General features: G+C 38.1%; 3 protein-coding genes across 9 annotated transcripts; all 3 read left to right on the plus strand.

The window, feature by feature from the left end:
* Positions 1 to 32,162: 32,162 nt before the first annotated feature.
* Positions 32,163 to 43,249, plus strand: LOC107777197 (serine/threonine-protein kinase SAPK3-like). Of its 3 annotated transcripts, NM_001325231.1 has the most exon segments (9): positions 32,163 to 32,330; positions 32,713 to 32,787; positions 40,638 to 40,739; positions 40,838 to 40,891; positions 41,213 to 41,305; positions 41,391 to 41,483; positions 42,132 to 42,236; positions 42,547 to 42,645; positions 42,759 to 43,249. In NM_001325231.1, coding segments are annotated over 9 exon segments (1,020 nt in total). In that variant the 5' UTR covers positions 32,163 to 32,207; the 3' UTR covers positions 43,035 to 43,249.
* Positions 43,250 to 44,257: 1,008 nt separating this feature from the next.
* On the plus strand, positions 44,258 to 54,280 carry LOC107777179 (BRAP2 RING ZnF UBP domain-containing protein 2). Of its 5 annotated transcripts, none has more exons than XM_016597171.2 (13): positions 44,271 to 44,390; positions 44,572 to 44,655; positions 46,724 to 46,839; positions 46,936 to 47,044; positions 47,153 to 47,267; positions 48,903 to 49,000; positions 51,720 to 51,826; positions 51,982 to 52,231; positions 52,385 to 52,438; positions 52,603 to 52,752; positions 52,894 to 52,958; positions 53,750 to 53,804; positions 53,889 to 54,280. In XM_016597171.2, the coding sequence occupies exons 2-13, from the start codon at positions 44,626 to 44,628 to the stop codon at positions 53,934 to 53,936; spliced, it is 1,197 nt and encodes a 398-aa protein (XP_016452657.1). In that variant the 5' UTR covers positions 44,271 to 44,390; positions 44,572 to 44,625; the 3' UTR covers positions 53,937 to 54,280. The 5 variants fall into 5 exon arrangements, with proteins under 5 accessions (XP_016452668.1, XP_016452657.1, XP_075102412.1 ...); XM_075246311.1 differs by having other exon boundaries at positions 44,287 to 44,390; positions 44,572 to 44,699; positions 46,704 to 46,839; XM_075246310.1 differs by lacking the exon at positions 44,572 to 44,655 and adding an exon at positions 45,044 to 45,170 and having other exon boundaries at positions 44,328 to 44,390.
* An 11,077-nt stretch (positions 54,281 to 65,357) lies between these two features.
* LOC107777170 (uncharacterized) lies at positions 65,358 to 69,266 on the plus strand. The gene is made up of 5 exons (XM_016597162.2): positions 65,358 to 65,883; positions 66,514 to 66,612; positions 67,023 to 67,067; positions 67,699 to 67,836; positions 68,720 to 69,266. The coding sequence occupies exons 1-5, from the start codon at positions 65,494 to 65,496 to the stop codon at positions 69,071 to 69,073; spliced, it is 1,026 nt and encodes a 341-aa protein (XP_016452648.1). The 5' UTR covers positions 65,358 to 65,493; the 3' UTR covers positions 69,074 to 69,266.
* Positions 69,267 to 72,089: the final 2,823 nt, after the last annotated feature.

A 72,089-nucleotide genomic window follows, 5' to 3' on the forward strand; every position in this document is an offset into this window, starting at 1 on the left:
GAGGATCGGGTTGCACGCCGCAACAGACTTGTTTAAAAGTCCATATTGGAGGATCGGGTTGCATGCCGCAACAAACTTATAGAGAAGTCAATATTGGGGGATCGGATTGCACGCCGCAACAGACTTATTTAAAAGTTTATATATATACTTGATTGAAATAAATATATGACATACTTGATTAAAAGGAAAATATTGGGAGAGCGGGTTGCACGCTGCAACAGAATTGAATATGAATATATTGTGAGAGCGGGTTGCACGCTGCAACAGAATTTATGGAAATGATAATTGGTTATAACTGATGAGTTGGCTTCAACCATTATAAATGAGTTACCTGATTTATTTCTATTATTGATGTTGTTACTAATATTGCGTACAGGTTAATGTAAGTGAACCGCCTTAGCCTCGTCACTACTTCGTCGAGGTTAGGCTCAACACTTACCAGTACATGGGGTCGGTTGTACTGATACTACACTCTGCACTTCTTGTGCAGATTTCGGAGTTGGTCCCAGCGGCGTACCATAGACTTGCTCGGATTTCAGCTACTCAGAGGAGACTTGAGGTATAACTGCACGGCGTTCGCAGTTCTGAAGTCCCCGTCTACTGTACCTTAGCTGTGTGTTTATTTCCAGACAGCTTTATTTTATTCAGACCTTTATTTTTATTATTCTAGAAGCTCGTGCACTTGTGACACCAATTCTGGGATGGTATTTAGACGCCGTTATTTTTATGGATTATTCACTATATTTCAGACCTTACTTCCACATTTGTTTCTTTATTATTAATAAATTTAAAAATTATTTAAAAATGGCTAATATTATTTTAACGTTGGCTTGCCTAGCAACTGAAATGTTAGGCGCCATCACGGTCCGAAGGTGGGAATTTCGGGTCGTGACACAAATCGACGGTAATAGCCCGCCAAACCCAAGAAACTAAGGATCTCTGTAGTTGATGTGGGTCTAGGCCAGTTCTGAACTGCCTCAATCTTCTTAGGATCCACCTGAATACCCTCTGCTTATATAATGTGACCCAAGAAAGCAACTGAACTTAACCAAAACTCGTACTATGAGAACTTAGCATATAACTGGTTGTCTTTCGGTGTCTAAAGAACGATCCGAAGGTGCTGCTCATGCTCCTCTCGACTGTGGGAGTAGATCAAGATATCATCAATAAACACAACCAAAAAGGTATCCAAGTAGTGTTTGAACACCTGGTTCATCAAATCCCTGAATGTTGCAGGGGCATTTTTCAGCCCAAATGATATCACTAGAAACTCATAATGCCCATACCGATTCCGAAAAGTTCTCTTAGGAACATCGGATGCTCTAATCCTAAACTGATTGTAGCCAGATCTCAAATCAATCTTTGAAAACACCTTGGCACCCTGAAGCTGATCAAATAAATCATCAATCCTCGGCAATGGATACTTGTTTCTTGATGGTGACCTTGTTCAACTGCCGATAATCTATACACATCCTCATCGATCCATCTTTCTTCTTCACAAACAACACAGGTGCACCCCAGGGTGAGACACTAGGTCTAATGAAGCCCTTATCAAGCAAATCTTGCAACTGCTCCTTTAATTCTTTCAACTCTGGCGGGGCCATGCGATACGGCGAAATAGAAATAAGCTGAGTGCCCGGAGCCAAATCAATGCAGAAATCAATATCCCTGTCGGGTGGCATCCCCGGCAGACCTGCAGGAAACACCTCTGGAAACTCACGAACAACCGGTACCGAATCCATGGAAGGAACCTCCGCACTAGAATCGCAGACATAAGCCAAATAAGCTATACACCCCTTCTCGACAATATATCGAGACAACCCCTACAAGGCTAAGGTCACCGTCTTGGCGTGACAATCTAATATAGCTTGATAAGGTGATAGCCAATCCATACCCAGTATGACATCAAAATCAACCATATCGAGAAGTAGAAGATCTACACGAGTCTCAAGACTCCCAATGGTGACCACACACGAACGATAAACACGATCTACAACAATAGCATCTCCCACTGGTGTGGACACATACATAAGAGCACTGAAAGAATCACGGGGCACAACCAAATAGGAAGCAAAATAGGATGACACATAGGAGTAAGTAGATCCCGGATCAAATAGAACTAAAGCATCTCTACTACAAACTGAAACAGTACATGTGATAACAACGTTAGATGACTCAGTCTCAGGCCTGGCTGGGAAAGCATAACACCGGGGTTGGGCCCCTAGCCACCCTGAACTACATCCTTGGGACGGCCTCTAACTGACTGGTCTCCACCTCTAACGGCCTGACCTCCACCTCTAACAGTCTGGCCTCTACCTCTGGCTGCCTAACCCCTGCCTCTGGCTGGCTGAGCAGGTGGCGCAGCAACTGGTGCCGGAACCATGGCACGAGAACTCTGATACTGTGAGCTGCCCGTTGCTCGAGGGCAAAATCTAGCAATGTGCCTCGGATTACCACAAGTATAACATAACCTCGGCTACTGTGACTGCTTGTAGGCTAGCTGGTCGGAATAATGTACCTGAGGGCCATGACTACTTGAGGCACCGTGGGATGCCTAGAGCGCTGAATGAAATGGCCAGGGAGGATGGCCTCTACCAAAAGTACTCCTGCATCTAGATGAGGCACCGCAGAACTCACCGGAATGACGATGCCGCCTGAAAAGAAATCTCACTCCTAGTCTCCTTAGCCATCTGCAATCTGATAGGCTGAGCAAGTCCATCAATAAACCTCCTCACCCTCTCTCTATCTCTCTCTCTCTCTCTCTCTCGGTGGGAAGCAGAAGAATAACATGACGGGCCAAATCCACAAAATGGGTCTCATACTGAGTAACAGTCATACTGCCCTGCTGGAGATGCTCAAACTGACGGCGACACTCCTCTCTCAATGTGATAGGCAGAAACTTCTCTATGAAGAGCTGACAGAACTGGTCCTAAGTAAGAGCAGGCGACCCAGCTGGTCTGGTCAACAAGTAACTCTCCACCACTTCTTGGCGGAACCAGTCATCTGAAATGCAGCAAAATCGACCCCATTGGCCTCTACTATACCCATGTTTCGTAGAACCTCGTAACAGCTGTCAAGATATTCGTGGGGGTCCTCTGAAGGAGCATCACTGAAGTAAATAGGAAAGAGCTTGGTAAACCTGTCCAATCTCCATAAAGCCTCAGAAGACATAGTTGGCCCATCTCCGATATGTGCCGCAATAACCGACTGAACTAATCTGACTGGCTGAGTTGATGGAGCCTAATACTGGGGAGCTATTTGCTCCGGAGCGGGAGTGGTGGGAGTCTGGGCTCCTCCTCCAGCCTGAGAGACTGCTGGTGCTATGGAAAATGTGCCAGTCTGGGCCACACTCTCCATAAGGCCCACCAAACGGACCAAAGCGTCCTGAAGTACTAGGGTAGCAATGAACCCCTCCGGAACTGAGCTGGTCTGGCAGGAACAGTCTGGGCTGGAACCTCCTCGTCAAGCTCTATCTGAGGCTCCACTGCCGGGGTTGCTGCTCGGGCTCTAGGCTGAGACCTGCCCCTGCCTCGGCCTCTGGCACGCGTAGAAGCTACCACTAGAGGCTATGGCTGCTGCTCAACTGCGGAAGCGGTACGTGTTCTCGCCATCTACGAGATAATAAGAGTAGATGAGTTCAATCAGCATTGAGAAAGCAAAATCGCACGACAGAGAAGAATAGAAGTGAAACTTGTTCCTAAACTTCATAGCCTCTGGAAGATAAGCACTGACGTCTCCGTACCGATCCTCTAGGCTCTACTAAGCTTGCTCGTGAATCGTGAGACCTAGGCAACCTAGGGCTCTGATACCAACTGTCACGACCCAAAATTTCCCACCGACGGGACCGTGATGGCGCATAACATTTCACTTGCTAGGCAAGCCAACGTTAGAGAATCATTAAACCAATTCCTTATTCCCATTCAGTAATTAACAATAATTAACTAAGATGAAATATAATAAGTGCATAATATCATAAAATTGTATTAATTACTACCACCCGGATCTCGAGTCACAATTCACGAGCATTCTAGAATTTACTACAAGTAATAGTCTGAAAGAAATACAACTGTCTGAATGAAAGAAACAGTAGAACAGAAAAGATAGACGGGGACTTCAAGGTCTGTGAACGTCGAGAGATCTACCTTGAGTCTCCGGACAGCGTACCAATAGCAATATCTCGATAAACCCGAGCCGGTATCAAAATCTGCACAGAAAGTGCAGAGTGCAGTATCAGTACAACCGACCCCATATACTGGTAAGTGTCGAGCCTAACCTGGACGAAGTAGTGACGAGGCTAAGGCAAGGCACCTACAAATCAACATGTACAATTTAACAGTTTATATACAAATAACAGAAATGAAGAACTAAATAGGAAATGTCGGGAGGGGAACATACTGAGGGGAATACAAGATAAAGAACTACAACAGAATGATCACCGGAGCAGTCAATATACCATGAATCAACAGTAATAGTTAATACAGTAAGGAAAAATACACGGCATCACCCTTCGTGATTTTACTCTCAATCTCACCATAAAATTAATAGAAATGGCACGGCATCACCCTTCGTGCATTAACTCTCATATCATGGCACGGAATCACCCTTCGTGTATTAACACTCACAATATGGCACGGCATCACCCTTCGTGCATTAACACTCACAATATGGCACTACATCACCCTTCGTGCATTAACACTCATAATATGGCACGGCATCACCCTTCGTGCATTAACACTCACAATATGGTACGACACCACCCTTCGTGCATTAACACTCTCCCTTACCGTAATACAATGCATAAATAACAACAGGGAGATAGAATAACAAGTACAAACCTTACTTCAACATTTGGTTCCATAATATCAATCTCAACTTTGAAATAAAAACTTAACTATCACCAGAAAATCTGTAAACATGATAAGAACGATAAATTGAATAACATTAGTATAACATGTAACAATTAGGCATAGGAATGAGACAATATAAGAAAAATAGAGAAACATGGAAAACAGGTAAATTGGCGGCGCATAAGTAGTCACCACCTCACATATACGCCACTCACATGAATTTCACTTAGCAAGTAATCTAAGGTTCCTAATTCCCTCAAGTCAGGGTTAGACACAACACTTACTTCGCTCCGAATGCCACTTAATTCTCAATCACAGCTTTTCATTTGGAATTCACCTCCAAAACCACTCGTATCTATTCAAAAATAAATCAATAATATCAAATATTTCTAAAGGAATCTATTATATTGCATAAATTAAATTTCCCAAATTTTCCTCCAAAAAGTCAAAAAATCGACCCCGGGCCCTCTTGGTCAAAATCCGAGGTTCAGACCAAAATTCATTTACCCATTCATCCCCGAGCCCGAATATATAATTGGTTTTGGAATCCGACCTCAAATTGAGGTCTAAATCCCCAAATTCCTGAAATCCCTAGTTTCTAGCCTAACCCCTAATTCTACCATGAAAACTCTAGATTTTAGGTTGAAAATTCAAGAAATGTAATGAGTAATTGAAAGAAAATGGTTTAGAATCACTTACCAACACTTTGGAGAAGAAATGACTCTTGAAATATCGCCTCACACCGTTTGGTTTTTGAGAAAAATGAATTTTTGGCTAAATCCCGTGTTTGGATTCTGTTAAGTGCTGGGCGACAGTGTTCATCGCGTTCGTGAGAGCACTGTCGCATTCGCGAAGAGTATAGGCTACCAAGCCTTCGCGTTCGCGAGACAGTGTTCGAGTTAGCGATGAAAAAAATGCTAACTCCCCCTCCCCAGTGCATAACACTACGTGTTTGCGATGGGCTTGTCACGTGCGCGAAGGGTAACGCCCCCATCGCTTCGCGTTCGCGACCAATCCTTCGCGTTCGCGAAGAAGAAATCCCTGCCTCATCAGTTTACTCTTCGCATTCGCGAGAGGACCTTTGCAAACGCGAAGAAGGACATGCCAGAACCCAGACTCCCCAGATTTTCCAAAGTCCAAAACATCCCGTGGCCTATCTGAAACTCACCCGAGCCGGCTTCAAATCAAACATGCACAAAAGTCTAAAAACATCATACGGACCTGCTCGCATGATAAAATCGCTAAAATAACACCTAGAACTCTAAATTTAGCACCAAATCAAACGAAATTCTCAAGAACACTTTAAAGTTACTATTTTCTCAACCGAAGGTCCGAATCACGTCAAATCAACTTTGTTTCTCACCAAATTTCACAGACAAGTCTTAATATCATAATGAACCTGTACTAGGCTCCGATACCAAAATACGGAGCCGATACTAACAATGACAAACATCAATCAATTCTTAAAAACAAATAATTTCCAGACTTTTAATTTTCATCAAAAATTCATAACTTGAGCTAGGGACCTCCGAATTCGATTCTGGGCATACGCCCAGATCCCATAATTCAATACGGACCCACCGGGACCGTCAAAATACGGATTTGGGCCCGTTTACCAAAATTATTGACTGAAGTCAACTAAACTCAACTTTTAAGGCATAAATTCTTATTTTCATCAATTTTCAACATAAAAGCTTTTCGGAAACCAGCCCGGACTGTGCACGCACATCGAGGAGGTAAAATGAGATTTTAAGGCTTAAGAGTACAGATTCAAGTTCTAAAATATAAGATGATCCTTTTGGGTCATCACAGCTATAGTCATAATATCTAGTCTAATTACACATGTCTACTTGTCCTATCTCTTACTTGCTAATTAATCCACTTATTTAGTTGAAATTCTTGTTTCCTTATTCCATATTCACTATTTAACTATTGAATTCTTACTTGAAATTGTTATTCCTTGGAATATCTTATTGTAGAAATTGGTATTGAGTTACAAAGGTCGTGATTCCTATTGAGGTAAAGTGTTAAGTTGTTAAATATCATTCTAATGAGTTATTCTTCTGGTTATTATTATTGAGAATTTGTATACATTGTGGTTAAGCCGTGGGCTCCTTATTGTGAAATTTTGTTAACGTTTGGTTTCTCTAGCAAATTGTGATATTGGGCACTTGACCTGCGATTTGTATTACGTTGTGATATTGATACGCATGCGGTTGTATAAGGTCTAGGTATTGAAACACATGCGGTGATATAAGGTGGGCTTGATACGCGTGGCTAGTAAGGTAATTACTAGAAACTATGCAGTGTGATAAGGTGGGCTAAAACGCGGGACGTTATTTCGGGAAAAATTGATTTTCAAAACTAAATGTAAAGGCTCCCGCGGTGATATAAGGAAAGATTGTGACTTATTTTATGATTTGAGACTACGAGGCGGTACCTCGGTTGTGACTCTAGTTGACATTTCCCCATTCTTTGTACTTGTCGTTGATCATTGCTTCCTTAGCATACTATTAATTGTCTTTCTCCGTGTTACACGATTTGCTTAGTTTTGTGTAACTAATCTAGTTATACTATTCGTTGTTCAATTTCATTATTTTCTTTATTACACTGCCTATATTTGTTCAGTCTTTTATTATTTTCAGTAGGGCCCTGACCTACCCTCGTCACTACTCTACCGAGGTTAGGCTTGACACTTACTGGTTACCGTTATGGTGTAATCATGCTACTCTTCTGCATATCTTTTTGTGCAGATCCAGACACTTCTTACCAGCCTACACATTAGTTGGGATTCTGTTGCGGAGACTTCAAGGTATACCTGCCGGCGTCCGCAGGCCTCAGAGTTCCCCTCTCTATGGATCTCTTATTTCATTATCCTTTATATAGACATGATGTATAGGATTATCCAATATTCATACTTAGAGCTTGTGACTTGTACTACGCCGGGTCTCGGGATTTGTATTATGCTGAGTTATAACGTTATTTTATTAAGTTGTTGAGTTTGAGACTTATATATCTATTGTACTTTCAATTATTTCGCATGTTGTTAGGCTAACCTAGTCTTAGAGACTAGGTATCATCACGACGTCCTATAGAGGGAAATTGGGGCCGTGACAGAGTATCTATGCATTTTGACTTGTTTTATATCGGGGCTTAGAGGTGGATCATTTGCACTAAGTACTTTCTTCGTGGTCTTTGAAATCACATGCCTTGAAAATATGTGTGGCTTTCTTTTGACACCAAGGCTCATCTTTTGACTCTTGTGATTAATTCTCGTGTGCTTAAATTTTATGATGATTGTGCTAGTTGCTTTAACTTGAGGATCGGGTCCGAGTCGTCCTGAGTGAGTCATGTGCATTGTGTGAGGTGAGATTTTGGTGTACTTTGTGCCATCCTTGCTAGTCGAGAACTTGCCCCGTGTGTGAGTCGAAGAAAAATGATAAGTCTTCTAAGTTTAGGAAATGATATAGGCTTTCTTTGATTGACCATTTAGCCTATTTGCCTACTAGTGCTATTATTATCCGTAGTCAACCTTTTTGAGCATGTAGACCTTTTCTTTGGAAACCACAATACAAGCTGAATTCCCTTTGTTCTTAATCATATCTTGTTGAAGCCTTACCTCTGAAAGCACTTAAGTGGCTAGAAGAGTAAATAAAGAGCTTGGGTAGATTTTGAGAGGAACCATAGAAAGACCGACAAGGTGCACGCGTGTTTAAAAAAACAAAAAAAAAGGAACTAGCCGAAAGTACCAAATTAAGGAGAGTGAAAAGAAAATGAATAACACCTCACAGATCTTTGTCTGGGCTTATATGTTGATGCGCTTAATGAAAAGGGATTAAATTTGTATGGTTTCATGGCAAAACATTGAATTGGTCATGACAAGAAGGTGCATGGAAGTGAAGTGTAGTGTTGTATTAAAGTGATTAGGAGGGTTAGTCACTATTTTATCAAATATATCCTACTCGTCCCTTAGCCTACATTACATCCTATAAAGTCCTACTTTATCCTAGACTTTGCAAGCTTAGATTAGTCAAGTCTTATATTATGGGCAAGACTATGGTACGAGCTTTGGGGGAACATGAGTTTCTTTGCGAGAGTGAGTAAATTCTTTCATTATGTGAGTCCTTAAATTATACTTGAATTCATATTTGAGTGTGCGGACTGATTAATCTCTTTGTTTTATTGGTGAGGGCACATGCTTTACAATGGATTGGTAAGGAACTCGTATCTTTAGTTTGCACAAGAAGCGAGTCATAAAGAGGAATATACTGGAGTCATCTTTTGAGGATAGTTAGAAAGAGTCACACAAATATTTTAAAATAGTCTTGGCATCATTTTAAACCTTGAGAAAAAGTATAAATAGCGCTTATGCTAGGTTCTAAGCATTGATATAAACCATTGTCATTGGTAGGATGCTTGAGTATGTTTTGAAATGTGTTACTTGCCGACGTGCTTAATTTTAAGTTGCTCGAGGACGAATAAGAGTTTAAGTGTGGGGTGGTGATAAATGATGAAAAGTACATATTGTTTAGTATATTTGCATATTAATTCTTGTGGGAGTCTGTAACGACCCGACTTGACGATTTGGGTTATTACTCTCCTTTATACTATTTGAAGTATTGAATAGCTTCATATGATGTCTTATGACTTGTGTGCAAAATTTGAGGTCAATCAGACTTGATTTGCTATGTTTCGGCACCGAACCTAGGATATTTCGACATCGATTCTTCAAGAATACGTGTTATCACATTACGCAAATGAGCTCCAAATTCAGTTCTGATTAAAGCATTAGATCCGTATTGAACTTTTGGAGCAATAGCAAAAAGAATCGTCAAATTCGGACATCGTATGAGAGAGTTATGCCCATTTCCGTGTCAGGAATAATTTTCCGTCGCCGACAGCGCTCAGGGTAGCGTGGGGCGCTAGCCCTGGTACTGGGATGTTTAAAGGTACTGGACATAGCGCCACAGGCAGCGCCCCACGCTACTTGTGGCGCCCAAAACAGCTGAGGCCATATAAACGGGGGATTTCTACCATTTTTGACAAAAATAGAGTTGGGGAGCTCGGTTTGGGCAATTTCTGGGCGATTTTCACGGGTAAAGATTGGGGTAAGTGTTCCTTATCCTATATTGATTATATTTCATGATTCCATACTCATTTACATCATGAATCCGTATATTTATGAAAGAAAAAATAGATTTTTATAAAATCTTCCAAAAATGTAAAATGAAGATTTGAAGGTCAATACGATATTGAAATTTGATAAAATTGGTATGGGTAGAGTCGTAATTGAATGGGTTGTCGGATTTTGTGAGTTTCGTCAAATTTCGAGGCGTGGTCCCTACGGGCAATTTTTGAGTTAAATTTCGAATTTTGTTGGAAAATTAGTATTTTCATATGGAATTAATTCCTATAATTAGTATTGACTGAATTGAATTAATTTGGATAGATTTGAGCTATCCGAAGGTCAATTCAAGCAAGAAGGCAATTCTAGAATATCGGCCTAACTTCAAAAAAGTAAGTGCCTTGCCTAACCTCGAGTGGGGAAATTACCCCTTAGGCATTGAGTCTTATGTGCCATTTGTGAAATGTGAAAAGCCGTGTACGCGAGGTGACGAGTACGTACTCGGGCTTATATGTGCAAATTTTATTGGGTTAAATTCATAGGCATTATTGTGTAGTAAATTGGATAATGGTTGGCATTTATTTAATCATCTATTTGCCATGCCTCAAACCACATTTATTGAAATTGTTTTTATATGATGATTTGATGTGAATATTACCTGTATATTTATGTGAATTCCATGAGTTTGATGGTTTGATATTCTTGGAATTTAATTTCATTATGAATTTTTCCTCTGCAAATAATTAATTAAATGAACTTAAGAAGAGGTGTTTATATAATTATTGAGAATTTGGATTAAATGAAGACGTTGCCATATACTGAGTATTTTCCATCTCTGATGTTGTTTTTAGGTTTTATACACATTGTGTGGAGCCTTGGTCTATTTGTTGTGAAATTAATTGATTTTGTTATATCTTTGGAATTGGTTGTGGCCATTGGGCAAATTGTGATATGAATTGATTTTGTTATGTTGTCGGGATAATATTTCGTGTAAATTGTTATATTATTTGACTTATTATTTGAGGATATAAGGGTGAATTTCACTGTTGATATTATGTGGGTATAAGGGTGGCATTTCACTGTTGTTATGTGTGTTGGGATATTGTCTGGGCGGAGTGTTAATGGTGGCTATAGGAGCGATAAGGGTGGCTAATGATATTGACAGGGCGGAGGGATAAGGGAGGCTATTATATGAGTGATAAGGGTGGCTATATGAGCGATAAGGGTGTCTATCGATATTGCCAGGGCGGAGGGATAAGGGAGGCTATTATAGGAATGATAAGGGTGGATATAGGAGCGATAAAGGTGGCTATTGATATTGTCAGGGCGTAAGGATAAGGGAGGTTATTATATAAGTGATAAGGGTGGCTATAGGAGAGATAAGGGTGGCTATTGTCAGGGATGATATGTGATAATGTGGGGTTATTGCGTTGGTAATTTTCATGTGATATTGTGATTTTTCTTGTGTTTATTTTTATACCTTGTGCAATTTGGCTTGTTGTTGGTATATTGATAATAGTATGATCTATGTTGAAATCGGGAGCCTGTGATTATTGCCAGGCGGATTATGAAATGAAATGTGGGCACGAGGTGTCGTGAGTAAATAATTATGATATTGGCACGTGAACTGTCCGTGCAGTTGTGATATGAAATGTGGGCACGAGGTGCCGTGAGTAAATAATGATGATATTGGCACGTGAATTGTCCGTGCAGTTGTGATATAAAATATGGGCACGAGGTGTCGTGGTTAAATGAATGATGATATTTGACACGTGAGTTGTCCGTGCGGTTGTGATAGAGAAATTAGCACGAGGTGCCGTGAAAATATGAAAGTGGGCTGAGTCCCGTATTTTATGATTTTGAAATGTTGTGTCACAAGGTGACTTTTATTCGAAAGAGATTTAGTTGAAAGAATTTTATTTGAAAAATATTTATTTGAAGGAATTATATTTGAAAGGGATTTATTTGAAAGTATTATATCCTAAAGATTTCTATTTGAAAAATATATAGGCGAAAGATTTATATTGGAAGAACTTGATTAATTGGTTGTACTTGTATTCATTATTTCTTGCGCAATATTTATGGTGTTCTTGTTGTCTTGTTGTGCATATCACTAGTTGATTTATGTTGCCCTTATTGTTATTTATTTCCTATTATTTTGTATATCATATTGCACAGGTTAGACTAGTGAGTGTCTTGACTGTACCTCGTCTCTACTCCATCGAGGTTAGTCTTGATACTTACAGGGTACCGACCGTGGTGTACTCATACTACACTTTTGCACATTTTTGTGCAGAGTCAGGTGTTGGAGCTATCAGACTCAGACAAAGTTAAAGTGAGATCGCAAAGATTCAAGGTAGAGCTGCTCGATCGTCGCAGTCCCTTGGAGTCTTTCTATTTTATTGTACTGTCAACTCTTATTCGAACAGTATTGTATATTCGATCCTTGAGATCATTTCATGTATTTAGTTAGAGTTAGTGACTCAGTATTACCGGTCTTGGAAGGTTGTTATATTTGTTTCCGCTTTTGGTTTAAAAAAATGGCTCGAAATGTTATTGTAATCGGCTTACCTAGTCTTAGAGACTAAGTGTCATCACGACGTCTGTGGTGGAATTTTTGGGTTATGACAAGTTGGTATCAGACCTCTAGGTTCATGGGTTCTACGAGACATGAACAAGTCTAGTAGAGTCTTGCGGATCGGTACGGAGACGTCGGTACTTATCTTCGAGATTCTACAAAACTGTTAGGATATTTCCACTTCTTCCATTCCTATCGTGTGGAATGTATTGATCTTGGAATTTGAGCCTATGTATCTCTATTCTCTCATAGATGGTGAGGACACGTGCTACCGGGTCCACTGACCAGGCACACGCGCATTTTGCTAGGCCCGCAAGAGGCAGTGGCCGAGGTAGAGGCCGAGGAAGGGCACGTGCCGCGACTAGAGCAACTGTCAGAACATCAGTTGTGGAGCCGCCAGTAGCTCCAGTTGGGGGACAGGTACCAGAAGCACCTCTTGTTACCCCCGGAATTCAGGAGACTTTAGCACAGTTCCTGAGTATGTTTGGTACATTAACTCAGGCGGGATTGATCTCTGTTGCACCAAATATTTCGCAGATTGGGGAGTAGCTCAAACTCCTACCACGACTCTAGAGGAGAAGGTTCACATTGGTCAGGTTCTGGATGTAGTACCGGTACAACCTGTTATTCTGGTTCAGCCTGAGGTCAGGCCAGGGGCATCAGAAGAAGAACAAAAGAGACTTGAGAGGTTTAAGAGGTATAGTCCAACTACTTTCAGTGGCACAGCTTCCGAGGATGCACAAGGATTTCTAGAAAAATGTCACCGCATTTTCCGCACCATGTGTATTGTGGAAGTGAGAGGAGTTGCCTTTACTACATTTCAGCTATCAGGCGCAACGTATTAGTGGTGGAAAGTTTATGAAGAAGGTAGAGCAGCCGATGCAATGCCACCAACTTGGGCTCAATTTTCGAAAATGTTTTTGAAAGAGTTTGTTCCCCAAACTCTCTGAGATGCGTGGCGCACAGAGTTTGAACGGTTGTGTCAGGGCACTATGACATTGTCAGAATATGCTATCATGTTCAGTGAATTAGCCCGTCATGCACCTATCTTTGCTCCAACAATTAAAGAACGAGCCCGCAGATTCATTGAGGGGCTCGATTATGATCTTAAAATATTCATGGCTCGAGAGTTGCAAACTGATACTCCATTTCAGCAAGTAGTAGAGATTGCGAGGAGGATTGAGGGTGTTCTAAGTGAGGAAAGAGAGTCTAAGGATATCAAAAGGTCTCGAAGCTCTGGAGGGTTTAGTGGATTTTACTCTTCATCTATGACCCATTATGGCGGAGGCTCGAGCAGTCGGCCAGCTCAGTCTGCACCTCAGATTACTCGGGGTTGCTCAAGTAAGTTCTTGTAGTGAACCACCGACACAAAATTCTTACAGTGGTTATTCCAATTATCCAGCACAGACTCAGTACGGGCAGCTACGACCTCAGAGGGGTTGTTATGAGTGTGGTGATACTAGACATATCATGAGAGATTGTCCCAGACTTGGGAGAGGTGGATTTCATCAGAACACTCAGGCTCTGGGCCCCAATACAGTTACTACCCCATGTACACAGCCAGTTAGATGTGGAGTACATACGGGTAGAGGGCGCCCTAGATCGGGAGGCCCAGCCCATTGATATAATCGCTATGGTGTGGCTGAGGCCACTATACCAGATAGTGTCATTACAGGTATGATACTAATTTGATATAAAAGAATGTTTTTTCTTAATTTGATTCGGTTCTGAATATTGAGGCGAGTCCTCCTATTATGGTCCGCTTATAGGTGAGCTTCGTAATTTCGTGACCCACTTATATGTTGATCCATGTCGGGATATTCGATGATGTTATCATGTGTCTATCATTTTTATTTTGTACATTATTGAGGACTATAAGTCCAAAAGTGACTTTCTATTACTCTATACAATGGTTTTTGATGTGATTTCGGAATAACTGATTTCAATTTTATGAATTATATGCCCTATTGGTATGGGGGTCCATTATATATTGTGAAAATTATTTACGAAATTTATTGAAAAGAAGAAAGAGAGGAAATTGAAAATCTCGGTTGTCACAATGTGCAAAATACTTGTGATTCAGAGTTGAGAACGAGGTCCTTGCATTTTTTTATAGTGTGAAATATTTAAACTGGGCTACAAGCCGCGGTGAAAGTTATATAAGGACGAGGTCCTTGTGGTAAAAAATTTATGAGTATAAATTCTCCCTTTGTGAAATTTAAATTGTACTATAGTACTTATAAGGAGTCATGCCCGTTAGGCTTATTTGAAAATTCTTGTATGAATTTCTCTATGCCTAATTTACCATATTTGTGTTATAATTATTGAGTTTTAGCATACGAGGTGAGTGCCCAGGTGACGTTAAATATGACTCGTTAATTTGGATAAATAATTATGAGGTCTTCATGCCTCGTGTCTCGTTATTAGTAAAGTGGAGGTTTGAAACAAAATTTTGTTAACATGAGGTTCATTGGTGATGTTGTAATCGATTATGAACAACTATTAAGACCATAGATGTGGTGATGGACATACATATGAGGTGATTCATGTCTTGCTATCATTGTGATAATGCAGTGCTTGTAATGCTGAGATTAGTATTAATGATATATACATTGTGGTACTTTGTTAGGTTTTGGATGTGTTGTTAGGAGTTATTTTGGTGTTACTCTAGCAGGTAGATAGGGCCAATTACAGGGGAGACTCTGTCGAAATTTCTGAAAAATTTGGGAGTTAGTAAAATTTTGGGAATTGAGACGTGCGAAAGAAGAGATAAATTATGTTCTGTGTTTGAGGGCGGAGTCTACTTCTCATTCAAGGGCGAATGATCCTAAATGGGGGAGATTGTAACACCCCGAAAAAATTTTGAAGTACCTCAACACTATCAAGAAAGTTGATGTGTGTGTAGGCACGAGTTGCTATAGCCAGTTGAGACTAATACCGTGCGTTGATGTGAAAATCAGGCCTTTTGAAAATGTTTGGAGTGTAAGAAATTTAATCTTAAAGTTTACAAATATGGATAAAAGGAATAATCTCAATTGAGATGGTGTTGCCAGGCTTATGTCGAATAGGGTGACGTGGGATCATCCCCCAGGTATGTGCGCGGTAAGATGGAATAGTGATTTGATGGCTTGGAAAACAACTTTGGCACGTTCGAGGACGAACGTATGTTTAAGTGGGGGAGAATATAAAGACCCGACTTGTCGATTTGAGTTATTACTCTTCTTTCTACTATTTGAAGTCTTGAATAGATTCATATGATGTATTACGACTTGTGTGCAAAATTTGAGGTCAATCGAACTTGATTTGCTATGTTTCAGCATCGAACCTAGGATATTTCGACATCGATTCTTCAGGAATACGTGGTATCACATTAAGAAAATGATATCCAAATTCAATTCTGATTGAAGCATTAGATCTGTATTGAAAGTTTGGAGCCATAGCGAAAAAGAATCGTCGAATTCGGACATCGTATAAGAAAGTTATGCCCATTTCCGTATCAGGAATAATTTTCCGTCGCCATCAGCGCCCGAGATAGTGTGGGGTGCTAGCCCTGGTGCTGGGATGTTTAAAGGTACTGGACATAGCACCACATGAAGCGCCCCACGCTACCTGTGGCGCCCGAAACAGCTGAGGCCCTATAAACGAGGATTTTCTACTATTTTTGACAAAAATAGAGTTGGGGAGCTCGGTTTGGGCGATTTTCACGGGTAAACATTGGGGTAAGTGTTTCTTATCCTATATTGATTATATTTCATGATTCCATACTCATTTACATCATGAATCCGTAAATTTATGGAAGAAAAATCAGTTTTTTTTGTAAAAACATCTAAAAATGTAAAATGAAGATTTGAAGGTCAATCCGATATCGGAATTTGATAAAATTGGTATGGGCGGAGTCGTAATTGAATGAGTTATCGTATTTTGTGAGTTTCATCAGATTCTGAGACGTGGTCCCTACGGGCGATTTTTGAGTTAAATTTCGAATTTTGTTGGAAAATTAGTATTTTCATATGGAATTAATTTCTATAATTAGAATTGGCAGAATTTAATTAATTTGGATAGATTTGAGCTATCCGGAGGTCAATTCAAACAAGAAGGCAATTTTGGAATATCGGTCTAACTTCAAAAAAGTAAGTGCCTTGCCTAACCTCTAGTGGGGGAATTACCCCTTAGGCATTGAGTCTTATGTGACCTTTGTGAAATGTGAAAAGCCGTGTACGCGAGGTGACGAGTATGTACTCGGGCTTATATGTGCAAATTTTAGTGGGTTAAAGTCTTAGGCATTATTGTGTAGTAAATTGGATAATTGTTGGCATTTATTTAATCATATATTTGTCATGCCTCAAACCACATTTATTGAATTTGTTTTTTATATGATGATTTGATGTGAATGTTACCTGTATATTTATGTGAATTTCGTGAGTTTGATGGTTTGATATTATTGGAATTTAATTTCATTATGAATTTTTCCTCTGCAAATAATTAATTAAATGAACTTAAGAAGAGGTGTTTATATAATTATTGAGAATTTGGATTAAATGAAGACGTTGCCCTATACTGAGTATTTTCCATCTCTGATGTTGTTTTTAGGTTTTATACACATTGTGTGGAGCCTTGGTCTATTTGTTGTGAAATTAATTGATTTTGTTATATCTTTAGAATTGGTTGTGGCCATTGGGCAAATTGTGATATGAATTGATTTTGTTATGTTGTCGGGCTAATATTCTGTGTAAATTGTTATATTATTTGACTTATTATTTGAGGATATAAGGGTGGAATTTTACTGTTGATATTATGTGGGTATAAGGATGGTATTTCACTGTTGTTATGTGTGTTGGGATATTGTCTGGGCGGAGTGATAATGGTGGCTATAGGAGCGATAAGGGTGGCTAATGATATTGACAGGGCGGAGGGATAAGGGAGGCTATTATATGAGTGATAAGGGTGTCTATAGGAGCGATAAGGGTGTCTATCAAAATTCCAGGGCGGAGGGATAAGGGAGGCTATTATAGAAGTGATAAGGGTGGATATATGAGCGATAAAGGTGGCTATTGATATTGTCAGGGCGTAGGGATAAGGGAGGCTATTATAGAAGTGATAAGGGTGGCTATAGGAGAGATAAGGGTGGCTATTGTCAGGGATGATATGTGATAATATGGGGTTATTGCGTTGGTAATTTTCATGTGATATTGTGATTTTTCTTGTATTTATTTTTATACCTTGTGCAATTTGTCTTGTTGTTGGTATATTGATAATAGTATGATCTATGTTGAAATCGGGAGCCTGTGGTTATTGCCAGGCGGATTATGAAATGAAATGTGGGCACGAGGTGCCGTGAGTAAATAATTATGATATTGGCATGTGAACTGTCCGTGCAGTTATGATATAAAATGTGGGCACAAGGTGCCGTAAGTAAATAATGATGATATTGGCACATGAATTGTCCGTACAGTTGTGATATAAAATATGGGCACGAGGTGTCGTGGTTAAATGAATGATGATATTTGGCACGTGAGTTGTCCGTGCGGTTGTGATAGAGAAATTGGCATGAGGTGCCGTGAAAATATAAAAGTGGGCTAAGACCCGTATTTTATGATTTTGAAATGTTGTGTCACATGGTGACTTTTATTCGAAAGAGATTTAGTCGAAAGAATTTTATTTGAAAAATATTTATTTGAAGGAATTATATTTGAAAGAGATTGAAAGAGATTTATTTGAAAGAGATTTATTTGAAAGTATTATATCGTGACGATTTCTATTTGAAAAATATATATAGGCGGAAGATTTATATTGGAAGGACTTGATTAATTGATTGTACTTGTATTCATTATTTATTGCGCAATATTTATGGTGTTCTTGGTGTCCTGCTGTGCTTATCACTGGTTGATTTATGTTGCCCTTATTGTTATTTGTTTCCTATTATTTTGTATATCATATTGCACATGTTATTAGACTAGTGAGTGTCTTGACTGTACCTCGTCTCTACTCCACTGAGGTTAGTCTTGATACTTACTGGGTACCGACCGTGGTATACTCGTACTATACTTCTGTACATTTTTGTGTAGAGTCAGGTTTTGAAGCTATCGGACTTGGACAGAGTTAAAGTGAGATCGCAAGGATTCAAGGTAGAGTTGCTCGGTCGTCGCAGTCCCTTGGAGTCTTTCCATTTTATTGTACTGTCAACCCTTATTCGAACAGTATTTTATATTCGTTCCTTGAGATCATTTCATGTATTCAGTTAGAGTTCGTGACTCAGTATTACCAGTCTTGTGAGGTTGTTATATTTATTTCCGCTTTTGGTTTTTTTTAAAAATGGCTCGAAATGTAATTGTAATCGGCTTACCTAGTCTTAGAGACTAAGTGTCATCACGACGCCTGTGGTGAAATTTTTGGGTTGTGACAGAGTCGCGGGAGATTACGTGATTTTTGAAGTGAAACATGCTCATTATTTGTTTCTTATGTATAAGAACGAGTTTGGATGATAAATGATCAAAAGATGACAATTTGACACAAAAAGGAAAAGATGGAAAGAATTGAGAGCTTGTCCAATCTCGTGCGTGGCACGAAAACGGACTCGAAAAATGAGAAAACTGGAAGTACAAAACAACGAAGTGAAGCGAAGGCACGGATCGCTTCGCGAACTGGAAAAATGCAAAAGTTGAGTCAGCGTCCATGGGCGTGCGACGCGTGAAGGCAGACGCGGATTCCAGCTCTCATATCCGAGATTGGATTGTATTGGACGGCCCTCTACCCTTCCTAGGTCATGTAAATACACCATAAACATGTTTTTTGCAATAATTTTGGAGTATCACTACTTTAGGGTTACACAACACCTTTGGAGGCAAGAATACACTAGGAGTAAGGAGGAAGATTCAACCACGAGTTTTTCCTTTCTTCTTCCTGTTTTCTATTGTTGGTTATGAATTTTAGTGTTTAGGTTTCGCATACTACTATGATATCAATACGATAGGTTTAAAGGTGGATTTAGGAATAACAAAGCCTTGATGCGGTCATAGTGAGCGGTAAGATTGTGCTAGCTAGCGTAGTTCGGGAAAATATGTCTAATAAATTGTTGCAGTTACTCGGGAGAGAATTACGACACTCGAAGTACTCACGATCGGTAGAGAATACTTAGGCGAAATTATAGGAGACGTAGCGGGAAGGATTCCTACAATTGAAAAAAAATATAACTCTAAGCCTCCTTAATCTTATCTCCAACCCTTAGTCTTGTTAATCGATAATTTTACTACTTTTAGTATTTATTCATTAATTAGTTTAAAATAAAAATTACAATCTTTATAGCTAGAAAATTATTTGAACTTGTAATTCCTAGCAATATTTGAACAACTGTAGCTAAGCCTTAGTTTTCTGTGGGAATTGACTCCAAAGTCCAAACTTTTAGATCCGATTATATTTGCAGTGATTGCTTATCCTTTTTAGGACTAGAGTTATGCGTGATCAGTAAATATAAATGAAATAAGAAAAAATATACTAGATTCACTTTGGATAAACTTTATTTCCCGTAAAAAAGAATTTTGTGGAAATAGAAAATTGACTTCTCTTCCTCTTCATACAAAGAAAAATATTCCTAAATACCGCTAACCAAACTTTTTGATCTTTTAAATTGTACCCACTGAATTTTCCTCCATCATTTGAGGTATCTATTCAACCAAAGAATATTCTTTGGACTACAAAATCTAATCTTAAAAAAGGGAAAAGTAGGAATAGCAAAAACTCTTCACGGACTTTGGTCCTAATAAAGTTGGTACTCGCTAATTAATATTCAATATTTTAAAAAAAATATTTTTAGTGAGAAATAATTTGTATTTGATTAATTAATTTAAAAAATATTTTTAAACAACAATAAGTGTTTGACCAAGTTTCTAAAAAATATTTCTGAATATATTTTTCTCAAAAATATTTTTCGGAGAAACTACTTTTTTCATCCTAAAAAATTGCTTTTGGTTTTACTGAAAAATATTATTTTTTTCTAATAACTTGGCCAAATATCTTTAACTTTGGTAAAACAACACATTTAGCAACCAAAAAAAAAACAAAAACAAAAAAAACGTAGGCCAAAAAGGCTATTAGACATTGGTACATGCATGCATAAATTAAAATCTCGAGTACCAAAAATCAGCTAGCCAGAAATATCTCTAAATAAATTGAGTGTACTTTGCTTTTATTTCAAATAAAGCAAGCAAATCAAAAGGCCTTCGAGATAAAGTTTATTACCGACTTACTTTACTTGTTCTGGAAACTACAGGAGATAAAAGGTGAAAGTGGCATGATAGAATAGCGAACAGGTAAAAAAGAAAATGAATAGACTGTCTTGCTACAACCCCAAAAACTATTCTGTCAATTAATACAAATATTCTTAACAAAAATCCCTAGAAGAAAATTAGGCAAAGTATAAAACCTATCATGTTAAATTGCATGAGATGTCAAACGGTAAGAGATGACTTAAATTGGTTCTAGCTCCAAAGAACACATGGAGATATGTCAATTTACATATATTTTGTTGATTAAGCAATCAGGTATACCAGCTTATTCATACGTGTCCTCAATGACCTGGCGATTCTTCGATCTCCGCTTTTGAGGGCGGGAGTGCTTGGTCGATGGGTTTCCTTTTCCTCAACCAATTAGATTGTGTCAGCCCTGAGATTGATCTAATATTTTGTTATGAGCTGACTGGATTGAAAGTCAGATAGATTACAGTTCAATATATCCCCTCTTTCCGTAGGAGATCAATAAAAATTAACGTCAAGCTCAGCTTTCGTCTAAGGAAAAATTATTTGTAACAGCAATCTTGGTAATAGAATATATTATCAACACTTTTTATAAAGGTAAAAATCTCGAGATATTGTATTATTAAGAACGGTTGCAATTGAAATGCAACATTTATAGCTCCTTAATGAAGATCACTCGTGAGTCATGACCTTAAGTTTGTTGGTTAGGTTATTGTAAGGGATTTTTTCGTTCTTATACAACATTTGAAACTTATTTATCAAAATTGTTCTAATTTTGTATATTACCCGTCCTAAACAAGGATTACTTACAAATTATATGCATTTTACCTTAAAAGCCTCTTAATCCATTAATAGTGCATTCAATCAAGGAATTTAATCACACCCTTTTCCTTTTTTCTCTCCTCTCTCACCTCTTCTCTCCATATCAAAAATATTTAGCAATCAAATCCAGTAGCAGCTTTCATCACAAAAATTCAAGGATTACGATACAATAACTGAGTTAGCAACAATTAACTTTAAAAAATATAGGATTTTCATCCCAAAAATTTAAAACGGGAAAATTGATTCAATTATTAAAGTCGATTACTTCAATTGTCCCGGCATTGAAAGTCATTTTATTGGTGAAGTCGAGAAAGGAAACTAAAATTTGCAAAGTTTCAATTAAAAAAATCTCAGAATATTCAACTTCAACTTTGAAATCTGAAATTTGTTAGTTGTTTTTAAGTGGGTGTGACTGGAATTTATCGAAAATACTTGGACAAAGTTATATACAAAAGTTGAGAAAAATTGAAAGTGATTTGGACTGGTTTGAATCAAAATTCGTAACTGAAATTGGTTGAAAAATATTTTTACGACACATGTATCTCAAATGTATCTCAATTGATATCCATGTATATCCCATACACGAATATACACATATTATATATTATAGAACTTATTTACAACTTATCTCCAACTTTCATACAATATTTCTACACAGTTAAATACAACTACAATATCATACAACTTAAATGCAATTTTTATACAATATGTATTTTGTATATATTTTGTATCTGATTTGTATATATTTTGTATCTGATTTGTATATATTTTGTCTGTGGTGTGTGCTTCTTCCTCTCTAAAATTCCAATCAAAACTTACTCTCTTAATACAATTTTGATATATATCAACAATCTTATGTAAAAAGATAGTACTGATAACTTAAATACAATTTTTATACAACGATTCATATATTATATAATTATTTTTTAACTTTCATACAACATTCAAATAAAAAAATATATATAACTACAACATAATACAATTTACATACAATTATAATACAACTTTACTATAATTTCGTAAGTATATTGTATGTCATGTGTTCTTCCTCCTCTTCTTCTTCTTCTTCTTCTTCTTCTTCTTCTTCTTCTTTTTCGAGTTTCAATATGAAATTCAGCGAAAATCAAGTCTAATCTTCATCAAAACACCCTCAAAATTGAGATAAAACCTCCAAACAATATTTCCAATTATTTGCAACAACACTCATTCCAAACAAATAATGGTTTTTGAAAACCTAAATTCGATTTCAAAGTTTCAAAACTTTTAAATGGATGTCAATGGTGGAGAGTCAAAACCTTCAAAATTTATTGATTGATAATTTCAATTTGAACACCAATTTCAACATGAAAGGAAACTACTAAGTTAAAATGATTGAAATCCATTGATGAATCCCATTAATATTCTATACAACAAGAAAGCATAAAAAACAGATAACATCAAATGAAGAAAAATTGGGGGGAAAATAGAGAGAGAGAGAGAGAGAGAGAGAGAGAGAGAGAGAGAGAGAGAGAGAGAGAGAGAGAGAGAGAGAGAGAGAGAGAGAGAGAGAGAGAGAGAGAGACGGAGAGAGAGAGAGAGAGCAAGTATAAAGGGATAAGGAAATGACTGATATTCCTTATTCAATTCATAATATAAAGGGATACTCATTTAAAACTTATTTGTACATAATTGGTAAATTGTATATGACCATATAATTAAATTGAAAGTTGAGTAGGGAAGGTAATAAGGTTTCAAATAGTGTATAGAATGGGAAAAAACCCTTATTGTAATACCCCATTCTGGTTTATGGGCTTAACAAAACTCATCGTTTTTATTGGGCCTTCTTACCTTGTCAAGGACCTATATTCTATTCATCGACACAAGTTTGAAAATTGTTCACAGCCGAAAAAAGTTTTTTTTTGTTTTTCTATAATAAATTGCATAAATCGCATTTACGATTGCGACATATAAATCATTTTTGTGATTGCGATTAATAAATCATATTTGATAATTCCGACTTATAAAATACACATTTGTGAAATGCGAATTACAAAATAGCAATTGGTAAATGTAACTTATAAATTGTATTTGCTAATTGAGACTTATACATCCAATTTAGTAATTGCGACATTGAATTTGGTAACTGCGATCGTAACTGGTATTGCGACTAAAAAATTATATTTAGTAACTGCGACTTATAAATCATATTCTATAATTGCGAATTATAAAACTGCAATTAAGACTTATAACTCGCATGTATTAATCGAGACTTATAAATTTTATTTATTCATCATACACGACTTATTCCGTCTATTCTTTTTTGCTTGTTTTTTTTTATATTCCTTCAAAAGCAACACAAGATTAAATTTTTTGAGCCCAAAAGTGCATTTTGGGAAAATTCGAATCCCGTTATGTAATATTCTTTGCAGACAGAGGCACCTAATTTAAAATGGATATCTCTTCAAAATCAAATAATATCAAGAAGTAGTGGGGGTGTACACTTAATTTGGACATAAAACTAATACAGTAGCTGAGTAGCATCATCAAACGGAATGAAAGCTACTAACCGACCAGCAATTGTAGGACCCAAAAGTTTCTAACTCATTTGTTCATAACTTCCACTTCCTATTCTCATTTTTTCAGTGAAAAATAAGTTTTCTTTTTTGCATCATTCCCCATCATACACATATATTATAACATATACAATGATTAAAAGACAAAATTAATCTTTTAATGTTAATATATTATATGCACATTTGCTAAAGAACTTGCCAAAATGTACAATTTTCATTAACTACCATAGGCACACTAATAAGTATACGGTGGAATATGAATATGATCTATTCATAGTTAATCGGAGTTCCAACGATTAAAATGAAGAAAATTTTAGTAGAAAATTATTTCCTTTAAATCGCCCTGTACTTTTCAAATTTGAATTAATCAGGATAGAGATTCTTACATAAATAGTATGTCAGATTCAATATTTATTTTTTCTAGCCGCTATGCATGAGTTATACATTAAGAGGTCGTTTGGTAGCTGGTTAGGAGAAAAGTTATCCATGTATTGAGGGCAACATAACTAATACAATGTTTGGTAGTCATTAGTTATTTTGCACAAAATTCAGTATAACTAATACCGTATTTGGTTGTCATTTTACAATTCTACATAAATAATACATGTACAAGTTATGAGCCAATCTGTGTATATTTTATACGGGGTAGAAGATGGAATAACTAATACATGGATAAAATATTGAAATGGCAAATTTACCCCTTTCACTTTTTGCATAAAGGTTTCCTTCGATAGATTGATCTATACCAAAACATTTGGAGAGCAAGCATAGAGATACTGATGTCTCACTACTGGGCTCTTCCTCTTCTCAATCTATTAGAGGCAAAATCAGTAAATAAGTATTTTACTATAAAATTTATATAATGTATATCAATTTCTAATACAACAAACCAAATATTCAAAAAAAAAAAATCTTTGTCTAACTAATTCAAGTATAACTAATACATGCATAACTAATGTCATGGGCGGCGTTCCAACCATGCCCCATGACCCCTTGGACGCGCCCCGTGGCGTCCTGGCCAGCCTCCCAACACCCGTCGCCACGGTCGACCCCGTGGTCTCGGCAGCTCCAAGTGACAATCGCGCATGTGCCTCTGTTGCCCCACCGATAGCCATCGCCAGCGCCCAGCCACAGGCAGATGCCAACATCGCCGCGCGTGTAGACAATGCCACGCGCGCAGACCCTGATGCTAAAGACAAAGTTGCTGCCAACGGACTTGTTGCTACTTTGTAGAAGACTAAGTCCTTTTCATTGTAAATATAGAGTAGTTTTGCTGCATTTTCTTTAAGTGTGATTTTTCAGCTTTCATAGGTCTAGTCATGTAACTTTGGTTTATTTTTTTTAAGCATTATTAAGGGGGACCAAACAATCAAAACTTTCAAGCAAGCAAACAATTCTCTGTATTGGTGTCTCTCCCCCCCGACACCGTCTTGTTTTTCTGTAATAGCTTTCATTCAATGCAATCAAGCTTTCTTTCATTCTCAATTCTCTTTTCTGCTCTCTTTCAATTACTCATGACATTGGTTTTCCCGTACGGCACTGACAATCTAGTCTAGCGTACGGAGGGGACCTCAGTTGGCGGACAGCAACCGTACTGACATCGGTTGCTTAGCCTTACGTCGCCCTTCCAAGGAACTTCAGAAAGGCGCCACGTAACAGTTGGTATCAGAGCCTAGGCTCTACATCGGACGAGGGATTATATTGCAATCACCACCATTTCTGACCATGGTGAATTATGGGGATCGCATCGCGACCCTTGAGGGAACGGTTGACGCATTACGGCCCATCGTGGAAATGGTGCCTTACCTAAAGACCAGCCTAGTGCAAATGTTGGACGACCTGGACCGCAGACTGATCCAGGCCGAAGTTGACATAGAAAACATCAGCCGCGACTCTGAAGGAGACCGGCAAACGGCAGCCATAGAGGCAGCTGAAATTTTTGGTAAATTTGAGGTCCTCCAGCAGGAGCGTGCCGAGGATTTAGCCAACAGGGAACAAGAGGCAGACAGGGGTGACTGCCATGCAACAAACTATAGACAACTTGACAGGCCAGCTCAACGTTGTCAATGCTGCTTTAAAGGCCTACTTCGAGGAGGCGGAAACCAATTTGGGGGTGGTGTGAACCTCGCCACTATGGCACAAAAGCTGAAAATTCCTGAGCCAAAGCCATACAGTGGAGCTCGGAATGCCAAAGAAGTGGAAAATTTCATTTTCTACATCGAGCAATACTTCGATGCCATGGGAGGCCTAGAAGAAGCTAAGAATGTAGCAACTACTGCCATGTATCTTCAGGATGATGCCAAACTCTGGTGGCGCGGTGAAGTATGAAGCCATCAAGGCTGGTGAAGATGCCCTTGAGACATGGGCAGAACTGAAGGCAGCCATACGCCTACAGTTCTTCCCCGAAAATATTGAGTACAATGCGAGGAGAAAGTTATGGGAGCTCCTCCTGACCAAATCAGTGCGAGATTACGTGCGAGAATTCTCTGCGCTCATGCTGAACATCCGTGACATGGGGGACAAAGACAAACTCTTCACCTTCCTAGAAGGGTTAAAACCTTATGCCCGGATGGAGTTGTAAAGACAAAGGGTAGACATGTTGCCTAAGGCAATCCAAGCAGCAGAGTACCTTGGGGATTACCAAGTGGAAGGCCGGAAGGATAGGCCACAACAGCCTGTCCGAGGAGGATACAAAGGGGGCCAGCCAAACAATGGTGGCCCTAGCAGAAGTGGAGGAGACCAGAGTGCACCCAAATCTAAGGCTCCCTCTTTAGGCAGTACTAGTGTTGCATCTAACAACAATGATTGGGGGAGGAAGCCCCCCTCAGGATGCTGTCATTGCGGCGGGCCATATTGGAATAATGAATGCCCACATGCACAGATGAACGCTCATCAAGCTTTTGAGGATGGGACGGATGACGATGCCGATGATGCAGACCAGACCGAGCCAGTAGGTGCATTCAATGTAATTGTTGGCTCCATTTCTGAGCCCTTAACGGGAACCAGTGCCGGTATCAGCAAGAAGAAGGACCCCTGTCCAATTGCCAGGAAAGGAAAAAAGAAGGCGAATAAGAGGACTCCTCCTCATCAAGAGAGGACCTTAATATTCGTTGACATGAAGGTAAATGGCAAGCCCATTCGGGCAATGATAGACACGGGTGCCACCCACAACTACTTAGCCTCGACTCAGGTGGAGCACCTTGGACTAGTTGTAGGAAAGGGCAAAGGTCGTGTGAAGGCTATCAACTCACCACTTCAACCAGTGGATGGAATAGCCAAAGAAGTACCAGTGAAGCTTGGCCCTTATAAAGGAAAGTTCAACCTGCGCGTAGTGATCATAGATGACTTTGAGTTAATAGTGGGGTTGGAATTTCTGAGACAGACCAATACCATGCCTGCACCGTATGCAGACATGCTACTGATGATGGGAGCAAATGGGGCCAAGCCCTGCATTATTCCGTGCATTCCCATGAAGATGGCAGCCGAGAACATCTCGGCCTTGCAGTTGAAGAAGGGGGTAAAAAGACATGAACCCACGTTCCTGGCTACCCTCTGCATGGAAGATATAGAACGCTCCTCGGGTCCCATTCCTGCACCCGTGAAGGAGTTGCTTCTGGAATTTGAAGACATCATGCCACAAGATATGACAAAGCGTCTTCCGCCTAGGCGAACTGTGGACCATGAGATTGAGTTGGTGCAGGGTGCGAAGCCACCAGCCCGGGCGCCGTACAGAATGTCACAACCCGAACTCTCCGAGCTTCGGAGACAATTGATAGAAATGCTAGACACAGGGATCATCGTGCCCTCCAAGTCCCCATACGAGTCCCCTATGCTATTCCAAAAGAAACATGATGGTAGTTTACGACTCTGCGTGGATTACCGGGCTCTAAACAAAATCACCGTGAAAAACAAGTACCCTATTCCGCTAATGGCAGACTTGTTTGATAGACTGGGTGGTGCGACGGTATTCACCAAAATAGACCTGAGGACAGGTTATTGGCAAGTTTGGATTGCATATGGTGATGAGCACAAGACGACCTGTGTGACAAGATATGGGTCGTACGACTTCCTGGTTATGCCCTTTGGCTTGACTAACGCGCCAGCCACATTTTGCACCTTGATGAACCAAGTCTTCTGAGAATACATTGATGAATTCGTCGTGGTTTATTTGGATGACATTGTGGTATATAGCCAGACACTGGAAGAATACCTGGAGCATTTGCGGAAGGTCCTAGCCCGATTGCGGGAGCATGAATTATATGCGAAGCTATCCAAGTGCTCCTTTGCTAAAAACAAATTGACTTCCTCGGACATGTCATAGAGGAAGGGAGGATCAAGATGGACCAGCAGAAGATTCAGGCCATTACAGAATGGCCGCCTCCTAAGGATATCCATGCCTTGAGGTCGTTCCTTGGTCTATGCAACTTTTATCGGCGTTTTGTGAAAAGTTACTCCCTCATTGCAGTGCCGCTGACAGAACTTCTCAAGAAGGCCACCCCGTGGGATTGGGGGCCCAAGCGAGCAGAGGCCTTCGACGCATTGAAGATGGCTATGTCTAGTAGCCCAGTCTTGGCCCTCCCTGACTTGGCCAAGCCATTCGAAGTGCAAACGGATGCCTCCTACTATGCACTTGGTGGAGTATTGCTACAAGAAGGGCATCCCATAGCGTACGAGAGCCGAAAACTGAATGATGTAGAGCAGCGCTATGCCTCCCATGAGAAAGAATTATTGGTAATCGTTCATTGCTTACGCCTTTGGAGGCATTATCTACTGGGAGCCCCATTCGTGGTCAAGACAGACAACACAGCCGTTAGCCATTTCATGACCCAGCCAAAGCTGAATGGTCGACAGGCTAGGTGGCAGGAACTCCTAGTGGAATTTCACTTCAACCTGGAGTACCGAAGTGAAAAGACCAATCATATTGCTGATGCACTCAGTCGGAGAGTTGATCTAGCATCGATGTGTGTACTCGCCGCCCTAAAGGGAAGTGAAGTAACCACCACCGTAAAAGACCAGATACAGGATCTACTCATCAAGGATCCTGCTGCACAGTATGTGGTTGATTTGGTAGGACAGGGCAAGACTCGCCAGTTCTACACCGAAGATGGTTTCCTGAAGGTGAAAGGAAACCGACTTTATGTTCCTAAAGGAGGAGATCTGCGACGGGCTCTTCTTGCGGAATGCCATAATACTTTGTGGGCCGGTCATCCCGGCGAGGAACGCACCATGGCATTACTTCGCCGTGCATATTATTGGCCTCAAATGGTCGATGACGTCGCTCAGTATGTGAAGAATTGTCTAGTATGCCAGAAGGATAAGTCAGACCACTTGACGCAGGCAGGGCTCTTGGAACTACTAACTGTCCCAAAAAGACCTTGGGAAAGCGTTTCCCTGGACTTCATCACCGGATTGCCCAAGGTCGGAGATCTCACAACTATCTTGGTTGTGGTGGATCGATTTTCCAAGTATGCTACCTTTATAGCAGCCCCACAATATATCTCAGCAGAAGATACAGCTCGAATATTCTTCTCTCATGTCGTCAAATATTGGGGCCTACCTAAAGACATTGTTAGTGACCGCGACTCACGATTTACTAGCAATTTTTGGACCCAACTCTTTAAGTGTCTCGAGTCAAAATTGAGTCATAGCTCAAGTTTTCATCCGCAATCTGATGGCCAGACGGAGCGATTCAATGGCATGCTAGAGGAATATCTCCGGCACTTTGTGACCGGATCACAGAAGAATTGGGTGAAGCTTCTGGATGCTGCTCAACTGTGTTTCAATTCACAAAAGAGCTCAAGTACCAATAAAAACGCTTTTGAAATTGTTACCGGACAGCAACCGCTACTCCCACACACAGTGAACACACCAAATATGTCAAAATCTCCTCGGGCTGCTAGCTTCTCAAAAGAATGGAAGCAAAATTTGGAGATAGTGCAGAGCTATCTTGTCAAAGCCCAAAAGCGGATGAAGAGGCATGCTGCTCAGAATCGCCGCTTTGTTGAATACCAGGTGGGAGACAAAATGATGATCAAAATCCCAAAGCGGTACTTATTTGCAGGGGTCCATCACCCTCGCCTATTGCAAAAATATATTGGACCCTTGTCCATTGAAATGCGCATTGGGAAAGTTGCATACCGGGTGGATGCCCCAGCTTGGTGGAAAATCCATCCTGTTTTCCATGTCAGTCTCCTGAAACCTTTTCGAGAAGATATGGAGGATCCTTCACGAAGCCAACTCACAATACCAAGTATTCGAGGCCCCAATTCAACCGGAAAAAGGCGTGCTGAAGCTATTCTTAATGATAGAGTGATTCACGCCTCAAGAAAAGATCACCAGGAGTTCTTGGTGAAATGGCAGGGATGTGATGCAGAGGAGAATACTTGGGAGAAGGGAACAAACCTCAAAGCCTACTAGAGCCTGATTGTTGATTACCTTGCAAGGAAGGTGCCGAGGATGTCGCCAACTCAGGTGGGGGGAGAATGTCATGTGCGGCTTTCCAACCATGCCCCATGACCCCTTGGACGTGCCCCGTGGCTTCCTGGCCAGCCTCCCAGCGCCCGTCGTCACGGTCGACCCCGTGGTCTCGGCAACTCCAAGTGACAAGCGCGCATGTGCCTCTGTCGCCCCACCGATAGCCATCGCCAGCGCCCAGCCATACGCAGATGCCAACAGCGCCGCGCGCGTAGACAATGCCGCGCGCGCAGACCCTGATGCTAAAGACAAAGTTGCTGCCAACGGACTTGTTGTTACTTTGTAGAAGACTAAGTCCTTTTCATTGTAAATATAGAGTAGTTTTGCTGCATTTTCTTTAAGTGTGATTTTTCAGCTTTCATAGGTCTAGTCATGTAACTTTAGTTTTTTTTTAAAGCATTATTAAGGGGGACCAAGCAATTAAAACTTTCAAGCAAGCAAACAATTCTCTGTACTGGTGTCTCTCCCCCCGACACCGTCTTGTTTTTCTGTAATAGCTTTCATTCAATGCAATCAAGCTTTCTTTCATTCTCAATTCTCTTTTCTGCTATCTTTCAATTGCTCATGACATTGGTTTTCCCGTACGGCACTGACAATCTAGTCTAGCGTATGGAGGGGACCTCAGTTGGCGGACAACAACCGTACTGACATCGGTTGCTTAGCCTTACGTCACCCTTCCAAGGAACTTCAGGAAGGCGCCGCGTAACACTAATCACGCATTACTTATTCCTACATAATTAATTCACGCATTACTTATTCCGTATAACTAATCTATGTATAACTAATACCTGCATAACTCTAACTCACAACCAAACGACCCCTAATTATACACAGTTATACATAAATCAACGTATATATATTTATATATGTCAGCTATATTTAATTTAAGAGATTAAGTGCATGATTATTTGAGTTAATTCTTTTTTTCGATAACATGATTGAATGAAGCAAAAATAAAGTAGTACCGACTAATAACACAATTTGCTAGATAGAAAGAAAAATAAGGAAGAACAACGCGTGAATTTCACGAAATTTAAAAAGTCGTTTCAACCAATCATTTTAAACCAAACAAAAATGGCAAACGAAACAAACTGCAAGGAAAGGTCGGCAGACTTATAATTTAACAGAAGCTTATGATTGGATAATATATTCTTAAATGCTACACAACTACCCCCCAAAGTCGCTAACAAGGGTCCCACTATTGCCGCACGTTTACTAAAATAGCATGAATTCAAAAGTTTATCTTATGCCCATTTTACACACTAAAATAATACATCCACCTCAGCCATGACCAAGTGTCAGATAATCAGTCACTTCAATATTTATTGAACTTTGAAGCCAACCCCTTAATATTAAATTAATAATATACGTGTCGTTTAGTATAACCAATGGTGCGTTAGATTCTCTATTGTTTTATTACATACTTTTAATTATTTTAGCATTTTGTCTTCATTTATAAATAGTTGTACTACTAAGAATTGAGATTGGTCAACAACTGTACTTTGCTTGTTAAAAGGAAAAAAGGTAGAGTCTTTTTGTCTTTCTTGATTTGGGTATAGAATGGAGGAAAAATATGAGCTTTTGAAAGAACTTGGTGCTGGTAATTTTGGAGTGGCAAGGCTAGTTAAGGACAAGAAGACAAAGGAGCTTTTTGCTGTCAAATATATAGAAAGAGGGAAGAAGGTAAGTCTACTTTTTTCAAAAAGGTTACTTTTGTAATATTATCTTTTTGTTTGTAGATACTGTCATTATTTTTTCACTTTGTTAGGTTAAGGATTGTGCTGGATTTGCTCATTTGGTTGATATTTCTAGTGAACTCTTTATTTGATTAATTTTGAAATTTGTTTCATTTATTCTTCCATGTAAAAACTTGAACTTGATTTTAGTTTGGGAAGATTTTATACGCCAGTTGCCTTTTCTACTTAACTTTGGCAAACAAATTAGGTGGCCTTTGTTTGAAGTTTCTGAATTTGCAAACTCAGTTCTAGCAGTACCGTAGCAATGGTTATCTCTTTTGATTCTGTTAGCCTGATGTAAAAGTTATTTTGTTCTTTTCTTGTCTCAGATTGATGAAAATGTGCAGAGAGAAATTATAAATCATAGATCGTTGGGACATCCAAACATTATCAGGTTTAAAGAGGTAAATACTTCCTTTATACCTGTTTGTTATGAAACTGAGAAATGATATCTTCCCTTGTACCTGTTTTTGTAAGCAGATTGTATATTTCAATAGTTCTGTTTATGCAAGAGGGAGAGCATATTAAGTAATTCCGTGCAGTTTTAAACTAAAACTTCAACAAACAATCGACGTGTCCTTTTGTAGTCTATGCAATTGCTACTCCAATTACATAAGCCTTTTTTGAGTAACTGTAATATTGACTCTTATAATGATTTTATGTGGAATGTCAAATGACGAGTTCATGGTTCTTAACCTAGCGGCGGAGCCCGAAATTTTGCAAAGGATGTTCAAGGTTTACTATTCTTCTTGTGCCGAGGGTCTATCGGAAATAGCCTCTCTACCCCCAAGGTAGGGGTAAGGTCTGCGTACACACTACCCTCCCCAAACCCCACTTGTGGGATTATACTTGATTGTTGTTGTTGTGTTTTGATGGTTTACTATATATATTTGTAAAAAGTAACTCTTGACCTATATACTCCGTATAATTTTCTAATGAAGGGTGTTCAACTGAACACCTTTCGCAGGTTACGCCACTGCCTTAACCTTTAGTTGGAGCTCTTTGGTTGATCCAATTTTTGATGTTAGTGGGAATAATTGGATTGACTGTTTTCTTGCGCACACTATCTGATGTTGTCCGATGATGATTCAAAGATATCAAATCTACCGATTGACCGAGTATATCCGACATAAGTTTACTATGGAAAGTTCAAAGGGAAACCTACTTATCCAGATGCAATTAATCCTTGCTTGTAAATCACACAGTTTTTCATGCATACTTCCGTGATATAGCCATTCCCCATTCATGTGGGGGATTGTTGAGGTTTTATTTTTAAGATGTAATATTCTTAAAATGAGGGTGAATGGGAAATGGAGGGAAAATGAAATTTTGAGTAAAATTTTAAGTTTCCCCTCTTAACAATGAGACATTGTCCCATATTGGAAGTGGAAGACATTTTTGGTGGGTATATATATAATTGCTCTTCTTGTAGCTCTTAAAGAGTTAAGAAGAAAGCAAGCCTCGCGCCGTCGTCGTCGCTCGGCTCGGCTACGGCTACGGCTACGGCTACGGCTACGGCTACGGCTACGGCTACGGCTACGGCTACGGCTACGGATTCGGATTTGGTCAATTGATTGATTAAGTTTTTGGACCAAATTTATTTGTTAATAACGTAAGATTATCCGTATTTGTAAACGGATATTTTCCAATCCGTGTATTGATAGTCTTCCCACCATGAAGTGCTTGCTCCACAAACACAAACATGTAATGCTTGCTCCACCATGAAGGGTGAACGTTTGGTCTTGCACTCCTTCTTGGCTGCTATATATATGAGCAGCAAATGTTGAAGAAAGATACCAAAAACTCAACATACAATTCGCTCAACAAATTGGCTATACATACAAATTGGCTATACATTGCATTCCTTCCTCTCAGAACTTCCATACGTTTTTCTGAGTATATACTCCTTCATTCTGCATTGTTTTTAACTTCAAACAAAGCAACTGTAAGTGTGATTTGCTACCGAACTTTGTGTTCGCCGAAACACTGGGGTTTGAAGTACCGCTACACCAGTGTGTTATTCGTTCTATCCTGGGAGGAAATAATCCATTACCTTGGGTACTAGGAGGGGATTAAATTCCTTAAGGAAACACTGTGAATTCAGTGGGCTCGAATTTATTATTATTATTTCATTACGTTAACTTATATTTTGCAGAATTAATATTTATAAATACAGGAATATTGACCGGGAATAACAATCTTAAGGAATTTAATATTTATTTCTGTACTTGTGTTATTCTTATTATTCTGCAAACTAAAACCTTTGTGGTTTGTGTACTCCCGTTTTGGAGAGTTAAGCCTTCGTGGCGTTTTGTTGGATATTAAAATCTACGTGATTTTTACTCCAGTTTGAAAACGTGTATTAAACGTTTGTTTGTGTCATTCTTTTACAGAAAAGATGATGACTGAAAACGAAAACCAAGCTGTTCCGATGGCGACTGCCAACGCAACGACAAGCCGAACACCGGCGTTGGCACCGGCAGAAAAACCCGGAAAATTTTCCGGGAGTGATTTCAAACGCTGGCAGCAGAAGATGTTCTTCTACTTAACTACGTTATGTCTACAGAAGTTCATCAAGGAAGATGTTCCTGATCTGCCGGATAAAACTCCAAATAATGAATGCTTTCTCGTGATTGAAGCGTGGAAGCATTCTGATTTTTTATGCAAGAATTATATTCTTAGCGGACTGGATGATAATCTGTATAATGTATACAGTAGCATGGAGACATCCAAAGAATTGTGGAATGCGCTTGAAAAGAAATATAAGACTGAAGATGCCGGGATGAAGAAATTCGTTGCCGCAAAATTTCTGGACTACAAAATGATAGATAGCAAGTCTGTTATTACTCAAGTCCAGGAATTGCAAGTGATTATTCATGATCTACTTGCTGAAGGTCTTGTAATCAACGAAGCATTCCAAGTAGCAGCAATGATTGAGAAGTTGCCTCCGTTGTGGAAGGACTTCAAAAATTATTTGAAACACAAACGAAAGGAAATGTCCCTTGAAGATCTCATTGTTCGGTTGAGAATCGAAGAGGACAATAAAGCTGCTGAAAGGAGAGGCCGTGGAAATTCAACAATAATGGGAGCAAATATTGTTGAAGCTAACAAAAAGAGGAAGAAGGCTTCTGGTCCGAAATACAACCCAAGCAAGAAGCGGTTCAGTGGAAACTGCTACAACTGTGGGAAAACCGGACACAAATCTACGGAGTGTCGTGCTCCGAAGAAAGACAAGAAAAGAGGTCAAGCAAACATGGTAGTAAACCATGATGATGTTGATAACTTGTATGCCATGCTCTCTGAATGTAACTTGGTGGGAAATCCTAAACTGTGGTGGTTTGATTCAGGAGCCACTCGCCATGTTTGTGCAGTTAGAGAGGCTTTTGCTACCTATGCTCTTGCTGAACCCGGAGAGACAGTTTATATGGGAAATGCTTCAACAGCAAAAGTTGAAGGATATGGGAAGGTATTTCTAAAAATGACTTCTGGCAAGGTCATGACTTTGAACAATGTCCTTCATGTTCCCGAAATGAGAAAGAATTTAGTCTCTACTGGACTTCTTGTTAAGCACGGTTTTAAGTGCGTTTTTGTATCCAACAAGGTTGTAATTAGTAAGAATGAAATATTTGTGGGAAAAGGTTACCTCACCGAGGGCCTTTTCAACCTAAATGTAATGGTTGTTGAAAATAATAATAATATTTCAGCTTCTTCTTACTTACTTGAGTCAAATGATTTATGGCATGTACGTTTGGGTCATGTCAATTATAAAACCTTGCGGAAAATGATTAACTTGGAAGTACTGCCTAAGTTTGAATGCGAAAAATCAAAATGTCAAACATGTGTGGAATCTAAGTATGTTAAACATCCTTATAAGTCAGTTGAAAGGAATTCAAATCCTTTAGACTTAATTCACACAGATATTTGTGACATGAAGTCAATACCATCTCGCGGTGGAAAGAAGTATTTCATAACTTTTATTGACGATGGTACTCGATATTGCTATGTTTACTTACTGAATAGTAAAGATGAAGCAATAAACGCATTCAGGCAATACAAAAATGAAGTTGAAACGCAACTTAACAAGAAAGTAAAAATGATAAGAAGTGATAGGGGTGGTGAATATGAATCTCCTTTTGAAGAAATATGTTTAGAATATGGAATTATTCATCAAACAACAGCCCCTTACACGCCCCAATCTAATGGGATTGCGGAAAGAAAGAATCGCACATTAAAGGAGATGATGAATGCGTTGTTGATAAGTTCTGGTTTGCCACAGAACTTGTGGGGGAAGTCATTCTTACGGCTAATCGAATATTAAATCGAGTGCCCCATAGCAAAACACAATCCATTCCTTATGAACAATGGAAAGGAAGGAAGCCCAACTTGAATTATTTTAAAGTGTGGGGGTGTTTGGCAAAAGTGCAAGTTCCTAAACCCAAAAGGGTAAAGATAGGACCGAAAACCGTTGATTGTGTTTTCATAGGATATGCGACAAATAGTAAAGCATATCGATTTCTGGTTCATAAATCAGAAAATCCCGACATTCATAATAATACGGTTATAGAATCAGATAATGCTGAGTTTTTTGAAAATATATATCCGTATAAAAAGGAATGTGAGTCGTTTGGTGAAGGATCTAAACGACCTCGGGAAGAAACAAAAGAAAGTACATGTAATCAGGAGAATCCAAGACGTAGTAAACGTCAAAGAACGTCTACTTCATTTGGACCAGATTTTGTGACTTTCTTATGGGAAAATGAGCCTCAAACATTTAAAGAAGCTATGACTTCTTCGGAATCATTGTTTTGGAAAGAGGCAATCAATAGTGAAATAGAATCCATATTGAACAACCATACATGGGAATTGGTTGATCTTCCTCCTGGAAATAAACCTTTGGGTTCTAAATGGATTTTTAAGAGAAAAATCAAAGATGATGGCACTATTGATAAATTCAAGGCAAGGCTCGTAGTCAAAGGGTATAGACAACGAGAAGGTCTAGACTACTTTGATACATACTCTCCAGTTACAAGAATTACGTCCATACGGATGTTAGTAGCATTAGCTGCAGTGTATGGTCTTGAAATTCATCAAATGGATGTTAAGACGGCCTTCTTAAATGGAGAGTTGGAGGAAGAAATTTACATGGAACAACCTGAAGGGTTTGTGGTTCCAGGTAAAGAAAAGAAGGTATGTAGACTTGTTAAGTCTCTTTACGGACTAAAACAAGCACCCAAATAATGGCATGCGAAATTTGACCAAACAATGTTGTCAAATGGTTTTAAGATAAATGAATGTGATAAATGCGTGTACATTAAAAATGTTCCAAATCATATAGTCATTGTTTGCCTATATGTGGATGATATGTTGATAATGAGTAATGACATTGCCAACATAAATGCTACTAAGCGTATGCTCAATAGCAAGTTTGATATGAAAGACTTGGGAGTTGCTGATTTAATTCTGGGAATTAAGATCAATAAGACTCCTCAAGGTCTGGCATTGTCACAATCTCATTATATTAAGACAGTACTTGAAAAATTCAAGCACTTGGGCTTTAAAGTTGCAAAGACTCCAATTGACGTGAATCTTGCATTAGCAAAGAACAAAGGCCAAAGCATATCACAATTGGATTATGCTCGTGTATTGGGATGCTTAATGTATATCATGAATTGTACACGACCAGACATAGCTTGTGCTATAAGTAAACTGAGTCGATATACGAGCAATCCAGGCTAATCTCATTGGATGGCAATGAAACGAGTTTTGGGATATTTAGAACATACCCAGAACTTTGAATTGCACTACAGTAATTTCCCTGCGGTGATTGAGGGATACTGTGATGCAAATTGGATCACCGGTTCAACTGATTCTAAGTCCACGAGTGGATATGTATTCACTATTGGTGGAGGAGCGGTATCTTGGAAGTCGTCCAAACAAACATGTATTGCCCGCTCTACAATGGAGGCTGAATTCATAGCCTTAGATAAAGCCGGTGAAGAAGCTGAATGGCTCCGGAATTTCTTGGAAGACATTCCATTTTGGCCCAAACCGTTGGCACCAATATGCATACATTGTGATAGTCAAGCGGCAATTGGAAGGGCTGGGAGCGTCATGTATAACGGTAAATCTCGTCATATACGACGAAGACATAAAACCGTTAAGGCAATTACTCTCTAGAGGAATTATCACAATTGACTATGTAAAGTCAAGTGATAATGTGTCAGATCCACTTACAAAAGGCCTAACTAGAGAGGTAGTTGAGAAATCATCAAGGGGAATGGGGCTATGGCCGAGAACAAGTCATTGTGGCGGTAACTCTACTTAGAAGACTGGAGATCCCAAGATCTAGGTTCAAAGAGATCAAACAAAGTCATTAATGACAGTTCAACATTGTCAAATAAAATTTTAGTCCATTCTCGTGATGAGACAATGTTCAGTACCAAGGATAAAGCATTAAGGCTTTTTAATGATTTCTAAATTTGATACGGGGTATATCAAATAGTGTATCTACAGGATGACACGTTTAGGAATCACCTATTTAAGTGTGAAGTGTGAGCCGCTTCAAGGAGAACTCTGTAAGGCCAGTTCTCTACGCACCTTATGAAACCAGGCGGTGTTCATGGCTGAAACGAACACAACAATGAGAACTAAAGACGGTTAAGGGTTGATTGTGTGACTTATGGTTGTCTAGGTATACACCAAAGATCGACGGTTCAAAGATATCAAATCTACCGATTGACCGAGTATATCCGACATAAGTTTACTACGGAAAGTTCAAAGGGAAACCTACTTATCCAGATGCAATTAATCCTTGCTTGTAAATCACACAGTTTTTCATGCATACTTCCGTGATATAGCCATTCCCCATTCATGTGGGGGATTGTTGAGGTTTTATTTTAAGATGTAATATTCTTAAAATGAGGGTGAATGGGAAATGGAGGGAAAATGAAATTTTGAGTAAAATTTTAAGTTTCCCCCTCTTAACAATGAGACATTGTCCCATATTGGAAGTGGAAGACATTTTTGGTGGGTATATATATAATTGCTCTTCTTGTAGCTCTTAAAGAGTTAAGAAGAAAGCAAGCCTCGCGCCGTCGTCGTCGTCGCTCGCTCGGCTCGGCTTCGGCTACGGCTACGGCTTCGGCTTCGGCTTCGGCTTCGGCTTCGGATTCGGATTCGGATTTGGATTTGGATTTGGTCAAATGATCAATTGATTGATTAATTTTTTGGACCAAATTTATTTGTTAATAGTAAATATTAACGTAAGATTATCCGTATTTGTAAACGGATATTTTCCAATCCGTGTATTGATAATTTGGCAGCCGGATAATGGTCTTCCCACCATGAAGTGCTTGCTCCACAAACATGAAGTGCTTGCTCCACAAACATGTAATGCTTGCTCCACCATGAAGGGTGGACGTTTGGTCTTGCACTCCTTCTTGGCTGCTATATATATGAGCAGCAAATGTTGAAGAAAGATACCAAAAACTCAACATACAATTCGCTCAACAAATTGGCTATACATTGCATTCCTTCCTCTCAGAACTTCCATACGTTTTTCTGAGTATATACTCCTTCATTCTGCATTGTTTTTAACTTCAAACAAAGCAACTGTAAGTGTGATTTGCTACCGAACTTTGTGTTCGCCGAAACACTGGGGTTTGAAGTACCGCTACACCAGTGTGTTATTCGTTCTATCCTGGGAGGAAATAATCCATTACCTTGGGTACTAGGAGGGGATTAAATTCCTTAAGGAAACACTGTGAATTCAGTGGGCTCGAATTTATTATTATTATTTCATTACGTTAACTTATATTTTGCAGAATTAATATTTACAAATACAGGAATATTGACCGGAAATAACAGTATCTTCTGTATGGTATAACGACAAATATATCAAGGACCAAGGTTTAAATTTTAAGTGTCGCTCCATTTTGTTGAGCATATATATATAAGATTTATTGTCATCACAACTGCATTTCATGGGCTAAAAGCCTTACTTTGATCCTTTATTACTTGTTATTGCTTTTTTTTTTTTAAATCTTATAATCCTTTTTTCCCTTTGTTATTGTCATCTGTAACTTTCTTTTCTTGGCATCTTACACAGTTGATTACTGTCGAAGATATGATTAAGTAAATTAAAGTGTACCCTTAGCTTTTAGATGTGATGATTACACACTACAACATGGTTTTAGAGCAGTTGTCTCTTGATAGCCATAGTTAATATGGCTTCCTTCCTTTTTTATTTTGGTAGGTCTTGGTAACTCCATCGCATTTAGCAATTGTTATGGAGTATGCAGCAGGTGGAGAACTTTTTGCTAGAATTTGCAGTGCTGGCAGATTTAGTGAGGATGAGGTTATACTTTTATCTCCAACTCCATTGCATTGTACCTGTGTTTGATGAGAATGAGTTGCCGTACTTATCATCTTCGTATTTGTATCAATCAACAACAGGCTCGTTTCTTCTTCCAACAGCTAATATCCGGAGTCAGCTACTGTCATGCCATGGTATATTTGAAAATACACCGACATTTCGTACAATAGTCATGTTCTTTATACTGAGTTCGACAAGAGTGGGTTGCTCTAGTGGTGAGCACCCTCCACTTCTAACCAAGAGGTTGTGAGTTCGAGTCACCACAAGAGCAAGGTGGGGAGTTCTTGGAGGGAGGGAACCGAGGGTCTATCGGAAACATCCTCTCTACCCCAGGGTAGGGGTAAGGTCTGCGTGCAAACTACCCTCCCCAGACCCCCACTAGTGGGATTATACTGGGTTGTTGTTGTTGTTTATACTGAGTTCCTAGTCTCAGTCATACTTCTATTTTCCTGTAGGAAATTTGTCACAGGGATTTGAAACTAGAAAACACTCTTCTTGATGGAAGTGCTTCACCACGTGTAAAAATATGTGATTTTGGTTATTCCAAGGTTTGTTCTTCTTTTCTCGTTGAGAAGCTTGCTTGCATTAAATCTAACATGATGTTATTTTAATTATATGTACTTTTTCATGCAGTCTGGATTGTTGCATTCCCAACCAAAGTCGACAGTAGGAACACCCGCTTATATTGCCCCTGAGGTCCTGTCACGAAAGGAATATGACGGGAAGGCAAGCTCTCTTCTTGAACCATGATCTGGCCACAAAAGAACTCCTTTTTTTTGTGTGTGTGTGTCAACGGATTTCTTTATCGCCTTCATACCTATGACACTAGCTAAAAAAGACCCTTAACTATGATCACACACATTACATTGGCCTAATAATATTCTACCATATCATTTTCCCCCTGTAGTGGCTGCTGTGAAGAATGCATAATTTTCTTTAGACATTGGTCCCTTTGGACTGTACGTAAGAATTTTAGGGTAACTTTTATTTCTCTATGGTGAAAGACTCATTTCAAGCAACTTAAACAATAGAGAAAGTAACAACTATACTACCTTTGTGAAGAACTTTACTGCTCATGCGGCCTTTAGAATATCTGAATACTTAGTTACGTGATTGTGTTTTTTTTTTCTTCTAGTTGTTTCACTTGAATATTATTTTCTTTGCTTTATTTCTGCGACTTTGCTGGCCTGAGCCGAAGGTTTTTTGGAAACAACCTCTCTACCTGGACAAGGTAGGGGTAAGGTCGGCCTACGCATTACCCTTCCCAGACCCCACTTGTGGGATTCCACTGAGTTTGTTATTGTTGTTGTTGTTGTTGTTGTTGTTGTTGTATTACTTGAATATTCTTCTCATGTTATAGTAATGCATTTTCAGATAGCAGATGTGTGGTCATGTGGGGTGACACTGTATGTGATGCTAGTCGGAGCTTATCCTTTTGAGGATCCTGAAGATCCAAAAAATTTCAGGAAAACCATTGGAGTGAGTTCATATTTAAATTTGATGTTTGACTAAGTAGGTAAAGAAGGGGAGCCTTGGCTTAACCAGTAAAGTTACTGCCATGTAATCATGAGGTCACGGGTTCAAGCCATAAAAATAGCTTTTTGTAGAAATGCAGGGTAAGGCTGTGTACAATAGACCCTTTTGGTCCGGCACTTCCTCGGACGCATAGCGGGAGCTTAGTGCACCGGGCTACCTGTTTGACTAAGTAGGAATATGTTGAAATTTTGAAAGGGGGTCGATCTACTGTTCTGTCAATTAGCTGCTTAAGATTGTTTTGTTTTGTTTTCAGAGAATAATGAGTGCCCAATTCTCCATACCCGATTATGTACGAATATCTGCAGATTGTAAAAACCTCCTTTCGCGAATCTTTGTTGCAAATCCCTCGAAGGTAACATTCTCCTAACTCAACTACTCATCAAAAAAGAAGAAGAAAAAAAAAACTTATCCTAATCATGACTCGAGTATCGTTCATTAACATAACATGTATTGCAATATGCACAGAGAATAACTATTCCTGAGATAAAGAAACATCCTTGGTTTTTAAAGAATCTGCCAAAAGACTTAATGGATGGTGAGCATTCCAAATATGAAGAGGCTTCAGAGCAACTACAGCAAAGTGTGGAGGAAATCATGAGGATAATACAAGAAGCTAAGATACCTGGAGAAGTGTCAAAACCAGAAGGACAAGCTACTGAAAGGACAACAGAACAAGATGATACAGAGGATGATCTCGAATCGGAAATTGATAGCAGCAATGATTTTGCTGTTTATGTCTGAGGATGACATTATCAACTGGACTTCGAAAAGAACTTAAGTATGTAACTTCTTGAGTTGTTTATTATGGTGTATAGAAAACTAATTGTCTGGTGGCTTATACAATGGTTATGCAGAAAACTATATTTATGAGTTCTAAGGTGTGCACTCAAATTATTAGATGGATGTAATATTGCAGAAAACAGATTTCTATTTTGTACCTATCGATGATATTCTCCACTCCTATGTGTTAACAATCAAATTTAGTCTAGCTTCTGTTTTTAATTCTTACTTTCAGCTATTATCCTAACGTAAGATCTTCCATTAAACTCCTGAAAATTAGTGGTCACTCTTAGCTATTGCCTGTGAGCTAGATTTTTTTGATTTAACCATTCGATATCCTGAAGTCAGCTATCCCACTAATGAGGGTTTTGTGCCGGGATGCCCACTAAGGGGGTAAAGCGCTTCCTACCAAAGTGTCTCCATTCCAAGCTCTCTAACCCGAAACCTCTGTTTATGGATGGAGGGATCCTCGTCACATCCACGAGTACTTGCCAGGACACGTTTGGAGAAAAAACTGTGTGGTAGTAGTTACTGTTTGTTAAAACTGATTTACCTTCTCAAATAGTAATTACTTTTTGAGAACTATGCATAATGCATCATCTATGCTACTTTTACCCCTTTCCAGGCTAACAGAATGTTAATAATCAAATTAAGAGGGTGAACGTAAAAAGATCTACCTGAGAGTACGAACTGTTTTATAAATATGTTGAAAGTTTTCAAGTCTTGCCACACCTTGAAGTAATTTACCGCTGAAAATAATAAAATGCAAGCTTAACTAAGGAGATAAATGTTCTGCCTCATACCATTCCCATTGACTAATTACATGTCCATAAGTGAATGACCTTCAATTAATTTATGCTAATAATTTATCGAATACTCCTAACTGAGCATCAAACAATAAAGTAGAAGCAACCTATTAAAGGATGCACAATAGTTTTTTGGAACTAATACTAGTTTATGAATACTATTTTTTAAGTAATACCAGCCTTGTCATTTTTATCTCTGTCAAATATTTACCTATGAAATATACCAGAAATAGCAAAAACTGAAAAAATGCACCTCTAGTTGTGAATTCGTGTTAAACCCTAATCAAAGTTTGTCACCAAAAACTTTCACTTTTGGCAAACTTAAAGGACTAAAACTGCTTATGAATATTATATAAGGGATCATTTTAAACCTACTTAAAATATAGGAAACCATCGTGTCATTTCCCATTACTATTATTCTTGTTCACTTTCCAGAAGAAAACAGAGCCGATCCCGAGATTTTCCTCCTGCAGTTTAGTCCTTACCATCTCCTTCTCCGGAAAATCCATTTGTAAGTTCTTCTTTCTCTAATCTGCCTCTTATTTTTCCTATTCAAATTTCAGTCAAACCCTATTTCCTCTTTCCTACAAACTTTTACTTGTAGAATGCGAAATTTCGAATTGGATTTAGTTGTGTTCTGAATTAGGTTGTTATGATGTGTAATTTTTATATTAACTTTGGAAAACCTTCAGGTGATAAAAGTTTAAAAAAGAGAAAATTATTGTAGCGTGGTGATAGGAGGCGGCATGGATTCAGGGGATTCATCAATGTCTAAGGTGTTTCATTTTTCTTCTGGAAACCCTCGCATCGAAGAAACCATGTAGACCTGAATAGAATAGAACAGAATACAATAACAATAGAAATGATTTTTTACATTCATGTAGCCAACCCTGACTAGTTTCAGCTTGATGCAATAGTTGATTGATATTAATTGTTTTTTGTGCTTCAATCTGATAATTTACTCTCTTTTAAGCCTTGAATATGCATGCCAAGTTCAATGTGGATCCTCCTATAATTCTAACTCATATTATTGGGCAATTGTGTTTGGGTCCGGCATCTCGCAAAATGTAATTTTATATTTGACAATAACAATTGCTCTAAATAAAGTGCAATTTGCTATGTTTGATTTATAGAAGGTTGGGGGCTCTATTTTTCTTTACTTAGGTGTGAGAGGCTGGCATGGGAGGGCCAACAGAGAGGTAGAGGCATGCCGAAGAAGTATTTGGGAGAAGTGATTAGGCAAGATATGGCGATGCTCCAGCTCACGTAGGACATGACCATGGATAGGAAGGTGTGTTAGGTGGTCGAGTGTTGTCCTTGTTTGTAGCAGTAGCTTTGACACACCACTTGGTGTCTTTTTTTTTTTTTTTTTCGTACCCCTAGTCTTCTGTTACTACTTGTTGTTGTCTTGTGTTTCGGTTTTCTGATTGCATTACCTTTTGCTAGTTTTGTATTTTGCTTTGGTTGTCAGATCGGTTTGCTTGTTATTGCCCCTCCCCTCTCCCCTTCCCGAGCCAAAGATCTTTCGGAAACAACCTCTCTACCTTTTTAAAGGTAGGGGTTAGGTCTGCGTACACTCTATCCTCCCCATACCCTACTTGTGGGACTATACTGGGTATGTTGTTGTTATTGGAGCTTTAGGTGTCATCTAGAGGGAAGTTTATCTCATGACACGCACAAATTTTTGAAGTCCATGTGGATTCAAGAAGGATAGAAAATATTGTGAGCAGAGTGTGTGTAGAGGCGATAAGATTAGTTGGGATTAAGGTTGGTCGATGTCTCTTTGACGGGAGTCATTTTAGCTTGATGTTTTAGGGATATTTGTAAAATTTATAGCGTCCCTAGAGAACCCTTAGCCCGAGGGCTCGTTTGGTACAAGAAATAAGGGATGATTTATCCCGAGATTAAATTTGAGATAAGTTTATCCCACGTTTGGTTGGGATAAAATCGCGACGTAGTGTTATTTTTATCATGGGACAACCTGTTTCCCAACCAAACTGCCCCTTAGAGTGTTGTTATCATTTGGAGTTTTAGGTGGTAATGAACTGATTGATTTATAGTGGGTGATTGATTTGTAGTGGATTATCTGGACAATGTCGGTTAGTTACAGAGAAAAGATGAAAGAACCTTAATATCTGATAGAAGGAGATCCAATTGCTGAACGATGAGTGAAGTATGAAAGAATTCTTTGCTAGGATTTTTACATTGAAACTACTTATGCTTCCTTTTATTATTGCGAGAATTACGTGGAATTCTATGTGACATGTGACTTACATTTTGCTTTGAAGAAGTACTATGTAGTGGTGAAGTTTCTGATAATCTGGAAAAGGTCAAAGGTTGTAGAGGCCATATGAAATTAACAGTTCTATTGATTATTCTAAACCTCCAAACCAAAATGCATTTGGGAGAGTTTGTTTGATTGGTGTGCTTGGACACGTTAATAAGAAAAAAGAACAGAGTCAGATAAACTTTACTCTGCCTAGAGATATAGCTTTGGGCTGACTTGTAATAGTTTGCTTTTCTTGCTTGAGGGTTCGAATTCAATAACGTTTTGACTAGAAATGTGTAGATTCATCTGATAGCTACACATGAAGCTGTTTGTGCAACTATCATATGTTCAAATCTAGTAGCTTTTGAACTTTGAATTGTTTGTTTCTTGTTTCCCTTAGTATACAGATTTTTGATCTTATTCTATTCTATTACTCAAAACTGTAGAACAATAATAGGTCAAAATGTGTAATTAACGACAAAAAGCTTCAACCCCAAGCTAGTTGGAATTGACTATATGAATCCTCACCATCCATGAATCTAACAACTAATCTAGTGCTATTGTGTTGTCTTTAGGTGGGAAGAAAGCCTCTCCTCTGCGTGCTCAGTGTTCCAAATCACATGACATATGCAGACTTTTGTCAGTTTTGTGGTTCATTTGTTCAACATATGTTGGAAATGCGAATTGTCAGGTATTCTCTCCAAGTATTATGAGATTTTTGTTTAACTGGTTGTCTGTGATTCCTTCTGAACTTTGGTGTCTTGTGTGATCTTGTGCGAGGCTTTAGGAATGATGGAATGGAAGATTGTTACAGTATATTGATCAGGTTTGATGAGCAGAAAGCTGCAGATACTTTTTACAAGCATTTTAATGGTAGACGATTTTCATCTCTTGAGGTATGGTTGCTCCAATATTTGTCTTCTGCTTTGGCATCATAATAAATATCGCATAACATCAAATTCCAGTTTCATACTCCATTCTTGTTTTTGTTTCTTTGCTTGCAGGACGAGACCTGCAATGTGCTTTTTGCTGCTGATGTTCATTACACTGGTTCAATTGAACGCACCCAGTCCATACCTGCAAGCTCTACAGAGCAACCATTCTGTCCTGTTTGTCTTGGTATTTTTCCTAATCTAGTTTCAAAATGTTTAATTATATTTTGGAAATGGCACATTTTGGAAATTTGTAGCTTACTTATTCAACCCCTAAGCACATCTAAAGTGAGATTCACTCCAAAATGTTAGAGATGTTCATCTTCATTCGTTCACTTTCCTCCAAAATGTTTGTAACGTCCGCTTTAACCTCCAAATTTAAAAGTTTAACGTTTGCAAGAAATTTCTTATGTTATGTTTCCTTGTAACTCAGAGTCATGGCACTTACGATCTGAAATGTCCTAAAGTAACTAAATTCATATACACTGATAAAAAAGGTAACTATTTATTCATATATGGTAGACGTATGCCAGATTGCTCTTGCGAGCGTTTTAATGAAATCTAGTGTTCCTCTGCAAGCTGTGTTCATTTACCAAAAGCATACATCTAGTGTATGCGCAACCAGTCACCGAATCTCATTATGCCATATTTCTAGGATTGAATATGCTCTTACAGCTTGGACTTCATTTAAAAACTTACAAAGTCTTGGGGTCCTAAACTGATGCCTTGGGATGCTCAATTAGTTACAGTTTGCCTACACAGCTGATAATGCTTCTGTCCCAGTGGCACTAAATCTGATCCTCTGTTCTCAAGACTGTAGACGTACTTGCACACAAAGTCTCATTATGATATCATGGTGGACCAAACTGCTCATGAACTTACTAGTCAGGGCATCAACAACGTTTGGCCTTACTTGAATTATGTAGGATGGTGTAGTCACAATCCTTTCGTAACTCCATCATTCCTTACAAATGAAGTCTGAAATTTTTCTACTAGATTTACTTATTTAATTAAGTAATCCTAATTCCTAACTTAACTCTTAGAAAACAAACTGGATACCACTTGGTAGCTTAACTCTTAGGAAACTGAAGTGAGTGGTCGGCCAATGGTATCAAACGATATGAGTGTTTGAACTTAAATTATATAAAAATAAAATGAGTTGGTGTCAAACATGTGACCTGGTGGTGTTATATATTTTAATAACTTTGAACAGAGGCTGAACTCGAAGAAGTCGTAGGTTATAGTGTGCGCGTGCGTGCGTACTAGTGTGTCTATATATCTTGTATGCTTCATGTGATACATAAACACCCGCTACTCTGCACAAAAGAAAGTTACTTGTCACAATATACTACATTTACCAGATCGATTAGTTTTGGCTAATTATCTGATGAAGCTAGATGATCCCTTATAGTTAAAAGTTTTTCGTCCTCAAAGCATTTACGAGTGATTCGAGTCACTTGATAGGAAATTGATGTCCATGGTCCATGTGGATCTGGATATAACTCTTGTTCCACCTGTATGCTGCCTCTTGGATTTGCAATATTAAAATTTCAGTTATTATTTAAAAAAATCGAATCAATTTATTACAGAAGTTTCTCGCCACCACTTCAATAAATGGAATGCTAATTAATCTGTATGTCTTCATTTAGCATACTGCAAATTCAACATAATGCAGAAGTCCTTGTTAATATTGCTTTGAGTTTAACCTTATAAATTAGTTTGGTATTTTATGAGGATGTGCAGCCAGAGATTTCCAATGTTTAGCTGGATTATATTGGCGAGTTTCCTCTCATATGTATTTTAATTCCTGTGCAATTTGCAGAGAGACTGGACCAGGATACAAGTGGAATTCTCACAACCATTTGTAATCACTCCTTTCATTGTTCATGTATTTCTAAATGGACAGATTCTTCGTGCCCTGTAAGTAATACTTTCTATCTTTCAACCATACGCTTGAGCGTCAACTTAGACATGGTCTGGAAAACTGAATTGGTCTTGATGCTCTAGTATTCATATTCATGTAAATGTCATGGACCATAACTTATACAGTTGTTTGTGTCAGGCTTTTAGATTTAATCCAACCTGTAAGTAAGTAACATGTTGTTATTGATATTGTTTACTATGTTTCTTACTAATATTTGCATTACCCTATTGTCACATTGCCATGTCTTCAATAATGTTTGCTTCTAACATCCATTGTTCTTGTTGAATAATTGCTTAGCTTGAGGTAGTGCCTTATCGGCATTTTATGTCTTTAGTTACCTCACTTGTTTGCTTGAGTTTTCTGTCTTAATGTTTTTAAAAATATGGCCTTCTGCAACATTTTCAAGATGATATTAGGTCCACTTCACAATTTGCTTTGTGTGTGCATGTGCAGTTTTAGTTTTGTATTGGACGTAATTTTTTTGGGAATTTAAATTAAGTACCTTTGAGTCTTAAAATAGAAGAAAAGAGTCACAAGTTTTAATTTTTAGGTAGGAGGAACACATTTATCGTTATTGTTAATTATCTAAACACAAGTTAAAAGAAGCCCCAAAATTTCCGTGTTTGCACTTAGGCCAGCTTGTGCGTATTTGGACTATTCCACCATTTACTGCTACCTTTCACCAGCAATCGGGTAACTTTGCCCTCCAAGGCGTAGGCAGATGGAAGAGATCACCTAGCTTTTTATCTCTCTGCTTGGATTTGACTGCTAGGCCACATCCTTGGGTGCTTCTTCGTAAAACTTTGGCTAAGAGAAATGGTTTTCAACATTTTTCCCACTTATATCTGCTATCAATTGCCTGGATTGGTGCCTATTCTTAACATGAGTTGTTTCTTCCTCTTCAACTTAGCAATGAACTCTGAAGCAAGTGTGGCTAATATAGGGTTGAATTTTAATTAAGGCGGAATACATATACGGCTCCTTAAACTTGCCCGATATTTTAACCTAGTTACTTTAATTAAGTCTTGTACCGATTAGATACTTCAACCTCAGTCAATGTGTATCTATTAAATACATAGCTGACAATCTCTCATAGATAGAAGGGGCGTGAATTTCAAACTCAATGACTTGGCAAAAATGACAAATTAGAACGTGACACATGGAAAATTAACTTTAAAAAAATCTTTTCCACAAAAAAAAAAAAGAAATTCTTTCTCCTCCAACCACTTCTTCCCGTCATCTTCCTCAACCACACTAAGCCCACTTTCCATCTCCATTTTCAACCAAAATCAACATCACCCATTTCTCCATAACAACTCTACCAGACAAATTAAAGGTTGCTAATCAACGAAACGGGTTTTGTCATTTTTATCCATTCTCAGCCATTATTTTAGCCATTGATTCAAACCCATTTTTTTCCGGCCATCTTCGAACAAGTACTTTTCTATTTAAAATTTTTTCTCAAGAAATGTTTATAATGGTAAAACTTAGCTAGACTTGTTTGAAGGACTTTGAACAATTTGTATGCTGGAGTGTCATGGCATTCACTGCTTTTGTTTTTGGTCATTGAAGAGAGAGGTCGACGTCGCCGGAGAAATTCTGCCGCGGACGAAGTCGGATCTTGCCTTCTTGGAAACAACGTTCAATGGAAACCAATTTCTTTGTCAAAGTAAAATATTCACAAGGTTGAATCACTGGAACTAACTTAACAATGTATATGGAATCTAACAAATGTCCAAAGGCAGAGTTCCTTGTTAAAGCCTTCGCCGGAAAGCTATTGTCCAGTTAACTTCTTTTCCTTCTCTTCACAATCAAAGAATGAGCAAAAAAAGTTAGTGAGAGGGTGGTTATGGTAGTTCTCCGCTAATGGTGGTCGGCCGACGATGGTGGTAGCGAGAAGTTGTTTTCTTCTTATTATAACCATTAGGAGAAGGGGGAGACCTACAAATGGAAAAATGTGATTTTCTTAGAAATAAAAAATAAAAAAAAAGTAAGATTTTGGACATACCCACCCGCCTAAGGGGGTGTGAGAAATATTTTTTTTGCCATGTCAGCTTATTGTGTTTAATAGATACACATTGAATGAGGTTGAAGTATCTAATAGGTACAAGGCTTAAGTGAAGTAGCTAGGTTAAAATATTGGGCAAGTTTAAGGAGCCGTATATGTATTCCGCCTTTAATTAAATTGGCACTACAGTAAGTTTTTCGAAGTTGCAAGTGTTTTGGTTCTTTTACAAGTTACAATAACAACAACAACAACAACAACAAGCCCAGTGAAAGTGGGGTCTGGGGAGGGTGAAGTGTACGCAAATCTTACCCCTACCTAATGAAGGTAGAGAGGCTGTTTCCGAAAGACCCTCGGCTTAAAAGAAGTGAAAATACAAGTTACAATGACTTTCTTATATTCAAGAAGTTATTTGGTAAATTATCATGATCAGATTAAGTTAGACCGTTTGATGAAATTATATACCCCTGATGCTTAGTGAAGAAAAATCTCATGGACTTGAAAAAAATGTATATATCTAATAGCTGAAAACAGTATAAGTAGGGTCTTATCAGCTGATTAACAGTGAAGGAAGAATTCTTTTCCTTATTTAGTGTACTGAGAGTTAGGCTGATTTTTAGACATCATATACCAGTGTTAGTTCGAAAATATGTTTTTCAAGTGAAGTACTAATAGAAATTAGCTGACTCAACTTAAACATGTTCTCTCAGGTATGTCGATACTGCCAGCAGCAGCCTGGAAACTCAACGTGTTCTATCTGTCAATCACCAGAAAATCTATGGATGTGTGTTATTTGTGGTTTTGTTGGCTGTGGAAGGTGTTAATACTATCTCTCTTGGTATAACTAAATCGACTTGAAGACTAATTTTATCCCAAAACAATTTTTAAGAACTAAAAGATGAATGATCTTTTTGACTGCTGGGTAAGTATAGGTTTTAGTAATTGATGTTCAACATGTTGATTTTGCTATAGATACAAAGAAGCTCATGCTATAAGGCACTGGAAAGAGACACAACATTGCTATGCACTTGAACTGGAAACGCGTCGTGTCTGGGACTACGCAGGGGACAACTATGTTCACCGTTTGATTCAGTCTAAAACTGATGGCAAGTTGGTTGAGCTCAACCACCATTGTCATCATGATATTGATGGCTGCTGCAGCTGCGAATGTGCTACAGATCCTGGATTTAGTGAGACTCTTGCAAACAGCAAAGTTGAAGCTGTACGTCTCTCTCTTCATTTACAAATTGTTTTTATTTTGCTTTTGCTTTTTTACTCTTATTCATCTAGTCAAAAGCTTAATCTTTGCATGGCTTTGGTCCTTCTGCTACTTGATCTGGGAATACTTGGTAATCTTCAAAAATTTTAACTGCAGATTGTGAACGAGTACAATGAGCTCCTGACTTTGCAACTGGAGAACCAAAAAATGGTTAAGCTTCTTACTTTTTAGCTAGACTAGATAATAAGATTGTTAATCTGAATTTCTTCAGTTCTTTCAAGTCTGGTTATTCATTTGAATGCAGAGATATTGATTAACAATTTAGGACCATGACATTCTATTTACCGTATTAACAGCTTCTGCTTTGATAATAGTACTTCGAGTCCTTACTGCAAGAGGTTGAAGAAGAAACTGATAGGGAAATTAAGGAAGCTGTTGAGAAATCACTTTGTCAGAATCCAAGGTTGATGAAGTTAAAAGTGCGTTTGGACAAATGCATTGAAGAGAAGAAATTTCTTGATGATGTGAGTTCTATTGAAGTCTATTAACCATTATTGATCTCTGAGCTGTTACCAGTTTATCATTATTTAGCTCTGTATTCCCTTTTAAAGTCATTTGATTTCTCCTGATTCTGAACTTGAATTGTTTGGTGTTGAACCCTCTAGATCAATGACAATCTTACCAGAAACAAGGATATATGGGAAGCCAAGATATCGGAGATTGAAGAAAGGTATCATTCTTTTCCTTGGTTGTTGTGTGTCATCACTCTGAGGCAATGGTAGGCAATTATTTTCTCAGAACTCTTCCATCCGACCAACCTGCTTTCCTTTAAATGTTTGCTATTTTATTTTCCACAAAAGTGCTATTATTTCAAACTTTGAGCACAGGTAGATCACAAGAACTGCAATTTTGTGCCAATTGACCATCAACCTCATTTTGCATGTTACTTCATCATGATCGTCTAATATAATAATAATAATAATAAGTAATAAACTCCATGAAGCTTTGGTAGTTTCTTTCTTATCCAATAACCATATTCTCTCAATGTTCCAAATCCTGCAGAAGCATGTATTGTCATTCACTCAAAATTTTTACCTCTTGCCATTTGACAAGTGGCTTTAATAATTGTTACAAGAATTGCTTCTTTCAGATAAGTATTGGCTTTGATAAACTTGTTTTTGTTGCTGTGTTAACTGCTTCTCAATGATCTGGTTGAAGGAAAATCTGCCCCTAGTGTAAAATTGCAACATTGACGACGGTTTACTTGCAAAGTTGATGTACTCTATGCATTGTGGTCTTTTAATGAGGAAAAGCTTCACTCAGCTGTTGGCAGAGGTTTTTTGTCTTGTAGAGTTAGTGTTGTTCATGTAATGGATGATCTCTTTCTTAGACCAACTTGACATACATATCGGCCTTCATATTATTCCAGGATTGCTAAATTACTTCCTAATCTTGTCAAAATATATCATGCTACCGCTCTCATGTAGTATCCTATTGTGTCTTTTAACATCTAATTTTTAGGGAGAAGAGGAAGTTGAAAATGAAGGATGAGAAGATACACGAATTGGAGGAACAGGTAAACTTGACCTAACAACTGGACTAGCATATTTTTAGTTGTTATCTAGGAGTAAATCTGATTGCTATTATGTTTGAGTTGCAGCTTGCAACTCTGATGGCATCCATCGAAACGGAGAATGCAGTTCAATAGATGCCTTAGTGAAATGGGGCAACAGCTGACCTGGAGTCGAAGCCTAGCACCTTGAAGTTGTGTCGGGAGAAGCAGCCGGGATCATAAAGTAGTTATTTTAGGCATCATACAGTAGTGTCTTACAAATGTGAAAATGCCTCTCTTGTATATATGACGGATATTAGGTGTTGTCCAGAAAACCCTGTATAGTGACCTCAATCGAAAGTAGTTCCCAGCTTTTAGCCGTTGATTGTGGTTAACCTCTTTTGTGTATGAATGTATCGGAAAGAGCAGCACATTAGTGAATGATCTGAATATGCCTAACTGAACATCAAACAATAAAGTAGAAACAACCTATTAAGACATGTACAAGTGTTTTTTGCAAGTAACATTACGTTATGTGTTCTGTTTGTCTATATATCCCCATGAATGAGTAATCCGAAACATGAATACTATTTTCCATGTAATAAACCAGTTAATGTACCTTGTCATTGCCTAGTCTATTATTCCCGAGAATTTTAAGTCATCCTTAGGACTACGAAGACGCAGAGGTAGGCCAAAGAAGAGGTGGGGAGAGGTTATTAGGCAAGACATGGCGCAACTTTAGCTGATCGAGGACATGACCCTTGATAGGAAGTTATGGAGGTCGAGGATTAGGGTAGTAGAGTAGGTAGTCTAGAGTGTTCATAACAGTAGGATTGGCACATAGTCTCGCTTTCTGTTGGTAGTAGGTTTTTATGACTAACCGTTGTTTTCTTTCATTGTTAATCACCTTACTATCTTGTTATTTTTATTCTGCTTTTATATGACTTTTTGGTACTGTCCCTTCTTGTCTATATTTTCATTAATGTGGTGCTTATGTTTTTCTGACCGATGGTCTATTGGAAACAACCTCTCTCTCCTCACAAGGTAGGGGTAAGGTCTGCGCACACACTACCCTCCTCAGACCCTACGGTGTACGATAATATGTTGTTGTTGTTGCAATTTTAAGTCATCCTTAGCGGCCAGAGGCGGTTGTAGCGCTTAACATACAAGATCATCCAAACGACTCATTATATTTGTTAAAAAATGTGATCACCCAAAATGTCATCTTTAAATTTAATAATTAATTTTGTATTCTAAGACCTCGAAAATCACTATTTATCATTTCTCGACTTGCGTGCGCAGTCCGTAAAATTTTTCGGAAAGTTTTCAGGTGAAAAATGAGATATTGTAAATTTGTTTATGATTTGGGACTACGAGGCGGTACCTCGAAAGTGTCTTTGTTGATATTAATTTATGGCCGCAGTTGCCTTGATTATTGTGTGATTTTCTTAAAGTTGAAAAGAATTCTGTTTTATTTCCACGAGGTATTTATTTGCCATTATTTGATGTAATTAAATGTGACATACTACTTGATTCATTTCCATTGTCATTTTATCTTATAATATTGTTTAAACATTTTACCATGCCATTATTTATTCTCCAGTAGGGCCTGACCTGACCTCGTCACTACTCTACCGAGGTTAGGCTTGGCACTTACTGGGTACCGCTGTGGTGTACTCATACTACGCTTCTGCACATCTTTTTGTGCAGATCCAGGTACATCTTATCAGACCACGCATCAGTAAACTAGCTGTACGAGAAGATTTCGAGGTATATCTGCCAACGCCCGCAGACTCCGGAGTCCCCTTCTATTCTTGTGATGTTGCTTCCTTATTTTCTTTAGACTCTGTTATATAGAAACATCGAGGATAAATTCTTAGAAGCTTGTGACTTATTTCTACCGGGTTTTAGGAGTTGAAATTGTTTGAATTGTAGTTTAATTATTTCAGATATTTATTATTATTCCACATTGTTAGGCTTACCTAGTCTTAGAGACTAGGTGCCATCACGACATCCTACGGAGGGAATTTGGGGTCGTGACAAGTTGGTATCAGAGCTCTAGGTTCATAGGTGTTATGAGTCACAAGCAGGTTTAGTAGAGTCTTGCGGATCGGTACGGAGACGTCTGTACTTATATTCGAGAGGCTATGGAATTGTTAGGAAATATTCACTTCTTTGACTCCTTATCGTGCGGCATTGATTTAGCTTGAAACATATATCTTATATTCCTTTGTATCCACTCGTGTATGACATTGCGCACTCGGTATCAGTTGTGCGTCGATGACTCGTGATGCCGTAGATGGACTATGAGGGAGCCAGAGATGCTCAAACATTGCCTCAATGTGTGGTTCCGACTGAAGATGCGAGCGTATTGAGAGATCACCTAGTAAATTATGCGGGGGTGCAATGGACATTGGAGTCTGGTTGATTTATACAAGTTGTGAAGGTTATTATTGTGGATCATCGGACGTTATGACCTATGACTTCGCGCCGAATGGGGGGAGTCCATTATCAATGGGTGGATTGCGGGGTCATGTGTTATATCAGTTTTGACCTGAAATGTATATATGTGGTACTGAAAGGTTCCCTAAAATTTACACATGTTTAAGACTTGAGATTTTGTAGAGGATAAGGTTGGGACTTGCGGTATGTCCACCTCCTTAATAATCATATACTTCAGTACCAAAGGAGTTACAGAAACAACTCTAAATTTATAGAAGGTCTACTCAGCATGGACGTCACGGTTGCGGATTTTGGGGTGCTTTGGAGGAAGTACAGTTGTTGACGAGATTATGGACTATGTGGTTCGTGCCAAGATTTGTCTGTATGGAGCTCTACTTTTGTGATCGTTGTGTATAAATAGGGGTAGGGGTTACCCCAAGGAAGAATCGAAGAGTATGTTAAAAAATGGGTCAGCTCAACAGTGTTGAGTCAGTATAACAAAAGAAGAAATTTGCCTTGGGAGAGATATTTCTCCACCGGTGTTCGTGTCAAGCCTATGAAGAGGGCAGACCGGCCAATGCAACACTATCCACTTGGCTCAGTTCTCAGAAATGCTTTTGAAAGAGTTTGTTTCCCGGACTCTCCATAATGCATGGCGCATAGGGTTTGAACGGTTGCGTCAGGTCACCATTAACGGTGTCAGAATATGCCATCAAGTTCAATAAGTTAGCCCGTCATACTCCTACTTTGCTTCCTACAACTAGAGGGCGAGTCCACAGACTCATTAAAGGACTCAATTATGATCGTAAAATTTTGTACGACTCGGGAGCTACAAGCTGATACTTCATTTCTGCTAGTTGTACAAATTGCCAAGATATTAGAATGTGTTCGGGGTGAGGAAAAAAGGAAACTAAGGAGACCAAGACATCTCGAGGTTCTGGGGGATTCAATGGATTCTACTCTGCAAGTATAAATTATTACGGAGGGGGCTCGAGCAGTCGGCCAACTCAGTCCGCACATCGGATTATTCGGGGTACTCTAGTAAGTTCTTTTAATGCACCACCGATATAAGTTCCTATAATGTTTATTCCAGTTATCTGGTACAGACTCAATATGAGCAGCCTAACCCGCAAAGGGGTTGTTATGGATACGGTGATACTAGGCACATCATGAGAAAATTATCCCAAACTTGGGAGAGACTTATTTCATCAAAGCACTCAGGCTACGTGCCCCATTGCAGTTACTACACCACCCACACGACCAGTTAGGGGTGGAGGACAGACGAGTAGAAGGCGTCCTAGAGGTGAAGACCCAGCCGTTGATATATTTGTTTTACGGTATGGCGGAGGTCGCTACATCAGATGGTGTCATTACAGGTACGACATCGATTTAATATAAAGTAATAATTTCCTTAACTTGATTCGGTTCTCAGTATCGAAACGAGTCCTCCTATTGTACTCCTCTTATGAGTAAGCTTCATAATTCTATAATCTACTTATGTGTTTACCCCTGTTGGGAGATTTTTATGGAGATAACTACGCCTATCATTTTGTGTTGGTCACTAATAAGAGGTGCGAGGCTAAATGTGGCTTTCTGTTACTCATTTCGATAAATTTTGATGTAAATTCCAAATAATTAATTGCAAATTGTGAATTATATGCCCTACCGGTGTGAGGTTCATTATGTGTTGTGATTTGGTGTAACCGAAATTATTTAAAAGGAGAAAATAGAAATTTTCAATTGGCACGATGTGCATATTACTTGTGATTCAGAACTGAGGACGAGATCCTCATATTTTTATATAAATTGATATGTTTAAACCGGGCTGCGAGCTGCGGTGGAAGTTATATAAGGACGAGATCTTTGTGAGGAAAATTCTTGTGTTTAAGTTCTCCCTTGTGAAATTAAATTTGTACTTTAGTACTAATGGGGAGTCATGCCTGTTAGGCTTATTTAAAAATTCTTATATGAAATTCTCCGTGCATAGGTGTCAAATTCATGTTGTAATTATTAATTTTTAACCTACGAGGTAGGTGCCCGCCTAGGTGGCATTAAATATGACTCGTTAATTCGGGTAAATAATTATGAGGTCTTCATGCCTCGCATCTAGTTATCAGTATTGTGAAGGCGCAAACGAGATTTTTGTTAACATGAGGTTAAATGAAGATTCTGTAATTGATTATGAACAACTATTAAGACCAAATTGATCCAAGAGGGTGCCCCATTTACAGGGTCAGACAAGTGTGAGTTGAGCTTTTAGAAGCTCAAGATCACTTTGACTCCGACACAAGTGTTGGTATTACTTACATGTTCAAGGTCATATACTGTGTATTATGACGCGTCGCGTATTGGTCTCGGCGCGATGTTGATGTAAGACGGTAGGGTGATTGCCAACGCGTCCAGACAGTTAAAGGTACATGAGAAAATTTTTTCGGTCCACGGCCTTGAGTTAGCAGCTATTGTTCGTGCCTTGAAGAATTTGGCGGCATTATTTGTACAGTGTCCATTGTGAGGTTTACACCGATCACCGAAGTCTACAACATCTGTTTAAACAGAAGGATCTTAATTTGCGGCAGCGGAGATGGTTGGAGTTGCTTAAGGATTATGATGTCACCATTCTCTATCATCCTGTGAAGGCCAATATCGTGGCCGATGCCTTGAGTCGTAAGGCGGAGAGTTTGGGCAGCTTAGCATATTTACCGGTAGCAGAGAGGCCTTTGGCCTTGGATATTCAGGCCTTGGCTAACTAGTTTGTCAGATTGGATGTTTCCGAGCCGAGTCGAGTTTTGACTTGTGTGGTTTCTCAGTCTTCTCTTTATGATCGTATCAGGGAGCGTCAATATGATGACCCCCATTTGCTTGTCCTTAAGGATACAATTCAGCACGGTGATGCCAAAGAAGTCGTAATTGGAGATGACGGTGTATTACGGATGCAGGGCAGGCTATGTGTGTCTAATGTAGATGGTTTTCGTGAATTGATTCTCCAGGAGGCTCACAGTTCGCGATACTCCATATATCCGGGTGCTGCGAAGATGTAGCAGGACTTGAGGTAACATTATTGGTGGAGGAAGATGAAGAAAGACATAGTGGAGTATGTAGCTCGGTGTCTAAATTGTCAACAAGTGAAATATGAGCATCAACGACCGAGTGGATTGCTTCAGAAGTTAGTGATTCCAGAATGGAAATGGGAGAGGATCACTATGGATTTCGTTGTTGGGCTCTCACGGACTCAGAGGAAGTTCCATGCAGCTTGGGTGATTGTGGATAAATTGATCAAGTCAGCTCATTGCAATCCTATGATTACTACCTACTCTTCCGAGCAGTTGACTCGAATCTATATTCGCGAGATTGTCAGATTTTACGGCGTACCGATATCTATCATCTCTGGCCGGGGTACGCAGTTTACATCACGGTTCTGGGGGGGCAGTACAACGTGAGTTGGGTATTCGGGTAGAATTGAGTACAACATTTCACCCTCAGACGGACGAGCAGTCCGAACACACTATTCAGATACTGGAGGATATGCTTCGTGCGTGTGTGATAGATTTTGGAGGTGCTTGGGATCAGTTCTTACCACTTGCGTAATTTGCTTACAATAACAGTTGCCAGTCAAGCATTCAGATGGCTCTGTATGAGGCCTTGTATGGTAGGCAGTGCCGGTCCCCAGTGGGTTGGTTCGAATCGGGCGAGGCTAGGCTATTGGGTACAGACTTGGTTCAGGATACCTTGAAAAAGGTTAAGTTGATTCAGGATTGACTTCGTACAGCCCAATCTAGACAGAAGAGTTATGCGAATCGGAAGGTTTGTGATATTGCATTCATGGTTGGTGAGCGGGTATTGCTCCGGATTTTGCCTAAGAAGGGTGTGATGAGGTTCGGGAAGAAGGGCAATTTGAGCCCTAGGTATATTGGGCCTTTTGAGATTCTTGAGAGAGTTGGAGAGGCGGCTTACAAACTTGCACTACCACCTAGTCTCTCTACGGTTCATCCGGTATTCCATATTTCCATGCTTCGAAAATATCACGGCTATCCGTCTCATGTGTTAGACTTCAGTTCGGTTCAGTTGGACAAGGATCTATCTTATATTGAGGAACCAGTTACTATTTTGGATAAGCAGGTTCGAAAGCTGAGGTCAGAACATTGCTTCCGTGAAGGTTCAGTGGAGGGGTCATCCGGTTAAAGAGGTGACTTGGGAGACCGAGCATGATATGCGCAGCTGTTATCCACACTTATTCACCAGCTTAGGTTCTTTTTCTAACTCCGTTCGAGGACGAATGTTTGTTTTAGAGGTGGAGAATGTGATGACCCAAAATGTCATCTTTAAATTTAATAATTAATTTTGTATTCTAAGACCTCGAAAAGCACTATTTATCATTTCTCGACTTGCGTGCGCAGTCCGTAAAATTTTCCGGAAAGTTTTCAGGTGAAAAATAAGATATTGTGAATTTGTTTATGATTTGGGACTACGAGGCGGTACCTCGGGAGTACCCTTGTTGATATTGATTTATGGCCGCAGTTGCCTTTGATTATTATGTGATTTTCTTAAAGTTAAAAAGAATTCTGTTTTATTTTTACGAGATATTTATTTGTCATTATTTGATATAATTAAATGTGACATACTACTTGATTCATTTCTATTGTCATTTTATCTTATAATATTGTTTAAACATTTTATCATGCCATTATTTATTCTCCAGTAGGGCCTGACCTGACCTTGTCACTACTCTACCGAGGTTAGGCTTGACACTTATTGGGTACCGCTGTGGTGTACTCATATTACGCTTCTGTACATCTTTTTATGCAGATCCAGGTACATCTTATCAGACCACGCATCAGTAAACTAGCTGTACGAGGAGACTTCGAGGTATATCTGTCAACGCCCGCAGACTCCGGAGTTCCCTTTTATTCTTGTGATATTGCTTTCTTATTTTCTTTAGACTCTGTTATATAGAGACATCGAGGATAAATTCTTAGAAGCTTGTGACTTATTTCTACCGGGTTTTGGGAGTTGAAATTGTTTGAATTGTAGTTTAATTATTTCAGATATTTATTATTATTCCGCATTGATAGGCTTACTTAGTTTTAGAGACTAGGTGCCATCACAACATCATACGGAGGGAATTTGGAGTCGTGACAAAATATATTCACTGATTAAGTAAAAATAATAGATTTCGAGCAATAAATCGACAAGTTGTGGTGGAACTCCAAACTCGAACCGACAATATTCAAGTTCTGAATTTGTCTCTATTAGCTGTCTGCATTCCACAGTTAGCGGGGGAGAAACAGAAAGATGCAGGGCAGATCTCAAACTAATTAACTTCAGCATTATTATAACATGAAATCCTAGTCTCCATAAAATAAAGATTGCCATCCAACAAAATAAATTGTTGTAGGATGTTATTGAAGGAAAAAAAACAAAACAAGAATATTGACATTCTAAGCTTTATTGGTGTAAGTACAAAATTTACAAGCTAAAGCCTATTCAAATTTTGACTACATTAGTAAGTGACAAAATTATCTAACAATCTTTGAAATAGGTGAAAATCGTGAAATTAAAGTTCCTACATTAGTATAAACAAAAAAAATGTGATTTTTTTTCATCTGAATAAAACTTTGTGGATAGAATTATCCGACACTTGTGTTGATCAAGTGATAGTTTGCCAAGCCACCGGGCCAACACATACATTTAAGTTCTTAACGGTCGTTTTTGGTTTGAAGATATGTTATGTTGAGAGTAGTTATACTGAAATTAGTTATCTTGGTATTATTTTTTATTAACTGTTTGACATGTTGTATTAATCCTGAGAATATTAATTTTACTGTTTTATCCTTGGATTACTATTCTATCCTCTTGCAGGTATAAGTTATCCCGAAATTATTTTTAATCCTGAGACAATTTATCCCAGAATTAGTAACCAAAAAAAAATAATACGATACTAAATTTTTATCCAAGAATAATTTTTATTTATCCATCGTACCAAAATACCCTTCAAATAATGACTAGCTAGGAAGGAATTCTCGTATCTCATTCGACCCTATAGCATCCTGGCATCTTCTTTGGCTAATAGGTCAGCAACTTGATTTTGTTCCCTGGACGATAAGGTGCTCCTATCGGTTAATTAATATCCTGCCATCATTGAAAATGCTAACATAAATAGAATTATCATTATTAAGATACTTAATCAAGTTACATTTGTTTATAAGATATGGAGTAACTGTTACCATATATTATTCATATCCTATTCAAGGTAAAAAAAAAAAAATTAAAAATTCCAACTGAAATTTCTAATATTTCTTGCAGAGTTGGCAGGTGTCACCATTTCTAGCTTCTGGTCTCGTCAGACGTATCAATACTATGCTGCTAATTATGGTTTTCAACAACTACGAGCTAGAAAGAGGTTGTCTCGTATCTTTTGCTTTGCTTTTCTTTTCGTTACTATTTACTGTTGTGAACCCGCGTGACTCAGTATGGGATTATGAGCTAGAATTATACAACAAAGCTGATCCAGCTGAGAGTATTGGGCCTGAAGATAAACTGAGAAGGGGCCCAATGACTAAACAGTCGAATAGATTGCCAGGACATTATATTTGGGATCAAGTAGGAATACAAGACATGAAAATTATGTTTAGTTTCGGCTCAAGTCTATGCTTCTCGTCTCCTCTTCTGAATCTGTATCTAATCCCCTTTCTTCTTAGCTTGCGGTTGTAGTTTCTTTTTCTCATCTCATCTCTATTCAATATTGTTTTCTATTATTCTACGGACATTTGGTTATTGTAATTTCATTTGGTAAGTTAATACAATCAATTGGTTTGGGTATAATATCGGCTTTGTTACACTGATCATTTGAATAAAGATGGTACTCGTGTTGTGTTAGTTCTGAAAATCTTGGTTCAGTTCTTTGTATTAGGGGTGTGCATAATACCGACCGAACCGCAAATTTCGGTTTATTCGATTTCGGTTTATTCGGTCGGTTTGCGGTTTATATTTTCTATAATTTCGGTGTTCGGTTCGGTGCTCGATTTTGCAATTTCGGTTTTCGGTTAAACTGAAAAACCGAAATTTTCTAATATGGGTCCTAACCTCTGGGCTCCTTTTAAGTTGTCTAACCCAACTTTTCCACATATTTACATTATAAAATTTGAAGCCCAAACACAAATAAAGTCCCACATTCAAAAATTATCCCTTTTTATTTGGAGGAAGTTTTAAAACTAGGCACGGTTTCAAACAAAATCACATAATCCTAGCATCATAAGGAGATTTACATAGATGACAACAGAATATTTCTTTCCATATCAGAAACTTATAACAAACAAAATCTCTCACTTAATCACGCTTTTTTCATATCCCATCCAAACCCTTTCTCTTTTTTTTTTTTCTAAATAAGTATTAATTATACAAAATGGCATAATGACAGAATAATACCAATATATTTATGATAATTCTGGTATTTTCATATTTTAATTAGAAATATTTTATTATATGAATGATATAATCGCGTTTTTGAGTTTTAGTTGCACTAAAACATGAAATTAGTCATATTTTTTAGTAGAAAAAGTTCGATTTAAAAGCTCAATATGACAAAACCAAATCAACCGAATTGAACCGAAAATCGACCGAACCGAATTAGCAAAAATTGAAGAAACCGAACTAATTTTGGTTCGGTTATTGGTGCATCAAATAGAAAATTAAAAATCGAACAAATCGAACCGAACTTCATAAAAACCGAACTGAACCGGCTAGTTTTAAGTATTAAGTGGAGAACTCTCACTTCAATAATTCCCCTCACAATTACATGTGTTGGAGAAAAAGCTCAAAAAATCTGTTTTTGTCGTAATTAGTTGCAAAATTTAAGCCCTTTGGTAAAAGTTGAAGGAGGTATCAAAATTTAAAGTACTTCTATTTTTAAAACAGTATTTTAAAGGAAATTACTCAATGTGATGCAATATCAAGTAAGAAGGGAGGTCTTATACTATATATTTCTCAAATATAAGAGATGGGAAATGACTTTTGTCGATTGGAGGAAAAACCAAGTAATTGTCTTTCATTTCAAAGTAGTATACATAAATGCACATATATACACACATATATACTCCCTCCTTTTAATTTACTAGGTTCTTCTTTCTGTTTTGGAAATGTTATTAAGATAATAATATTAGTCTTACTGTATTCAAATGCATGTGGATCTAAAAGTATAAACCGAAAGCTACTATAATTTTTTCAAAGCTGAGACTTCTTTAATATATAAAAGAAGTGGTCACCATACTTTTTTTTTTAATAAAAAAATATAGAATATTAAAAAATTGTGTTAAGACTACGTCTTCTTTTGGAAAGTAAAAATAATTGAAAATGACTAACAAACAATTAAATTGAGATGGATGAACCGGAATTCCTTCTATATATTTTGCACCCTTAATGTGACGGTTTTTTTGCCATAATATACTATTTAGAAAAGAATAGTGTTTTTATAGTAAAACAACAACAACAAAATAATGTTTTTTAATGTTTTTATATTAAAAAAATTTTAAAAAATAAAATATATTTTACTCTTAATAAGGTGTTTTTATATTAACAATTTTATGACATATTTAGGAAATAAATTCAATTTTTCTTTCTGTTAAATTTCATGTTCAATTAATGAGGGAGTGCTATTCTTTTGGCACAAGGTGTAATAAAAATGAAAAAGAAAAGTCAACTTCTCCAATCAAAACAACATGATTGTATCAGTTATTTGCAATTCGTAGTGTACCTTCCAAGCCGCCAGGCAACTAATGGTAAAAGATTGGCAGAAAAATCCAAAGAAAATTCACTCTCTGTCCAAACCATGATACTAGCTAGATTTTTCATTGTACTATTCCCTATATTTCAATTTATGTTAATATATTATTTTTTAGTCTGTGAAAAAATATTTCTTTTCATATTTAAAAATAATATGTAATAATTTAAAATTACACAAAAAATATATATTTTATTATACACCACAAGTTAATTTTTTTTATTTATATTGTAAGCACATACTACACCTACTAGTTATACAGCCTCTATGATCAAATTCCAATTGTAACAATTTCTTAAAGATTATTTAATTCATTTCCATAACTTCTCCCAATATTAAACTTCTTACTATAATAATAAATTACCTCAAAATTTCAAAGTCTATAGTTCAATATCTCCCGGTCAACTCTACCACCAAACTAATAATCAAAATTCTCACATAGTAAACCGAATCAGCCAAATCCATTTCTGGGTTTTGATCTTTACACATCAATCTCAAATGGGTCGGAAGCCAAATGATTCCGAACCCACTCGTTATGCCACTATGATCCTTCTTTTAATGGGTCTTGTTTCTTGTACCGCCGTGTACATTTTCATGTCGGCAGTAATGAGACCTGCCGGAAGTTCTGTGGTTGAGCGGTTAGCGGCGGAGGAAGGTGAATTTAGCGGTGGCGGTGGTGGTGAAGGGGAGGGTGAATGTTGTAGTGGGATCGAAAGTTTTGAGCTTTGGGGAACTGCTGTAAAGTGGGGTTCTGATTTTAAGGTTAATAGTTCTAAAGAATGTTGTAAGGCTTGTAAAGCTATGTGTACGGGTAATCATGGGCCTTGTCTTTGTGATACGTGGGTTTTTTGTGGAAATAAAAAAATTTGTGGTGACAAATTTGGTGAGGTGAGTTCGAAAAACCTTTTCTTTTTCTTCCTATATGGTGTTTTTAGTTGTAAGTTATTGGCAGTTTGAAATGATTTGTATGTTTAACTCTGATAAACCATACAAAGTTTGAACCTTTAATTATGAAAGAACATGCAAATATAATGCAATAAAAGATAGGACATGAGTTAGTGAATTGTGATGTTGGTTTTTGAGCTAATCACAGAAGTGAACATAACCAAACCCAACTCAACCACATGAACCTGCTTTTTTGCTCGACAATCAGGAGAATTAAATGAGAAATTGTCAGAATTAACCTCTTTTGTCCTAATGATTATCAAGAAAAGAAGGCGGACCGGGGAAGGTTTCAAAACCAATCAATTGGGCCTTTCAGAATAAGTTTTTGGAGGCTAAAGCTGTTAACTGACGTTCTCAAAGCTAAAAGCTAATAATGGCTGAACACTGAAGCAGGGCTTAGTTTGAGTAAAGCCCTCATGTACTTAAATTTGGCATCTATTAGTTCTGCGTTCATTTTAGATTAGGTTGTCTTAAGATTATCTTTTGGTATTTTAAGTTATTTTATGAACTACCATACACCACATAAATTAGAGTTTGACTGTTTGGTCTGGCGTGTCTTGCTCGGTGATGTAGTGCTGGTTGAAGAAGCAGAAAGATACTTTGGCTCCTGATAGACAGGAAGCAGGAAACAAGGTTATGTGGACGTCTGGCATTGTTTTTGGAAAAGGAGAGGTATACAACTTTCTCAACAAACTAAAGTGTAAAGTGATGTTTCTCTGATATCGTGATTACTCTTCATTGTCCTCTTGTCAACAAATAAATCCAACAGTGAGAATACATTTGTATGTTACTTATAAATCCTTAAAACTTTTGCAATGTTTGAAAATTGATTTAGTTTTAGATAATTTTTGAGATTCTTTGGGAACATGATACATCTCGGAAGAATTTCGTTCTCTTGGTAGCGTCTCTGCTCTGTTAATTCTAATTCTTCCTCATATTTATTCTTGCTACACCTGAGAAACCATAAAATTCCTTCATATGTGTAGAAAATCATATTACTACCTCCTCATAGCTCTTAAACATTTTGAAAATCTTCATGGTTTAACTGCTAAAATTTCTCTTTTCAATCCCACTGCTTCTAGGGAATTGTTGCCTTGGAAACAGAATTTGGTGCTATTCACGTCAAGGTATGTTCTATTTTTTTGGTGAATGCATACTTCCATATATCTTGCTTCTCGCCACAGACAAAATGACAGTATCTAAATGAATGCTGCGCAGTTGCAATTCATTCCATAACTATATGGATTAGCCTTTATAATGCATTTTGAATATCTCAGTTTCGAAACCAAGTGATTGGTGAAAAGTTCTCAATAGAATCCTGGAAATGAGCAGTAGTCTATGAGGTTTAACTTTAATAGGATATTTAAATCGTATCTCCGCCAACATTGAGGTGTCTTTTGAAAAAGAATAATAAACAATGATGAAAAAGTAATAATAAGTAAGGAATTAAAAGCAATGATTTGAGGAAGCTCTTGCTTAAAAAGTTGATTTTGCTGATCATGCTTGAAGTATTTCCACGACTGCGCCTTTTCAAGTCTGCATGTTCCTATTTCTCAAACCTATAGGGTACGGTTCGTTACGGATGGGAGGGGATACAGTATGACTTTATACTGAAATTTAGCATCTATTAGATGTGTACACTGCTGTATCACTTTTCAGAGTCACTATACTTGGCTTTAGTCTAGTCCTTTCCCTTAACCCGGATTTGCTAATTTCTTTTGATATGACTGTCTTGTATTTCTTCTTAATTTTCTGCAGCTTTTGCCAGAATGTTCCCCACGCTCAGTTTTTAACATTTTGGAGTTGTTGGGGTTGCGCCATTGTGCTGGTTGCCAATTTTTTCGTGCGGAAACTCGCGGACAAATTTGGGATACACACGGAGATCACATAAAAGATGTAAATGTTCATCTCTCTTCTACAGTTTTACATGTGACTTCTAATCTTAAACAGCTTCGTTTTAACTACATGAAGAAGATAAATTATACGTGTGCTCCTCCCCCCCCCCAATTTGGCTTCTTTGACTATGTAGAGGGATTAAGAATAATTGCTCATTTTATCACCTTCAAACTCCCTCCATCCCGAATTATATATCGATATTCCCATTTTTCTTCAAATTCAATCAATATACTTTCTTCAAAACAACTTTTTAAGTTTTACTTAAATATTTTCTTCCACTACTACCAATATTTTCTCTGTACCATTTAAAGTCACTATTACTACTAAAGAAATTGTTTGATAACAATTACTTCAAACATTTTGTGAATATATTTTTATTCAAAAATTGCAATTTATAGAACTAGTTATGCAAATTTTTTTTTTCCATATTTGAAGAATCAATATCTGTATTTATGCTAAAAATTAGAAGGTTCGAGGAACTTTGCCATTTCGGAATGGAGGAAGTAATATAGAAATCAAAGTAATATCCTACACTCCATGTCAGTCGAATAGTACTACATAAAATAGAATGGCAGGAGTACTATTTTACCTTTGTTATAATAGCTGTGAAAAAGCATGAAAGTGAGAGCAATGTTATGTATGTATACCATCTGTTGCAAAATGTTCAGCAACTTCCTCTTTGGATCCCAATTTATGTCCCTTTTCTTCTTTCATAACTCTGTGTATTACACATTTTGTATGTATTGCACTCTGAAACTTCTGCATTTGAATTTGTTGAAGCGCACCAGTCAATCTCTGCTTCTTTGTGCATTCTCAAGTGCTATTTTTTGAGTAGAAATTTCAGTTTTCCTGAGTTCTTTGCATCTACTTTACAATATTTCAGGCTTCTTTTGGCCCCCCATATGCTTTAGTGCAAGGAACTCTTGATGCTCAAGGAGTAGCATTCGAGTCAGTTCCCAGTGAATCCTGTCCGGAAATAAGACGGGGTTCAGTTGCATGGGCAGGCTCTGGCCCTGAGTTCTTTATAAGCTTAGCAAACCATCAAGAATGGAAAAAGTCGTACACTGTTTTTGGCTATGTGCTGCCGGAGGATATGGAAATTGTAGAGAAAATAGCTCAGCTCCCCACAAAATTAGATGTCTGGAGCGGAGTTAACGTGACAGTCTTGGAGAACCCTGTACCTCTGAGGGTCCGACGAATCAAGTCCAACAATGGTGACCTAAACCTTAGCAGTTAGATGATTTGCAGTTTGGCACACTACTGCTATTTTGTACATTGATGAAGTCATAGTTTTGAATTGTTTTATGCACATTTCTATGTTGTAATCAATTTTGCAGAACTTGTTTTATAATTTTGGAAAGAAGAAATAACACTTTGTATTTCATTGCCTCTTGGAAATGACTAGTATGAGAGTTTGCACCAGTTTACTATCCTTTAACTGGCTTAAGGTGAATTGACTATTGATTGGTTTTCAAAACCAATCCCATTTTTTGTAGGGTTTGTTTTAAACCAATCCCATTTTTTGTAGGGCTTATTTGAAAACAAACAGGAGCTAAATCACTTAGTTTAGAGACTCCAATTTGCATTCAACCTTTATATTGCAACAACAAATTCAGTGAAATTTCATAAGTGGGGTCTGAGGATGGTAGAGTATATGTTGACCTTACCCTTACTTTACAATGTTGAAAAAAATACGATAGTGGATAAGCCATGAAAAAAGAAGCAGTAACACAACCAGATAATAAGATAACTGGAGTAAAAGAAACAATAGATAGTAATAGAAATCTAACACTAAGAAAATACGATAATAATACTAAAACTACTGGTATGGAAAAGAGCAGCCTTAACTTTTTTTATTGCATAGACTAAATCCAATGATCAAGAAGTAAGTAACTAGCACGAATCAAGTTCAGGTTCTTACTTCCACGTTAGGGTCAATTGTTTCTTTCCTCATTGTTACTTTTAGTATAGCTAAAAGGGTGTTTGGTACGATGATAGAATAAGAGTAGTCATAAGTTACAATACGACGATTAAAATGACAATACATGAATTATGACGTAATTATAATGGAAAGTTTGATTTGTTATATTGAAATATGAGATATTCAAATTTAATTTTCAATTATTTGGATGGAACGGAAGTAACCATCAGTGGCGAAACTAGGAATTTCCTCAAGGGTGTTCAAACTTGAAAGAAGTTAAAATAAATTCTCCGACAAAGAATGTTCAATATATGTTATACCTCTAAAACTTAATATTTTACCTATAATTTTCCGACGAAGGGTGGGCATCCTTTAAGACATGTAGCTGCGCCCCAGGTAACAGTGGCGTAGCCACCCTATGCTAAGGGTGGTCAGGCACACACCCTTCTCCGAAAAAATTATACTGCATATATAAATTAAATACTACTCATATATATATGATGTGTGGCTATAATTCCATAGTTTCGTACATTATGTGCCTTGCATTTTACATGCTTTAATGATAAATTACACTTTATTTGTGCATAATGAAGTCTATTTTATGTGTAGGTGAATTGGAGATGAAAGTAGAGCAAAAGGGATACTTAAACGTTGAAAGTGTGCTCGAGAACAGTAAAAAGGAAAGACCAAGCTTTAGCCTGGCGAGGCCAGGCTAAGGCCAGGCTGGACCAGGCTTTAGCCTGGCGAGGCCAGCCAAATTCCAGGCGTTAGGCTGGCGACGCCAGGCCTGAGGCCAAGTCCAATCCGACTTTTGAAGACGTAATTCATTCCGAGTTTGACTAAGACTCGGCCCACACGTTTAGGGTTTCTTCTACACATATAAATAGACCTAAAAACACCACTTGGAAGAAGTTGTTTTCAGCAGCCACGTTTTTGGGCAGCTAGAGGCAAGGAAAGCTGGTGGAATCACCTCTTGGGAGTTAGAATCATCTATTTCTACATCTTTTCATCTTTACTCTGTATTTTAATTATGCAAAATATTTGGGATATTGTTACTATGAGTATGAGTAGCTAACTTCCTAATCTAGGGTTTTGATGGAACCTATTGAAGGATGATTTTCTTGTTACGTTAATATAGATTTGCCGTAGTATTTTCTCTATTTGTTCAACTATATTATTCTTGTGGTTGATTGAAGGGCCCTCAATTAACTGTGCCTATTAAGTATGTATTACTCGGGAGAGAGTGCATATTTAGGTAGTTGTTGAACAACATCATTCCTAAACGTATATGAGGGATCAATACGGAGGTTTAAAGGTGGGATAAGGGATAACGAAACCTTGGTGCGATCTGAGTGAGCTGTACTTAATGCCAGCTAGCGTAATTCGGGAGAATATGCCTAGTAAATTGTGGTAATTATTCGGGAGAGAGTCACGACAGTTAGAGTGCTCATGGTCGATAGATAAGACTTAAGTAAATTTATAGGAAACGTAGCGGAAAGGATTCCGACAATTGGAAAAATCATAACTCTAGACCTCCTTAGTCTTGTCTAGAATTTCATCCATGTTAGTTGATAATTTTACTGCTTTATAATATTTGCTAGTTAATTAGTAGAAATAAAAATCAAATCTTTATAACTAGAAAATTATTCGAACTTGTGTTTCTTTGCAATATTGAACAGTTGTAGCTAAGCCTTAGTTCTCTGTGGGATTCGACTCCGGACTTATAAATCGGATTATATTTGCAACGACCGCTTAGTCCTTTTTATAAGGCATAGTTGGGCGTGATTAAATTTTGGCTGTAGGTGTTTATATTGCAAAGAAATATATTTCTAGGTTGATAAAGAAACACTTATAGGCGTAGGTGTATATATTGCTAGGTTGCAAGTTTGAACTTTTATTTTTCCTTTCTTGTATTTGTTTTTTTATTTTATTTTTGTTTTACTTGTTAATGTTAAAAATATGGCATCTTGGAATTATGTGAGTTTTGATGTTGGTAATTCTACTTTTGATCCTCCTTATATATATAGTGGAGGAAACCACACTGGGCAAAATTGTCAAAATATTCTCGAGAGTGAGTTATGTGCACCAACTCAATCTTATGTGCGGAATGTGTGTGATATGTGTGGTAGTCAAGATGGTCACTTTCATGGTTGTGCTTATATTTCTTATGTTTCTCCAACCCCTTACTTTGATGGTTCTTCTTTTTCTTGTGAAGTTAATAAGAACAAAGAACTCAGGGATGATGACCTGAAAGAGATCAGTAATATACAAAAGTGCCTTGATATGTTAAAGTGTCTTGTGGAACAAAATAGTAAAAGACAGCTGCAGATCG

This window comes from Nicotiana tabacum, chromosome 23 (genome assembly GCF_000715075.1).
Source record: "Nicotiana tabacum cultivar K326 chromosome 23, ASM71507v2, whole genome shotgun sequence".
NCBI lineage: Eukaryota > Viridiplantae > Streptophyta > Magnoliopsida > Solanales > Solanaceae > Nicotiana > Nicotiana tabacum.

Coding starts and splice junctions, on each gene's coding strand:
- LOC107777197 (XM_075245220.1), top strand. CDS start 34,782: ATGATGACTGAAAACGAAAACCAAGCTGTTCCGATGGCGACTGCCAAC.
- LOC107777179 (XM_016597171.2), top strand. CDS start 44,626: ATGGATTCAGGGGATTCATCAATGTCTAAG. Junction 52,232..52,384: donor CAAACAGCAAAGTTGAAGCT/GTACGTCTCTCT, acceptor TTTTAACTGCAG/ATTGTGAACGAGTACAATGA. Junction 52,959..53,749: donor ATATCGGAGATTGAAGAAAG/GTATCATTCTTT, acceptor TCTAATTTTTAG/GGAGAAGAGGAAGTTGAAAA.
- LOC107777170 (XM_016597162.2), top strand. CDS start 65,494: ATGGGTCGGAAGCCAAATGATTCCGAACCCACTCGTTATGCCACTATG. Junction 66,613..67,022: donor TTGTTTTTGGAAAAGGAGAG/GTATACAACTTT, acceptor CACTGCTTCTAG/GGAATTGTTGCCTTGGAAAC. Junction 67,837..68,719: donor ACGGAGATCACATAAAAGAT/GTAAATGTTCAT, acceptor ACAATATTTCAG/GCTTCTTTTGGCCCCCCATA.